This window comes from Sphaeramia orbicularis, chromosome 12 (genome assembly GCF_902148855.1).
Source record: "Sphaeramia orbicularis chromosome 12, fSphaOr1.1, whole genome shotgun sequence".
NCBI classification, from domain to species: domain Eukaryota; kingdom Metazoa; phylum Chordata; class Actinopteri; order Kurtiformes; family Apogonidae; genus Sphaeramia; species Sphaeramia orbicularis.
This window is the reverse complement of record NC_043968.1, coordinates 51,383,399-51,434,394: the sequence shown is the minus strand read 5'-3', so window position 1 is coordinate 51,434,394 and position 50,996 is coordinate 51,383,399. Positions and strand designations below refer to the sequence as shown.

The 50,996-nt window shown below is 36.9% G+C and overlaps 5 protein-coding genes across 5 annotated transcripts in view; 1 reads left to right on the top strand and 4 right to left on the bottom strand.

Moving 5' to 3' along the window:
• The window catches only part of LOC115429102 (papilin-like), a 7,386-nt gene extending 1,934 nt beyond the window's left edge, over nt 1-5,452 (top strand). Inside the window, exons 5-10 of the mRNA XM_030148351.1 lie at nt 2,979-3,017; nt 3,121-3,288; nt 4,083-4,250; nt 4,767-4,793; nt 4,911-5,078; nt 5,224-5,452. Of these exons, the coding sequence (XP_030004211.1) occupies nt 2,979-3,017; nt 3,121-3,288; nt 4,083-4,250; nt 4,767-4,793; nt 4,911-5,078; nt 5,224-5,390 (737 nt within the window). The 3' untranslated portion in view covers nt 5,391-5,452. The remainder of the gene's footprint in view (nt 1-2,978; nt 3,018-3,120; nt 3,289-4,082; nt 4,251-4,766; nt 4,794-4,910; nt 5,079-5,223) is intronic.
• Nucleotides 5,453-6,786: 1,334 nt separating this feature from the next.
• ambp (alpha-1-microglobulin/bikunin precursor) lies at nt 6,787-15,459 on the bottom strand. The gene is made up of 10 exons (XM_030148307.1): nt 15,327-15,459; nt 13,854-13,999; nt 13,693-13,769; nt 13,496-13,612; nt 12,561-12,662; nt 12,198-12,253; nt 11,294-11,384; nt 11,038-11,205; nt 7,598-7,771; nt 6,787-6,921 (listed from the first exon to the last, which is right to left on the bottom strand). The coding sequence occupies exons 1-10, from the start codon at nt 15,444-15,446 to the stop codon at nt 6,896-6,898; spliced, it is 1,077 nt and encodes a 358-aa protein (XP_030004167.1). The 5' UTR covers nt 15,447-15,459; the 3' UTR covers nt 6,787-6,895.
• Nucleotides 15,460-16,178: 719 nt separating this feature from the next.
• Nucleotides 16,179-20,169, bottom strand: LOC115429101 (protein AMBP-like). Its single transcript, XM_030148350.1, has 8 exons — nt 20,050-20,169; nt 19,732-19,877; nt 18,432-18,508; nt 18,220-18,339; nt 18,028-18,129; nt 16,621-16,667; nt 16,362-16,416; nt 16,179-16,281 (listed from the first exon to the last, which is right to left on the bottom strand). Exons 1-8 carry the CDS (start codon nt 20,167-20,169, stop codon nt 16,277-16,279), a joined length of 672 nt encoding a protein of 223 aa, XP_030004210.1. The 3' UTR covers nt 16,179-16,276.
• Nucleotides 20,170-21,190: 1,021 nt separating this feature from the next.
• ptgdsa (prostaglandin D2 synthase a) lies at nt 21,191-26,505 on the bottom strand. Its single transcript, XM_030148308.1, has 7 exons — nt 26,063-26,505; nt 23,225-23,364; nt 22,015-22,091; nt 21,807-21,917; nt 21,605-21,706; nt 21,473-21,510; nt 21,191-21,353 (listed from the first exon to the last, which is right to left on the bottom strand). Exons 1-6 carry the CDS (start codon nt 26,156-26,158, stop codon nt 21,473-21,475), a joined length of 564 nt encoding a protein of 187 aa, XP_030004168.1. The 5' UTR covers nt 26,159-26,505; the 3' UTR covers nt 21,191-21,353.
• Nucleotides 26,506-27,390: 885 nt separating this feature from the next.
• Nucleotides 27,391-50,673, bottom strand: slc27a4 (solute carrier family 27 member 4). The gene is made up of 14 exons (XM_030148747.1): nt 50,255-50,673; nt 48,135-48,296; nt 44,969-45,179; nt 44,611-44,794; nt 40,918-41,076; nt 38,126-38,195; nt 37,837-37,928; nt 37,220-37,329; nt 35,813-36,022; nt 35,352-35,478; nt 34,371-34,508; nt 34,113-34,277; nt 33,156-33,302; nt 27,391-32,477 (listed from the first exon to the last, which is right to left on the bottom strand). Exons 2-14 carry the CDS (start codon nt 48,293-48,295, stop codon nt 32,320-32,322), a joined length of 1,932 nt encoding a protein of 643 aa, XP_030004607.1. The 5' UTR covers nt 48,296; nt 50,255-50,673; the 3' UTR covers nt 27,391-32,319.
• Nucleotides 50,674-50,996: the final 323 nt, after the last annotated feature.

Genomic DNA, 50,996 nt, shown 5'->3' with positions numbered 1-50,996 from the left:
ACTGCTGATTCATGAAAAACCCTCATGTCTGGGTTAGAAAAACCACTAGGATCCTCAAATTTAACACAGTGTTTTTATTTATAGCGCTATATAAGACCATTTCAAACCATGTTTTCCAGATCAAATGCACTGACACTTAGGTAGCTTTTCATGTCCAAATTTTGGTCCTATTTTTGGCCCCAATATTTTATTAAAAATTCATTAATTTTGGGATGGCTCAGAGCAAGAGTATATTTTTTTTGCATTTGGGTCAAGTCACGCGGTTATGTAGGGAGTGCCCGACTACATTTTATACTCTAATTCAAAAAGTATTTAAGCTAGAGACATGAATAATACATCATTTTAAAGGTATTAACTAGCCTCATAAAAAAGCTGAAGCTCATAAAAAGAAACAAAAGCTATAGTGCCATCTTTTGCCATAAAAATTTGAAAAACTGCATGGTTATGTAGGGAACAAAAATTAACATCTAAATTTTCCTTTTTTTCTAAACGTTTTAAAAGTACGGTTGCAAGTGTCTCCTAACTATGAAAATTTGCTCAGATGTTCTTTAAAGTGTCTATTTTGATAAACAATGGATGCATTTTTTATTTTTTAAATATAACTATGACTTTTGGCAAGAGTTTTGAAGAATGGAATGGTCATATAGGGAATTAGGAATTTCGGTTATGTAGGGAAAGAAAAGACAGGTAACAAATTTATATATTTTTATACATATTTATGACTAAATATACAAAGGACACATATTAGCTGTAGAAAGTGGTTCATTAAGCACATTTAATGTACATTTAATGCTCAGTAAAGTCTGTATATTCAGCACTGATCTCAGCATAATGTTGGCACCTTCCTCCAAGCTGATGGCTTGTGCTATACACCACTCAGAGTCAGGCTTCACAACTGTATAGCACTTACAAGCTGCTACTGGTACAAGGCTGGGGCTCAGGCTGTGTATGTACCTAATGATGACCTCAAATAAATTTATTTGAGGTCATCATTAGGTACATACTGGGGTGCCAGGTACCAAAATGAACCCAGTTTCATAGGAGCACCCAATTGTGGGTGTTGTTTAAAAAAAAATAAGGTAACACTTTACTTGAAGGTCTAGTTTATAATGCATTAAGCGCACATTCGTATTACATTATAAGGCATTTATAATGCATTATAAAAGTCATTACAACAGTTTATGATCATGTACAACAACTTATACCAAGATTAGTAAAGTATTCTAAGTGTAGGCATAATGTATTATAAATTCAGCTTTCATAATGTTTTATCCCTCCATATCAAAGCAGTGTGAAGCAGTGTGGGGAACTTTTGTTAGGTTTTTTTCACTGATCCCCGTACTATACGCATCTATTTAAGGGATTTCATATTTATTTAAAAAAATTAAAAAAGTATGTGTTTGAATTAACAAAGATTTAGAGCTGCCACATTATTTTTTATTTATGTACAAAGCAACATGTAACACTTCTATTTACTGTCTCTGTTCTTTTAATGTTTTGTTTTTGCAAAATAAAGAGTTATTACGAACACTTTGATGTATAATTTTTGACTTACACTTTACTCAGAGCCAGCAGATACTGCTCATACGTCATCATACTTGTGTTTTAATACTATACAATTGCCAACAACCTTATACAGTGTTGTCACTTTACTAAAAGCTCTTAAAGTCATCCTGTAACTTATTATTGATGTTTATAAGGCATTATTCAGTTTGAGAAACTACATGTCAGAGCAGTTCTCTGTGTCTTTATAACTGGCTAGAGTTATGATGGTTATAATGTGTTATGTAACTGAGGACTTGCGATTCTTCCTACAAACACTTGTCACTTCGGTATGGATGTATAAAACATTATGAAAGCTGAATTTATAATACATTATGCCTACACTTAGAATACTTTACTAATCTTGGTATAAGTTGTTGTACATGATCATAAACTGTTGTAATGACTTTTATAATGCATTATAATGTCTTATGAATGTGCGCTTAATGCATTATAAACTAGACCTTCAAGTAAAGTTACCAAAAAGAATAATTTAAAGGTGCTGTATGTAATATATGTACTTTCAAATATCAGGTGTTGTGGTTAGTATTAAGCGCTATGAAGTTCTGCCCAAAATGCCAATGTATTGGATTATAGAGATACCAACTGAATACAGTATACTCATGCCAATGGACCGAGGATTCATGTAACCACTAGAGGGAGTAGAGAGTCGCTCTGCGGAGACTTTGACCAAAGTATCAGAAAGTGATGAGATGAGAAACAACTTTTCAAGTCAAAAAAAAGTGACAAAGTGATAAAAGCTAAAAGCACTGTTGTTGTTTTCACCAATGAACTCAGCTCTGAATGAAAAGAATGGAGTTTGATGATAAAATTACAGCATTTCTTCTACACAGTTAAATTTGATTATGAGGCTTATGAAGGCATAAAGTTATTATGTGATGTTATTATCTTTGTCAGGTTCATACTTGTTGATCCACAGTTCAGACTAAACTGTGACAGTTCTGACCTTGTTTGGACGATTCCAAACACATCTTTAGTGCAGCTACTGACAACACAAACCTTACAGAAAACAGAGCTTGTCTGTGGCTGTTTCCTGTCCAAAAACAGAGCTAATTTAACAGGGCTATAATGTAAACTATCAGCTGACAGATGACATGCTGACATGAAGATTATTAGAAGGAATGTCAAAATAACTTGCCATGAGTTTTTGTTTTGAAGAAGAAAACTTATTACCATAACACGTGTGTGTAAACAATGGTCTTTATACTTTATACAGTGTGTGATACAGTCTGTGGATACATAATGGTGATTCATTGGTGGTTTTGGTGCTCCAAAGTGTGCTTTGGACTGGTATACTACTTCCCCCTGCTGTTGAGAGTTTGGAATATCAGTACTGCATATAACCCCTTCCAGATACTGTGAAAGAAAAGATTTTACAAGATTAAATGTATAATACTGCAAATGCCATTTTACAGGTGTCATGGATGCTCCTGAGTCTGCGTTTGATGAGGATGGTAAGTTAACTTGGTCAACTGGATACCATAATGTGTTTACGTTTAGATGTGCAGTAGCTGTTACATTTGCTGTGTTTCACATACTGTCATTCTGTTCCTGTAGAGGTTTGTCATCTACCACCACAAACAGGTTCATGTAACATGTATGAGGATCGTTACTTCTACAACTCCACCTCAAAGAGCTGCAACCGTTTTGTCTATGGAGGATGTGATGGCAACCAGAACAACTTTAAGCATAAGGCAAACTGTATGCATAGATGTCAACCTGAAAGTGAGCAATGTTATGTAAATATCTCACCATCAGATAAAGCAGTACATTTCTTTCTTTTTCATTTTGGTCAGTACTTGTAGGTGTTTTATTCTTTTGTTCTCCCATTTTGCACCATAAACAGGGTTTCTACATGTTTATGACCGTTTTTCTAAATGTACGGAAACATTTCAAACATTGTGCAACTCACAGATTTACAGATCACCACAGTTGACTGAACAAATAATTCAGCAGGAGCAGGTAAAGGTTATCGTCTTTTCTGTGTTAGTTCCTGCCCGTCTGTCTTTCTGTAGAGGTTTGTAATCAACCACCAGGACCTGGTGGAGGCTCTGGCAACTTAAAGCGCTTCTTCTACAACTCTACCTCAAGGAGCTGTGAGGTCTTTATTTATCGTGGATGTGGTGGCAACCAGAACAGATTTAGAAGCAAGAGAGAGTGTATACACACATGCCAACCTCTAGGTAAGAAGTGAAATGCAAAACATTTATTTGAAATTGATTTGAAGTTTATAAAGTTTATTACATTTGTTTAAAGCTAACACATGATCATAATGAATATCTCTAGATACACATTTATAGACATAGACTTAATACATAAAACCTTAGTACTAACTAACAGCGCAAACAATGTGTTACAGATGCAGACCCTGTTCATGCATCACCTGAGTTCAGTCCGACTGGTAAGAGTGTAATGAACTTAGCTGATTCAGTGGATCGCAGTGCTTTTATATTTACTTGTGCAGTAATGTTCATGCTCTTTCTCATTGCTGTGTCCCATATCTCTGTTTCTCCCAACAGAGGTTTGTAGTCTACCGCCACAAACAGGCCCATGTAAAGCACGAATGGAGCGATACTTCTACAACCCCGCTTCAAGCAGCTGTGAAGTCTTTGTTTATGGCGGGTGTGGAGGCAACGAGAACAATTTTAAGAATCAGGAGCAGTGTATGAAGACATGTGGCATTGCAGGTGAGGAGTGAAATGTGGGGGGAAACCCCCCCCCCAAAAAAAACAAACATATTCAGTATTTTCTTCCCCAAACTGCTACTTGAAATGGGATACCACATGTTCAGAATCTGTAGCAGAAACAATTGCTTTACATTCAATCCAAAATTCAAGATTCTTTGTTGACATTTGACATGGTATGATGAACGAAATTGCAATCCACAGGATCGATAGTGAATGAACTTTTAAAAACACATACCTTTCAAACATTCAAAACAGAAAATAGAGCAAAGTGCAGATAATGATAATAAATAAATCAACATAGAAGATGAGCGGAAATGACTGAATGTAAACAGATTATTGCACATTATATGTAGTATTGCACTTTATATTACAGTAATTACACTTTATTATACTTTATGTTGTAGTAGTAGATTGGATAGCTGAATGTAGTAGTGTTTTTGTATTGAACATAATGAGTGGCACCGGAGTGGGTACATGTTTACATCTAATACTATCTGTGCAAATACTTCTTTCCAGGTGCTCCGGAGGTGTTCAATAAGAATGGTAACTTACATTCTTGGCTAACTGGATTTTAGAATATATTTACATTTACTTGTATAGTGACAAACATTGGTGGTTATGGTACTGTGTGTGATTTATCTTGTTTCTTTCTCTTTGTAGAGGTTTGTAATCAGCCTCCAGAAACAGGTCCCTGTAAAGCGTATTTCAACCGTTACTACTATGACCCTGCCTCAATGTGCTGCAAGCATTTTATCTATGGAGGATGTATGGGCAACCAGAACAATTTCATCACCAACGCACAGTGTCTCCAGGCATGCCTACCCGACGGTGAGGGGTGACTTATTCTATTATTATTTTATGTGTGTTTTATTCTTTTCTCCTTCCACTTTGCACCATAAACAGGTTAAGTCAAGTCTTAGCTAATGGTTATCTTCATGTCTGTGTTAATTGGTTTATCTCTGTCTCAATAAAGAGGTTTGCAACCAGCCACCAGAAACAGGCCAATGTGATGGCCATTTTCAGAAGTACTTCTACAATTCCACCTCAATGAACTGTGAGGACTTTGTTTACGGAGGATGTGGTGGAAACCAAAACAACTTTGACACCAAGGGAGCTTGTATGAAGACTTGTCACACTTAAGGTAAAGTTAAATGCCAAAAATGTATTATTCAACCCCAAATTATATGGGGGTTGCTTGATAAAGGTCTGATCATCATCATTATAATGTGTGAAACCTCATTACTATTAATACTGTAAAACCATATGTTCCTTTTTAACCGATGAGCTTATTCATAGATGTAAAAAAAAAAAAAAAAAAAAAAAAAAAAAGTAATTAAAAAAAAACCAACAGTTGTACACATGTGTTCATATACTCATTCCATTTTTTTCAGATGGAGTTATTCTACCGTAAAGCCATCTCACTCTTTTTGCTTTCAGGACAAAAAGAGTGAGATGGCTTCTCGACTGAATGCAGCTGAACGACGAACAATGAAATTGTATTAGAACTGAAAGAATAGATGAGACAGCGTAACAGACAATAAAATGCCTTAAAATTTAGTTTGTGAGCTGTTTTTTTTCCCCCACCAGAGTGTAAAATGTATTTCTTTTAGTACATTTCACTTTAACGTAACTGTCATATATTGATGGAAATTGTTTATGAAAGTTTCATAAAAATCTCAACAGGTTTCTGCAGGTTTCATATTGTATATTTGTGGAAAAAATAAATTAATTTTGTGCATTATTTTGTTAAAAAAAAAAAAAACAGAAATGAAGTAAAAATATTTAAATAATTTATCAAGTACATTTCTAACAATATGCTGAGTAGACTTTAATGTAGGAAATTGTAATAGAAATATAATGTCAGCTATTTTATAGTAACTGGTTTAACCATTTTGAAATTAGAGATAATTTTTCCCTTTGTAAAATAATGCTTGAACAAATAAAGTCTATGGACCAAAAAATGCATTTTTGCTTCCAGAAAAGTCATGGTTCATTGTGTTCATTTATATCATGGGGGTGAATATGCCACTAATAAGGTTAACTGGTCCATCTAAATCACCTGTAGGTGTGAATGTGAGAGTGAATGGTTGTTGGTCTGTATATTTAAGCTCTGTGATGAACTGGTGACCTGTCCATGTTGTAAAAAGGTGTTCGAAAAAAATATTTAAGTAAATCTATCTAAATTTTACTGAGAGCTTTAGTAAAACCAAAATCTAAACATCCAGGTTATCTTATAAAATGTTTGCGAATTATTTAGTGAATTTAACTAGAATTTTAACAAATATGACAAACGTCTACTTTTCTTGTGCAGTTAACTCACATTTGACTAAAAAAAAGGACTAAAAATTGATTAACACCAATAATAGACATGATTGCAATCTTTAATAAAACATCCGAGACTGTGCAGAGTGATATACAATGCTTTTAATACATCATTCTGCTTATACTGATAGTGAAAAAGATATATTAAACAAGAAATACATTTGGAACAAATAAGACTACGTAAACCTTAAGATGTTAAACTGAACATTTATTGGTTTTTTGTTGTGATATCATTTTACATCATGTGACTTTTGACTTTTGATGCTGTAGGGTATGTCTGTGTACGATGAGTTCTTACGAAGAGGAATGTTTTCTCTTCTCACTCACTTTGTTGTCAGGAGCTCTTCATCTGCAAAGGTGCAAACATCATTAAAGAAGCTTTTGTTCCCATGGGGCCTTAGAGTTTTGTAATTTCAGTTTTCTGCATGTGATGTACATATGGCAAAACTTACAATGAAGCTGACTTTGACTTGACCTTTTTGTAACTGACTTATCAAAAACATAGATGAAATTATCATTGAAGGGTTCAGAAATAGCAGATTTAATATTATGAAAAATATGTCAAGGATACTGATCTTTATTTTTTTAATCTCAAAATGATAATAATCTCCTTTAAATGCTTTTGCTGGGAAGATCTGATGTTTCATTTGTATCCAATAATCTACACACTCATCTATACTGATCTGGATGTGTCAATTGTTATTATTATTATTATTATTATTATTATTATTATTATTATTATTATTATTATTATTATTATTATTATTATTATTATTATTATTATATTTTTAACCTTTATTTAACCAGGAAGTCCTCTGAGATGAAATCTCTTTTTTGAGGTAGACCTGACCAAGAGGCACATTGCCTACTTCCGTGTAGTTTTCACACTATGCGTATAATGGCGAGCTCGGCTAACTCGAACCCAGTGCCTAAACAATACAAGTCTGTCACTGAAGATTTGATCAACGCCATTGCGTCTGTTTACATTGTACTTGTGTGGATTTTGAACGTTCTTGATATCTCACCATCTTTAACCACCCCGCAGTACTCGTCACATTCAGCCTTGGTGTAGAACTTGTTGCCATTGCCCTGGCAGTAGCCCTTTTTGTAGGGCACACACAGCCCATTGGTGGAGTCAAAGGCCCAGATAGAGGGCTGTCCTGTGCAGGGCTGGGGCACCATGGGTAGACGACACACAGCTGGAGAGACACAATATATGTTCAGATATCACAATTTCTACATTCAGTAAGTAAATAAATAAATTCATAGGTTTGGTTCTTCCATGATATACATTTTTGACATTTTGACTTCAAAGTATGAAAATCTAATCTTTTCTCCATAATGTGGCCCTCATATTCCATTGTACATTCCTGATTAACATAATCTGGATTAATGTTTGATTCTGGCCTGAGTTTTCATATTCAGTGTAGGTAAAAGTATCTCTAGTCCTCCATAGGAACTATGTACGAAATGGAAAACCTGCTTTTACCCATTTGGCTGGGTTGTTGCATTGTATTTTTTTTTGCTGTGGCAAGAATCTTGAAAGCAGCTTCTTGTTGAGCTTCTTTAACCCATAAAGACCCAAACCACCACTGGCACCCAAAAGCATCTACTGATCTAAAATGTTTAATACCTGTTGAGCCACTAATCCTAACAATATATGTTAATAATTGGTGTAAAATGCAGTTTGTCATCTTTTCATGGTCATCAGATATGACCCATGTGGATGTTCACAGGCTCCGTAGTGAATGTGGAAACACTGTTATCTTCTACAACGTTGATTCACCAGTAAAATCCATGGAGTTGGATCAATGACAGTGGATGGAGCCGCTTGTTTTATGTTTAGTTATTGGCATCTTTGCTGAAGAAGCCACTTTTTCTTCAGTTTTCTCTGTTTTGATAGAATAAACTTTGAATTTAGGGTGAGTTTTCATGAACATCTTAATTATATGTAGGAAATTAAATATAGGAAAATACATGATTTACAGTGAAAAATGTAAAATACAGAGGATAATAAAATAAATGGTGACTTAAGAAAGGAGAAATAGAGACAAAAAGTAATTTAGGAACTGCCAGAAAAGTAACACTGGGTCTTCATAGGTTAAGCAGTTTTAAGAACCCTTCCAGTGGTGTTTAATACACACGAGCTCTTTGGACCACCTTTTGCTTTAATCACAGTGCTGCTTCACTGTGGCATCCTTTATTTCAGGCACTGTTTGTGCAATGCCATTATAAATGTCACACCATACATTTCCATCCAGAGATAAATCAATTTTTACCAAGATCAAGATCTTGTATTGATGATATGACAAGTCTGTTGCTGTGTAAATTATTCTCCGTCTCATCCCAAATATTCTCAACAGGGTTCAGGTCTGGAATCTGTGGTGGCCAATCCATGTGTGAAAATGATGTCTAATGCTCCCCGAAAACACTGTTTAACAGTTTGAGCCTGATGAATCCTGGCATTGTCCAGTCTTTATGCACCCCAGCAAACTGATGGTTACTTACCTCTTTATCGGGCAAGTCACAAGAGACTATTTTTGGTAATTTCTGCACACATTCACATTACAACACAGTGACAGCAACAATTACAGTGAGGACAGTGAGTCAACAATTTCAGGTCAAATGTGGTCTACATGGTTTGTAAGGTCCACCTTAGTGCCAGTGCCAGAATAGTGCTAGTGAGTGTAACTGCTTTGTTAGGTACCATGAAGTAATTGTACTAATGTATGTAATGTTGTTCAAAGTGATATGAATGTATGCTGACAGGTGTCTAGATCTGCACTGATGTTGGACTGCTCTAAAAGTGATGATCTAATGTTCTAAAATACTCATCGGCTAAAATTTGCTTAGAGGTCGTATTTATGTCTTTGTGCATAAGAAATCAATGTAAGTGAATCCCCAAAGGAACTTTGTGTTGGTAAATGCAAGTTATGCAAATTTACAGGATTTCAGTTCTGTTGCAACATGTTGATGGTCATATGAACTATGTTTTCAGGTCAAAAATGTCCAGTTTCATCACAATTAATGCTATATTTTCATGTCACAAATGGCCAAGTTATATTTTAACTGAATTTACCTGAAAAACAAATATTCTATTCTTTTAGCCTCCCCAATTTTTCTTACAAGATTATATACTACATATCACGTTTTATTTTTACAGGTTACTGATCCATCCTGCTTATGTTACGCCAATACATACATTAAGAATGTCACACGTCACTTTTTAAATCAACAGTTTTCTAATAATAAGCATTTTTATAAAGAAATAATTCTATATTGTTCTTTACTCTTTAGTATGATGATAAACTACACAATAAATAATTATGATACTAGTTTTTGCACAGGGATCATTTGTGGAAACGGTGACATAGCTGCTGAGCATCAGTATGATGGGATCTGTAACAACCATGTCACATCCGTCCACTGCCACATTTTGTGTTTTTGTGTCAGCTGTTATTGTTTTAGATCCATAATACTAACATTTATTAATAAGAGGAGAATTAGCAATAGTAAGTATGTAAGTTTATTACTAATAAAGTACTGGTAGTGACCAGCTCATCATGGGTAATGTCACGTCTGTCCACCAGCAAAAGTTTTCACATACACGTGCTATTCAAAATCCAATATTTCTGAAAATATAGCTTCCACTGTCAAATAATATCAGTAGTCTGTGCACAAATGTATTAGCATTATTTCAACACAGTTCTATGCATTTCTTACAACTTTTTTTGTTTGTTTTTTTTTACAAAAATGGCCACTCATTTGTCCCCCTAAGTAAATTTTAGCCGTCATGCCTTTCACATTACATGTGTTTTTGTTGTATTTTTTATAAATACTTCTTGGATTTTGTTTTGCCACATATGGGCAAGAAACCAAATGTAGTAACTTCACTGACCTTGAGTTTCTACATAACAATACATTTTTCTTTCTTTTTTTTTTTAATTTCACAAGAGTAATATTCTTGTTATGTATGAGTGCCCTATGAAGGGTTAAGAAATAAGAAGCTACTTACTGCATCAGTGTTAACATTTTTTTTCACCTGAAACATTAATCACTGCAATAACTATCCATTGGAATGCTCTTATTTATTTACTTCCTTAAATCCAGCTAAGGATTAATTTGATTGATTGTTCATATTTCAAAACCTTAAATATTTAAATCAAGAAGTTTTCTATTTTCCTTAAAATCAATTTTCATTGTATGAGCAGTAATGGTTTCAAGTTTCCTCAATGCACTAGTTGAAGTTCTATAATAGTTCATGATGGAATACATAATATTTGTGACATCACAAATGTTAGTTGTAAACTCAAACTTTAGATGATAACAGTGTCAAAGTCTGAATTGTTCTATGTGAATTCACAGTGAAACTCAAAGCTAAGCTAAGACAGAGAGAGTCTAAAAATGTTTGGTGTTTCATGTAATGTATGGTGTAAAGAATAATAGAAGGTATATTAGTTCTCACCCTCAGTGCGACATCTCTGCAGACATTCCCTCTCATTCTCAAAGTTGTTTTGGTTGCCCAGACATCCACCAAACATAAAGACCTCACAGCTCATTGAGGTGGAGTTGTAGAAGTAGCGTCTTAAAGTCCCAAAGCATGGACCTGTGTCTGGCGTTGCCTTACAGGCCTCTTCAGGGAGAAGGAGGAGAAAAGATACTATGAGAAAATAGTGACAGCATCAGAATCAGACCATCTGTGAGCCTGGAGGATCTCATACCTGTTCCATTGAACAGAGGTGTGTCGTCACCAGAGCCCTCCACCTCCTCTGCAGGACCTTTAAGAGTCGGAACCACATACCTCCTCACCCTCTGTAACAAAGTGAGAGACACACTCACTGATAAAACACCACAGGCACCCAGTATTTGTAACATTCACTATCAAGTTAAACACTCGAATGGATTTTTCTCTGTATTATTCTCATTTATATCGACTATTTGCATGCATGATCTATATAATGGGCTGAGATTTTAGATTCTAGGGTTTTAAGATTCTCCTGAGACCCAGGAAAGTAAAGTTTGAGGGTTTTTTTTAAATGAAGCAGTGAGACTCTTGTCCGCTGAGTGCACTTTATTCTGCTCCATACTGTCCCCACTGTGGGACAATAAAGGCAATATTACTTATCTTATCTTATCTTATCTTATCTTATCTTATCTTATCTTATCTTATCTTATCTTATCTTATCTTATCTTATCTTATCTTATCTGACTCAAATTCTTAAAATTTGTGAACATCAAACATTGTGCTCTTCTTTGTTTTGAGACTATATTAGGCTACATTTTACAGAAGAAATACTAATAAACAAAGTCAAACGTGTCCAATCTCACAATGAAAACAATAATAGGGGTCATTTAGTGAAAGGGCTGAAAACATCTATAGTTTATTCATTTTCAAACCATTGTTCATCACCCTCTTGTGACTGTATAAATAAATGCATGGAGCACCAAAAAGGAGCATGGGCCAAATTATATTATTAGGTAATAATCCTCTGAAGGGGGCAGCTGGGGATGGCATAGCATACTTTATGTAGGACAAAATTTTCAGGATATGTTTGTAAAAGGAAAATAAAATTGTATGAAAGCACATTTTTAATTACATCAGTTAAAAAAGGGTACTGAAAATACCTGAAGTGTGGGCTGAGTGGGCGGTTCTTCCACCTGCTCTCCAGGAACACAATCACCTGCAATGATGATGATGATGATGATGATTATAATTATTCTAATTCTTCTTCTTATTATTATTATTATAACACCATAATAAATGTCAAAACTTTCATTTTTAAGAAGTTGGAGTCAAAGCCAAAAAACTCAAATCAATTCATTAAAGAACTGTTGCAGAATAGTCACAAAGTCATGCTTATTGTGAGTCACTAAAGACACAGTAAGAGCAAACATTCAAATACACTAATATAGAGCCAACCTGTAATTTTTCTTTTCATCTTTCATTGAAGTTGTGTGTCAGTGTGTGTTTGCTTGTCTTTGTTGTACCTTTGTTCTGTTTAATGGTGATATTTTCATCAGTCAGTCCTTGCTGTCTGGCCAGTGTCTTAAAGTCCTCTAAAATAGTTGGTCTCACATCCATGGTACGACCTGAAGAGAACAAAGATAAAACAGACATTAGCTAACTCCATAAGGATGCCTTCGTATTTACCTGATGATGATGCATTTAATCAAGCCTACTAGCAGACACAGTTCAATCCACTTGTATAAAGAAATTGTATACAATTGTAAATTATAGTGGGCTGTATATTTTATCTACATTGGTTTATGATTCATATGCAGTGCGTTATGATGTATAATTATACATGATAATTATCATATTGGTTGATATAAACATATATACATGTTGTATTAAAATAATTTAATATAGTTTGTGTGTTGTATTGTAATGAGCTGAATAAGGGGTAGGAATGAATAAGCTTTTGCTTTAGTCAACCTTTTTGAACATATCATGGAAATTATATAAAAAATTATTTATATTATTCTACATGGTAAAAATAAAGATTTCATTCATTCATTCATTCATTCATTCATTCATTCATGTTCATCATTTGTTTTGAAGTTACCTGTAGTGGAGTCCATACAGTTTTACTATCAGTATCGTCTATTGATACCTACTGAGTATGGACAGGTTTTATTTCAGAAAGGAATGAGCAACGAGTGTAAACATCAGTTCTGAAATTTCTATGTTCCAAACTGCAGTCAGGAATTCCCATAATACATAATAACTTGAGAAATGAAAAGAAAATATATTCTCAGTAGAATCTCTGATAGAATCTGGATCTTGATCTAAATTCAAACCATGTTCCTGACGATATGTAAGAGACCTACACTGGGTAACATCTACAAGTTAAAATGTGCTGTAAATTTCTATCCACAACTGCAGACAGACAGACAGACAGACATGGTTGGTTGTGACTCACTGTAAAGCTTGACTGAGGTGGTCTCGTCTCCTAATCCTCTGGTTTTTTTCATTATCATGATCGCATACTCTTTGTAGTTTGTGTGTACCACATAGGCATCCACATCAGCATTCCATTCTGGATAAAGATCAACACACGGTGAATCTGGGTAATATTAAAGAGCTGTTCACAGAAATAATAAGGAAAGAGAGATGTACTTGCGACATGGTAGAAAAATCGTCCTGGTGTTGACGTCAGCTCATAATCTCCAGACATCTGATGACATGTGCCTTGTCTGCACACAGAATGTACCATTTTCCCTGTTATCTCATCTCATACTAGGATTAGCTTCACTGATCACTATCATTTATGAACAAACCTGAGTACAGATCGTGTCATCTTGAGTTTGTTTTCAGTGGTACTTGTCGCCAGATCCAGTTTACCGATGGCTGCTTCTCCTCTGGGAGTCTGATGCGCATGGGAACATTTTTTTCCCACAGCAATATCATGCCATGTTCCCAAAAACTAACAGGAAGAGACAGCATACTATGAAAAGCTTGTTGTTTAAGAGATACAGAATGGGAATCAATGGCATGCAATATTTAATGTGAATTCATGTGCCTCTAGGAAACTGCAACTGGTACTTTCAATCCCAGACTGCCTTCACGTGTTAATTTTTTTCTGGACTTTTTAGGAAATGTGCACATTTGTATTTCAGAGGTTCACCTTCTGCTACTGAATGAAATATTTTATCTCTAATTTTAGTGATTAATCGCCATGCAGTGCTTGAGTCTAATTTGCCCCAGTATGACTTTTAACCTCCTGAGACCCAGGAAATGTCAGCAAAGTACAAGCTTTTTTTTTTTTTTTTTTTTTTAAATTTAATAAGTGCCTATATTGGAAACATCATGATGCAACAGTTTTTTCAGATGCAGTTTTTAAATTTTTTATGAAATGTCCTTTGTGGTGGACAGTTTTCTTCTTCTTTTTTGTATAAAGTTGTGAAACTCTTGTGCGTAAATGTGGACAGAAAACCCATAGCTGGGTCAATAAAAACAACTTAGCTTGAAATGTGAAGACTTTTGTGTGCAAAAATGCAAGTGTACAAAAACCTATTATCTTTTGGTGAAGGTGTTTTGAGACAGATTTGACCTTTATCTGTTGAAATGGACTCTAAATGGATGAGTGTGGGTCAAATAAATGATTATGGTGGTTCCAGGGAATTTTGAAACTGGAAAACTGACCCAACTATCCCTAAATGATGTAAAATCATCAAATATAAGCAAATGAAAATATGTCAAACAGTTAAGCATTGTGCAGTTAAAATAACAGATAGAAACAATGTTAGATGTTACTAACTGAAATGTAATTAAGATTATATAATAATACCCACTGTTCCAAAATGCTTTGCAGTTTCAATAAAAATCTTCATGACTCATGAACACAGCTTACATCTTAGTTAAAATAGACAACGGTATTATGTGAAAGTATTGACTTTACTCCATAGACAAGTAAAGTAATACCTAAAAAATACACTTGTACTGCTCCTAAAACATTGATTAAGGATTTATCATCCATTTATTTATGTCATAGGGTATATCTAAACATCCTATTATAGAGCTGTGGTTCAGACACTTGCTTTGGCTGATTCTTGAACTGGGTCATAACTAAGTCATTCCATGCTACTACAATATTTGAGGCTTAAGGGTAGAACAAAGCAGAAACAAGAAAACATGGAGTTCCATATCTTTTTGTCCTCTTTCCTTTGTCACATGCTCTAGGATTAAATCCAAAAGTGCAAAATATTGGAATGATTGAATAAAATGCAAAGCAGCTCCACTCTGCATCTTACCTGAGTTAGATCAAAGTTCTCCTGTGTTGGAAAAAGAGGATCTGAGAGTACTGGGAGCCCCTGCAGGGTCCCAGTCCAACCCAGGACCAGCAGAGACCCCAGAATCATCACTTTGTACATCCTGTCAGCTCTGTCCGCCTGTCTCTGAGGCACTCAGGAAACACAGTCTGTCAGTCTGCCACCCCTGCCAACCTTTCAAAAGCAGGACCAGGCATTGACCTTTGTTTTGTGTGCTGTGACCATTGTGTACTCACTCCCACATGTTAAAAACAAACAAGAGTAAAGTTCTTCTTCTCTGTCTCTTTTCCCCCCTCTAGGCTGGAATATTTCTATGGCAGTTGACCATAGAAACACTGGACTTCAACAAATCAATACAGGCCATCACCAGACAGATTAATGAGTAACAAGTGTACGATGGTTCACTAAGTAATATCATGCATTTAAATGCATTTGTATCAGGAATATGGAGAGAATATCAGCCATGTCATGCTCATATACTTTACTGGATCAACAACTTAAAGATAAAACACTGAAACATTTATTGACACAAAAAGCTCTTAAGTGTACATTCCACATTTTATTTTGTTGTCCTAGTGACATTCCCTGAAGGCAGGCAACAGGCAAATGGGCATTTCAGTTATTCTACAAACTGCACTGTGGGCTAATTGGAATAAAAATACTGTGCCTTACTAATGTGATTATCAGCATGAAAAAATATGTCAGCTTTGAAAAGTTTGACAAAGTATCATTTATCATCACCGTCTATCTCATTTTTGAGTGTTTTACCCAATCACAAATACACAATATGATGAAAAAGTGACCCTGTTACAGATCTTATTAATATGTAACCACAGAAAATCAGTATTTAAATAAGGTTGCATTATCTATGACTGTTCACTGACATTGATTAATCAAGTGGGGAGGGTTGTTGTGATGATCTTCATTTGGATTCACCCTGCAAACAAAGACACATTGCTCAATTTAAAGTTTGTTTTTCTGTCATAATTAATATGGGCATGTGAGCACTTCTTTCACCTGATATTGCAGTGTCTTCTACAGCCAAAGGTGACATCACATGTCTTTTTGACTTCTTGGGATTGCACAGACACAGCAAAAAAAACAAACAAAACAAAACAAAACATATACTAATTTTTATTGAATACAAAACTTATTTTCAGTAAAATGTAATCATTTATTTATTTATTACTTATTTAGCAGGGACAGAGAATAATACATACAATACTTAAATGTATACATAAATATATATTTTACACTGGTACATCATTGTACATACCTGTAGGGGAACATTGGCTGTCATGTGCTCACCTTGAGCACATTCACCTGTGGAGAAAAAAAGAGATTCAACATGGATCATGATGAGAAAATGTATGTTTTGGAAAAAAAATAAACAAACAAAAAAAATAACAACAAAAAAATGTACTTTCCAACAGCTGGCATAAATTTTAAAATGTCCATCTGGTATTAATTATTTGTTTTTAGATTTGTGAAAGTTACATAATTACTGAAATAATAATAAAAATTAAAAAAACAAAAAGCAAATACAAATCAAATGATATAAAGCCTTACATTTTTTAATAAATTAGACTCCTTTTCAGATGCTTTTTAAATAATGATAAAGAAGATGTTCAGGATGTAGATTATTCCAACGACGTGGTCCATGATATTTCAAAGAATACTGGCTGACAGAGGTTCGGCAGTACAGAAGATAAAATTTGCTTGAGTATCATGTAGGACAATTGTGTAAAACAGAAAACAACATAAAGAAGTTCTGGAAAAACTTTAGGAAGGACGTGAGATAAGTGAACATATTTGTACATGAACACACAGGTCTGGTAAACATTCACATCAAAAGGTGAGAGAAATTTGAATTTTTTGAGGAGAGGAGCAGATGAGTCGAGTCCCTTAGAAAAGCTGATCATTCTTAAAAATTTGTTTTGAATTAGGAAGATCTTACTGAGATAAGTGGGAGAGGTTGCCACCCAAACAGTATTGCAATAAATATGGATAAATTATGCAATAATAAAAAATCAATCTGAAACCATCTAGAAACAGATGATAGTTCCGCATTTGCTTCTCTGATCAGTGTATTGGAATTTTCATATGATATAACCAAACATGTGTCATTAGCAAATAAGGGAGGCAGTACATTTTTACATACCATAGGAAGATCATTCATGTAAATCAAAAAAAGGAGAGGCCCAAGAATCGAACCCTGAAGAACCCCACATATTATCTTAGCTCTATTTGAATTATGTTTATTGAATAATACATACTGTTCTCTATCATTTAGATAATCTCATAACCATGTCAAGGCAGCATCATGAAATCCATATTTCTGTAATTTTGTAATAAGGATGTGATGATTAACTGTATCAAATGCTTTGGATAAGTCTAAAAATATACCAAGAGATATTTTTTGTTATCTAGGTCTGTAGAGATTTTATGAACAAACTGTAGAAGGGCCATTTCTGTTGACATGTTTTCTCTAAAGCCATATTGATGGTAATATATTAGTTCCGTCCAACTGTTTTATTATTACTAGCTTCTCTGTTACTTTAGAAAAATAAATGATTTTATAAATATACAAAACCAAGCAGCAGAGGAACACATTTACAATATGTTTTAACATGATAACATAATGTGTAGTTCTTAATCAGCGTAAGTGTGTTTGTTTTTGTACCTTTGTCCTGATTCATGATTATTGTGTTATCATCAATTCCTTGTTGTCGGACCAGTGTTTTGAAGTCCTCCAGTACAGTTGGACTCACATCCTTGGACCGACCTAAAGAAGACCACATTTACATTGTAAAGTCTACCTTGATTATAGAAGTGGAATTAAGGAAAAGCTGTTATTAAAAGACTTTTCACTCACTATGAAGCTTAACTATGGTTGTTTTATTTCCAGAGGATATTTCAGTGCTCAGCAGAATCATCAGTGCATACTCATCATAGTTGGTTTGAACCACAAAAGCATCAACATCTACTCCGAGCCCTGACAGGAGGACAGTATCAACAAAACACATATTTATTATTAACACACTTAACTGAATCATTGTTACTGTGACATGACTGTGAGAGACTGACTGGCAATGTGGTAGAAAAATCGTCCTGGAGTGTCTGTCAGACTGTAATCAGTCAGTGTCTTCTTACATAAGCCATTTCTATATCAGAGAAAGACAGAAGTCATATTCAGTGTAGAATAATACATAACATAACATAACACAACATAACATAACATAACATAACATAACATAACATAACATAACATAACATAACATGCATAGCAAGCATTGCATAGCATAGCATAGCATAGCATAGCATAGCATAGCATAGCATAGCATAGCAGTGCATTGCATAGCACAGCACAGCACTGCACTGCATTGCATTGTAAAGCATAGCATTGCATAGCATGGCATTGCATAGCACAGCACAGCACAGCACTGCACTGCACTGCATTGCATTGTAAAGCATAGCATTGCATAGCATGGCATTGCATAGCACAGCACAGCACAGCACAGCACTGCACTGCACTGCATTGCATTGTAAAGCATAGCATTGCATAGCATGGCATTGCATAGCATAGCACAACACTGCACTGCATTGCACTGTATAGCATTGCATAGCATTGCATAGCATAGCATAGCATAGCACAGCACAGCACAGCACAGCACAGCACAGCACAACATAACATAGCAGTGTGCTCTTTTGTGACATCTATGTGTGAAGTTATGGATCATAACTAGGTGAATACCTCCACTCCCTCTCTTTAGTGGCTGCAAAATAATCTCCAGTGTTTTTCCAATCCAGACTCAATAGTTAAGGGGACAATAAATCTGCTTTATATTTATATTTATTTATATTTTATATTAATATTTGCAACACAACATGGCAGACTGTGAAGTTAACCTACACCCTCTGCAGATGTTTAGAGCTTTAAGACCAACTTCCTCAACTGGTGGGCCCAAAAGTGGTCATGATGGTGTTACACTTTTGTTTAGAAGGACATGTGTAAAAGACATGGGCTGGCTGCTGTAATAGTAAAGCTAAAATTTGACTGAAAGGTGGCAGGATAAGTATACATTGTCATTTGTAGACAAAATGTTGCATCGATATGTCTTTGAATGTGTTAATTAAGAAAAGAGCTCATCATAGCTGGTGGGCTCATCTGTATGTTTGAAAAGTACACATTCTGGGTGCAAATTGTATGAAAATGGTTCCCAAAGTGAAATGATGAGAACCACTTTTCTTTATATCCTCATGCAGTATTCTCTTAAAATACATGTGACATTACATGGGATATGATTTTACAGAGAACATGTTTAACACATCTTTAAGTTCATTAAACACGGAGCTGCCCCTCATATGGTCTGTATGTTAATCTGACCTGAACAAAGAGGCTGTCATTGTGACGTTACTCTCTGAAGTTACATGTTGCATCTCCAGTGCAACAATAACAGGGTTTCCTGTCTTACGCTGCATGTAGTGTGGGCAGTTGGAAACCACTGCCACCTCGTACCATTTTCCCAGGAACTGCAAGGGACAGTGAAAGATTTGCTCTGAATCTGAAATAAATACATTATTAAAGCATTTGTATCTATGATAAACTTTACATGTGTGCTTGAGAAATATGACTGACAGATGGAGGACAGATGTCTCAATGAAAGAAATTTGCATTTGTTTTAAATAAAACAATAAAGCTCACCCGTTCTAAATCAAAGTTGTCCTGTGTTGGAATAAGAGTTTCTGGGAGTACAGGGGCCCCATGGAGGGCCCAGGCCCACTCCAAGACCAGCAGAGAAACCAGACTCACTGTTTTTTGCATCCTGTCAGCCTGACTGTGTACTCTATTCCCTTGAACAACCCTCCTTCCAGTCTTTTCCAGCCTCTCTGGGTCAAACTGACAGCTATTTGGAACATCTGTGCCACAACAGTAGAAAAACTGCACAGCTGAAAGAGTAAAGGTCTGGTTTTCTCTTTACTTTTCTCTGGACTTCAATCAATCAATACATGTCAGATAATAATTAGTAAAGAAAAGTAGCGCTGCCATGCACCACAGTGTATTTTTGGTTCCAACCACTGGGTGATGCCAAAGTAAAAAAAAAAAAATTCTATCTTTTAGTTCTAATCTTTTTCCCAGGACCCTCAGACTTGGACCAGGAGTCTCTCAGAGCTGATAGAGGTGAAAACTGTTAAGAGGCCATGTTCTCCTCTTTTCCATTCTGATCTGGGCTCCTTCCATATGTGGTCCTTCAGTTCAGATACAAATCTGATCTTTCCCAGTGTGATCTAAACAAACAAAATAATTCATCTGACTTTTATATCATTTTAGATTGACACGTCACAATTTGCTGGAGGGAATTACACCATGAAATATTTAGTAAGTTCAAGCTTAAACATCTGCAGCACTAAAATGCAGTGTACATAGGAATGCCTTAGTAATATTAATCTAAAAACATCATATATAGTAGTTTAACACTGACAGTGACCATTTTACAGCACAAAAACTTATTGACTTTCATACTTTATCAATATTTGACCGGTAATGCTCACACTTACAGAGATTTTGGATCACAGAAACTTGTAGTGAAGTGTTTTTAGTGTGCATTAGTACCTTTATTTGTAAGTATTGTGAGTACTGTACTGAAAAAAATGATTAACATGTCAAGTACTGCTACATTTATGCATGTGTCATAACGAGTTCACACTGGTATTGGCCACATTTCAAAAAAATAATGTGACCACCTGAATAAATAAATCAATAAATGAAAGTCTATCATTTTATTATTTAGATCGATACTAAGATTTTAAACACATGAATGACAACATTTACACACACACACAGGCTTGGGGTAAATATGTTTATTTGATTATGTCAAAACTGTAGAGTAGACAAACTATGAACATTTACAGTTGAATTAGAATTTCATAGTTTGTTTTAATAAAGTGAACAAAACAGCTTAGAGATGGAGAAATAGATTATATTTTGGTACACTCATTACTGGAAACCTAGAGGGAAGAACAGACATTCATATGGATTATTTATACATTTAGGAAATATTTGTCTGAGCAACATTATGCACAGTATACTTCTCCTTCTTATAGATAAAAATAAGAACTAGACTCACTCAACGTCCTGCTGGTGTTGGTGATGGTGGGCAATTGTCTGTTGGGAAGAAAACATTAAAGTAGTAAAGCTGAAAGTTTGATGTAACACATAGCTCATCTTGTGTTTGTGCATTTGTTTAGAAATGTATCACCTGCTGGAGGAGGTGTTAGAATAGACTCTCTGGACAAATGACGAGACAGGGCGAAGGCTTTGTACTTCTGGATGATTTCGTTGCTCACTCTTTGAGCACGACCTGCAAACCAGTGCAGAGACAGACAGGTGATGACAAACTCTGATGAGACTCTAAAATATAAACCTCACATGTTCAGATGAAATGTAAAACTGTGTCTCACCGTAGAGAGCCACCTGTGTGTACTCTCTGTTGAAAACCTTGTGTTTGAGGACAATAGCGTATTCATTGTAGTTTGTCTCCACCACTGTGATGTCCTTCACTATGTTGGAGCCTGAGAGAAAACACAACCGAGCACTCAGCAAAGACAGCGGTACGAGGATTTAATTAAGTATGTTTTGCAGTTTTGACAGAAGTGTGTGAACATGTACGTGTGCTGAAGTAGGTGAATGCTCCAGGTACGGTGGTCCTCTCATAGTGGTACATCTTGGTCACGCATCCAGCAGGTCTGAAACATGCAGATGAAACACAAACTATATTTACTAGTCTTTTTTGCTTCTCCCATATTCCTTTACTTTGCCTCTGTCCTTGATGAGCTCCTGATGTGTTTATAAATGTCTACATTTCACATTTTTGAGCCAGTAAAGTCCTGATAGCTGACTTTTTTGGCTTTTTTGCTGTTATATTGTGCGCGAAGTGTATATATGTTTCACTGCATTACACTGAACAAACACTTTACAGATTAATTTGCTGATTTTATTCACTAGCGGCATTGTACCCGTGGTGCCATTGTTTGATAGCGCCCTCCCGTGCTGCAACATCGGGACATCGATCAGACACACACATGTCGGATAAACACACGCCGGACACAGAAACATCCATTATAGTAGGATGTACTCTTTTAGACAAGAACCATCTTTGTGCATGTGTTCTGTTCATGTGTAGTTTTTTTTTTTTTTTCCTAAATGATACATCACACTCAAACACACCTTTTTTACAATAAAAACATTACAGTGTTGAATATTTCATTAGGTTTACTAGCAGCATTGTACCCGTTGTGCCATTGTACGATAGCGCCCTCTCGTGGTGCAACAGCGGCATTGCACCCGTACGCCCTCCCATGCTGCAACATCCGGACATCGATCGGACACACACGCACCGGACACAGAAACATCCATTATAGTAGGATTCTTATTCAGTATTTCAGGGTGGTTTTTGGTGTCAGTTTAAGTAATTTCTAGTACAGTTTTAGTTTAATTTTGTTAATTTTACAAGTATGAATAACTCGTGAAGTTTTTCCTGGTAATTATGAGGAAAGTCTTGATGTGTAGAAGTTGAAGTAGAAGCTATTTTATTATATTACATTATTCTAAAAAGCCATTTAGTTTAAATTGCAATAGGAAGAGGTAAAATGAATCTATTTCACCTGCATTTGTACTTCACTTCAGTCATTATTGCAGTATTAGATGTACTTTTTATTGTGTTTTCATGTTTTTGCTAATTATAGTTAATACAGTTCATTATTTTTTCAGTGATAGCTTTTATTTTAGTCTTTCTTTCTTAACCATACTACCCCAGCTATGTAGTAAAGGTCCATGAATGTGCTCACACCAATGTACAAACACACACAAAGACACTCACGTTAATTCCCACATAGTGAGGTTAACATTTCCATTTGGCAGTGCTGTGACGATGCCCATGGAGGCCTTCAGCTTGCTTCTGAAGGGGACAAATCCTGGAGAGTCATAGGCCAGGCCCACACGGTACCATTTCCCTGCAAACTAAAAGACACATTCACATAGATTAAGTTCAGCTTTGTTACCTTACTTTGTAATCATTAAGTCAATCAAATAAAATCCCCAGGCACAGAGCTTTTATTAAATTATGAAGCTGTTAATACTTGGGCATCGTGCCTGTACATTTCAACCTGACAGTCTTCATCAGGACATGTGAAAACAGGTGAAAGCTCACAGTGGGATGAAGGCAGGACTCAGCTGCCAAACAATCAGAATAATGATGGATAATTGTCACAGGGACAGCCAAGAAGGGAAATTTACTGAGCTGGTAATAATTATAGCCATGGGCTTTATGCTGCAAATTGAAATGTAAATAAATAAATAAATAAATAAAGGTATTTAATATCTATTCTAATTTCTGCTTGTCAAAGTGCTTAAATTCTCACCATTATGAAACAATGTCATCCAACTTCAAGCAAAGGCAAGGGCAAAGATAATATCCTTTGTGTTTGTGTTCAAGTACATTTTTAACATCCATATGACAAGGCTGAAACTCTGAGTATCATTACTGTGACATTATTGTGAAAAGAATATTGTGGAATAAATGTTTACCTTTCATGCAGTGTCTTGTGTTGAATTTATTGGAAAAATTGTGTAGTTTCAGAATATAACATCAAAAAATGTGTATCACTTGTCCTTGTGTGACTTTTTGCATGATGTTTGCTGAAAAGTGGGCAAAAATTACCCTTTTTCAGTGACAAATAATTTGAAAACCCATATTATTCCTTTTGCTGCTTGCAAATTTTCATTGAATTTGCTTACTTTTAACCTTAGAAGAGCTTATGGCATGGCCTTTTGAATGAGTATCAGTTTCAGTGATTTCAGTTCAAAGTCAATTACGTCATATCAGTCAGTTCCTCAGAAGACGTCCTGTGACAATTTTGCTTGGATTTTTTGGCTTCTAGGTAAGAATTGGACTTATAATTCTTTTTGTAGAGTTGATATTATCATAATATTATCATGTTGTGAATAAAGCATTACCCAACAATTAAGTATATTTTAATATTAGATCAGTAAAATCATTACTTTTACTTACCCTACCCCCATCAGTTTTTAGTTTGTGAAAAAAATACATACCATTGTAAAAAAAACCTTGCATTCACTCAGTTTTCAATATTCAGCCTCCAAAATTTACTCAATTATGCCCACCTACATGGGCTACAATTAATTTATATTATTTAGGCCCATTTACTTTCCTAAAGTGAGATCAAGTTTTTTTTACAACCAAATTTTCATATTCGTTTTTGAAACTGCCCACCAATTTGTTAGATTTTGACTTACTCTGTCAATGATGAAGCCAGTTTAACCAGCCAGAATCACTTTAGGAAGGCTTCTACATATCAATTTATAGTTAAACTAATAAAACAACTCTTACACATGTTATGGAGTAATGTCTAATTGGTATATATATATTTTTAAATGTCAGACTGACTGAACAGGGCTAAGATGCCAAGACGAAAGCCATCCAGGGGTGGAGGAAGGAAGGCCTCCTGGGGAGTATTATTATTTGTGTATTATGAGCAGAAGTACATGTTATGTTTGATTTTTGACGGAAATGAAATGGTTAAATCAAGTAGTGCATAGGCCAAATTTCATGTTTTTTTTGTTTCAACCTTGTGTCAATAAAGGCTCAGTGATTTGAAAACCACAAAAGATTTGGTATAAATGATTTCAGATTCAGATTCCTGAGAAAATTTGACCCTGAACTGATATATTTTCAGTCCATAACCAAGAACTTGAATTTTTGCCCTTAATGTCACTAAAATGCAACTGAAACCTTGAACCTTGTCATATAAATTTAGCGTAAACAGCCCTAACGGGAAACAAGAGGACAGTGTTTGTGCTGTGATGGGGGGAAAAAAAACCACAGTCTTGCCACATATCTATGCACGGATGCTGTAAAATGTGAATCTTAATTCCTCATAGGACAGAATTTGTTTAACCATCTGAGTACCAAAAGACTAGTGCCAAAAAGAGTAAAGAATGATAAATGACCAGACACAGCCTGCATTATTCAAGAGACAGATTTACCTTCAACTAGAGCTTCTGTAAAAGTTTCTGCTTTGTTGAGAAAAGAACAAATATTAGCATCAGTGTGATGTGACCCAAAGTAAACCTCCATAAGCAATACTTTTCTAGGTCTGAAAAATAAATTAGAAGTAATTATGATATTGTCTTAGTTTATATATTAATAATAACAATCACACTGAAGGATGTTTAAAAACTTACTGGGATAAATTCAGTCCCTTACAACATCACCAACAGGAAGCATGTACATATTCTCCTCTTCAGGATGTTTCTCATGGCATATTTGCTATGGGAAATTACAAAGTGACCTCTCTCAACCTCTCATATGTGACAAAAGCAGGAAAATAAGGGTTCACAAATGCATTAATCAGGACCATTTGTGACCAGACTGTGAGGGTACACAGGGGCTATAATTGTTTTGGGTCACCACCTCAGCAGCTGTTCTCAAACTTTGACTTTGCACCCTCATTACACGCAGTCGTGGACATATTAACAGTGATGTGCTGACTTAGAATCCCAAAGCTTAAAACAGATATTCAGAGGAATACACACAATAAATGACAACATAATGACAGCAGTCTCAAATTAATTAAGCAGTTGCCACCACTTAAAACAAATCCGAAGGTGAATGAATGTGTATGTTTACATATATTACCCTCTGTAGGTTGAAATCCTTCTGTGGCTTGACATCTGCATGCACCATCATCACGCACAGCATCGCCATGACAACAGCAACCGCAGTGGTCCTCATGGTTGTGTGGAGAAACAGAGGCGGATGGAAGAAAAAAGTTGAAACCCGATTTCTGCCAGAACCTAACACAGCTGTACGCAGTGGACAGACAGGTACAGAGTGGCAAAGCCTGTGGCAATGTTTGTTTTTCTTCTGATCCACCCACCTCGTTGTTGGCCAATCACTGCTAAGGAACTGGGAACAGAAGCCAAGTGTTGAAGATGTGTGGTGAACTGGTTCCAAAACAACCCAGACTTAGCCTTCACAACCTATAGGTAAAGAAACATGTCATACTTGTGGTTTTTTAAGATCAGCTGAAACTCATGAGGGCCTCATACGCACAGACACACTGCACTGGTTTCACAAGACTTTAACTGAAACCTCACACTGACCAAGAGGAACAAGTTCAAAGAGGTCAGCACCCTCACTATGCAAGCTGAGCTAACATATCAAGACATATGAGGACACAGCAGTGACACTTAAATGTCATTAATACATAAAGGAAAAAAAATGGTTTCACTGCTGGATTGAACTGGTTGAACTACAAGTTCACAAAAACAAGTGTACAGAACAAGTTTCTATAATGATGTGTCATCACAAAACATGTTTAGACGAGATAAATTCATTCTTAAACTCAAATGATCTCTCAATAACAGTAAACATCTACTGCCTAAAAGACACGCATTAAAGAGTCGGCAAATCTATATGTGTAACAGAAATAGTGATGTTCAAGGTTTAAGTTCAGTAGATGTGTAATGTTGCTAAAATTAGGGGGCAAAAATAGATGTGGGCTGTGTAAGGCTCAAATAAATGGAAACAGTGAGAAAAAAAAACTTATTGGAAAAATGTATATCATCATGATAGAAGAATTTGGTGAAAGGTTATTTTAGAGAGTAAATTCCCACAAAACTATTTGTAAGAAAACACTGAAGATGAACTAAAGTTTGAGTGTTCAGATTAGATTAGTGTTGTCTTGGGTATAAGAAAGTATTTACATTTGCTACTTGTCCTGTTCCAATCAGCACACATACCAGTGTAATATTAACTACTACACAACTAAATGTAAACTTCTGTTTATTATATATTAATTGTTTACTTTGATGAAGCATTATGGTGAAATAGCATTTTAGGAAAGAAGGAATTGAAAAAAAATACTTTTTAGACTAAATGGTGGTAATGTTTAGATATTGTCCAAGTCAGTATAATTTGCAGTAACTGAAAACTCACACAATAAAGATGTGCAACAGTCAGAGTGAACAATTTAAATAGTTTTTATTAATAATGATTTCCATTCGTAGCACTGCTTTTTTCTCTTTTTCTTAAAATGCAAGATGTATACAGCTAGCCTTCAGTGGACATCAAGAGGACATCAGTGTGTGTGTTGCACACACACAGCACACCTCACAGAACCTCATCTACACATTTTGAACACAAGCCGAGAGCTGCCGCCTGTGCAATGAGTCCAAAACAGAAAAAAAAAAAAAAAAAAAATCACACTCACACATACACAGGCAGATGTGCACAAACATGTTTCCTCCTCTAGCACTGTTTGATGTTCCTGAGTACCACAAAAAGGAAAAACAAAGAAAACACAAATCAAAAGTGCAAAAAGCAGGGTGTGAACCGATGCATGAAAGAGAGTGAGACCAGAGGTACATGCACATTTCAAATACACAAGTGTCCAGTCAAGGTTTGGGATCTACACAATGCAAAAAAAAAAAAACATTTCCATATTCAAATTTCCTTAACAAATCAAGGACCATGTCAGCCAATACATTTCTGCAGTGGTTCAAGCTGTTGTCATTGTCATGCATTTCCTTTAGGTCATTCCATCTGTTCTCCAAATGCATTGCATGAGATGAGTATAGTGACTTTGAGTCTCTTCTTAATCTTAAACTCTTTACTTCTGCTTCATCTATGCAAATTTTAGTCAGGACACAGCATATGGTTCTGGTCAAACAGGTCACTCAGATCTTTAATACACCCACAGCCCTGTGCCTCACTGCTGGCTGTGCGCTGGTTTAGGTTTAATACATTGAATAATCTGCTTCTCCATCTTCATTGATTTATAAGCTGAGAAACAACAAATTGGCTCCTGCTCAACAATTTTAATAAGTAAATAAATGAATGAACGTCCGATCTGAATCCCATGTGGTCTGAAAGCTTAACAAAAAGACCAATTTCCTTTTTTAAAAAAAATAAAATAAATAAATTTGACTACGACAGCTGCATTGGATTGTCTTCCACCCATACATGAATCCCTCTTTATTCCCAAAAAAATGCAAAGCTATGAGTTCACACACACAGAAAAACAAAATCAAACAGATATAGCATTAAAACAATCAAAAGTATTATTAACAGTTAAAAAATAATAATTTAAACTCATTTTAAAAAATCTGAAAACAAAAACATCTTATTCAGAGTGCTCTGCTGTGGAGCTGTTTAGTCATGCGCCCCCTGGTGGTAAGAGTTGACAAGAGCAACCCTCGGTCAGAAGCATCATAACAGCTGCTGCATTCCCTTACATACGCAAATCACACGTTACAACATCATCATTGGTCACTCATTTGCTTTGTAGACATTCATAAGAACATTTCACACTCATCATTAAAGAATAAATACAAGTGGAAGAGACACACTCTTAAACTAAGACCACCTGTTGATAGGTGTGCACATGGAGGAAGCAGGGGTACATCTCAAATTCTGTTAAACCACTTTGTTGTTCTACGTCTACATATTCCTTTCCTAAAACAGGAAAACAATGTGGCAGTGATGTGGATCATCACTGTCAGCAGTTTGCACCCATCAACATCAGCTGTTTCAGTCAGTGCAAAGTATGAACAAAAAACAAAAAAAAAAACAAACTCTTGAAACATTAAGATTCAGTCTGCTGAACAAAATAGCATTGCCACAATACACTTCAATTCATCTAAATTCCAGCCAGTTGTTACATGTTCCACTAACCTGACTGGAAGAACGGTAGGAAGTTTATGAAGTGGTATGTTTGCAAAGTTAAGAGAAGGTCCCAGGACAATGGCAAGACTACACACAACACACAACGGCAAAAGAGATCTGAAAACAGTTCTGTGTGTAGTTGGAACTCGATTAATCCATCCAGTATATAATGTTTGAAATGTGCTCAACTAATGTTTTTACTGTTATCTGAGCCAACATGAGCACAGCATGATGAAGAAGAACTGGCAAGAGAGTGAAGCTCAGGACATGATGGAGAAATAAAGGGTCAAGCAGATGCCAGCTTGAAAGGATAGAGGGAGAGAAGGAGGGAGGAGAAGGTGTTGAGAAATGAGGAGAAGATGAATAAGGTTGGCAGAAAAATGATGAAGGCTTAACTTATAGGTGCTGAGAAAATAACAATGAGCAACAAATTAGAGTAGGAAGAAAATCAAAGGTTACAGTTGTTACTAAATAAAAAGCAGAGTTGACTCAAAAAGGATAAGATACAGTTTTACTGACAGTAGCCTTGCTGAAGTTGTCGACTCTTCCTGCACCTGGCAGGTTGAAGGTGCCACTTGATGGGTTTAATGGTTCAATTCTTAACAGAATATCACCAAAATAAAAATCTGAGTTTGTAAGATTCAGTCTAGCTTTCTTTCCAAGGCTACTATGAGTGTAGACAGGTGAGATTATGTGATATAAAAGCTAAATGGAAAAAAAACAAAAACAAAAAAAAAACACAAAGGAGGGCTCAACTTATGGAAGCTGATCCGAGATGTTACAGTATATGTGGGCCAGGGCCTGTGAATCTGGGAGGTGAACTCACAGTAAGGCACAGTGCTCTGTTTGTGGCTGATGATACTCATTCAATGCTGCTACAGCCTATGACAACAGCTACAGCAAACAGACAAAACATCTATGAACAAGAACATCTTCTCTTCTTCTACCACTCTGTTGATGCAACCACTTGCCTCATTTTTCCCTACTTTCGCCTTTGAATCTTTGGGCTCTCTTAAATCTGGCAGAATATCCGTCTTCATCACCAGAATATTGTTGAAAACAAAAGTCTGTACTGATCAGGCAATTTGGTGCTTCTTTCTTCATAATCAAGTCCTACTCATGTTTGTAAGAATATACAAACACCTTTACTTTCCGAGACAAAACCTGCACAATGGAGTGATGCAACAATACCGCCCTTTAGCTCAATATGTGAACAAGGATCAACTAATGTTTGGAACAGCCGTATGTATTTAGCCCAGGGTTGGATTTAACTTTGTGTTTCGGCAAACATTGAAACTGCAGTGACACTTGACACCAAGAGTTACTGAAGCATGGATTTGGATCAGTGAAAACAGAAACAACCTGATACATTCAAAACAAGAAAAGAAGAAAGCTATTATGTTCACAACAAAAACAAAAAATCTAACGTTTTCATAAATATGTAAACAAACACTGCAAATGGAAAATATTTGGTGTGATGCGAACATATTTAAATAAAAAGCTTTGTTTTATATCAGCGCTCCTGTGGTATGGCTGATTATTGCACTGCAAACATTGGAGCCCTATTGCACTTTAATCATCAACCGCTGGTCTAAATTTACTTTTGCATCCAAAATAAAAGAGATTCTTTTTATTTTGGGAACAAAAGAAGGAAAATAAAGTCAAGGAGACCAAAAAAGTCAAGGAAATGCATTCATGAAGTAAACCTCGGGTAGATTAACAATGCTAGTCAGACATACATCTGCTCCCATTCAGACTGATTTCCACTGAACCAACATTGGATAGAGCCAATCATAACCATTCATCTGCTATGGGGAGAGTCTGATATAGTTTGATACGATGACACATTACCACCTGGGACTGCTGCCTGCCCAGGATTGGGTTTGGTCTGTTTCTCTTACTGGCTATAAGTGTATCTGACTGCATCCAGAGACCTTTCGGTCTGAGCCTTTTGATAATGCCCCTTTGAAATAAAATTAAACCGAGAGAGTCCAGACTAATTCTATTCTGGCCATTGCCACAGTACTGTGGGACAACTTTCTCATTTGTCTATTACCACAAAGCCAATCAGCGCCCTCATTGTATCCTGTGTAGACTGGTAACCTGTAACCCTGCTGCCACAGTACTGTAGCAATAAGCACTGCACATACCATGTGCCTATCCGGTTACAGGAAAAGGCTTGGGTACCAGTTACCAGAAGCTGGTTTGTGTACCTATTCACACTTTCAGTTTCTGCATGCAGGCAAACAATATGACACGTGGGGACTGTTTTGCCTCATATGAGGAATTTGCCCAGGTTTTTGATTAATATAAATCAGCCATTGGGACACGTTCAGAGTGCAAAATTTGGATCATTTGATTGGCTCTGTGGCAATAGACAAACCGATATTTCTTGCCACAGTACTGTGGCAGTAGCCATTGCCTTAAAAATTAGTCTGGTAATACAATGCTATAACGCTGAAGTAATATTTTTGTCACCATGAGCTAATTGTGCAGGTTACGTCAAAGTTAGAAACTCCAATTCCTTTATAAAACACCCTGTTGACAAAACAACAAACAGAGAGACAGATAAGGTCCTCATAGATCCCACCCATACTGCATGTACTAAATCCACATTTAAACATCAGGTTCCATCAAGTTTGTGTTTATCTGTAGTTTCAAGTTGGTGCATTCTGGATGCCAGGCTGCCTCAAGTCCTCATCTGTCCCAGTGGTGTCCCCCAGCAGAAAGGAAGGTTTGATGCACCATGATAGACAGATATGGATTGTCTGTGGATTCTGGCTGCAGTGGCTGTGTGTTCCGAGATTGTATGAGGGATGGTTTCAAGATGTGGATTCTGCATGATTTCAAAATCCACACAGACCTGGGTACTGGGTTGCTGCCCCTCACTGTGTTTGCTGAGGTAGCGAGAGAAGTTGCCGGGCGGAGATTTGAGGAGGGATAGATGAAGTGGTGCTCTGTCTGCATGTGTGGCGTGCATCAATCAGTTTTTATGAATCAAAGAGCAAAAGTGGGTTTCTGGAATATGTATACGTGCGTGTGTGTGTGTGTTTCATGTGTTGCATTTGAGTCCATGTGCATGGAGTGTGTATGGCTATGTGTACCTATGTGTATGGGGACAGGGCCCTGCATTTTGTTGTCCTAGTTGCACTGTATTGTCTTCTTTTCTGTGTCTGTATCAGTGAGTGTGTCTGTGTATTGTGTGGATGTAGTGGTCAGCCTGGTCATCACAATTTGTGTTTCCCTGACAATATAGAGCGGTGCGTCTCCTCGTCCAGCTGCACATAGCGCCCTCTGCTGGAATCCAAGAAATACAGTCTGTCTGACACCGTGCTGGGGTCGAAGCCTTCCCTTCGCAGCTCTGTCTTCTGAAACTTAAATGTTCCTGCAATACAGATACACGGAGAAAACAGAGATATTACATAAGATTAAACAGGCTAAGTATTCCTAAACTTCAGAAAGCCACAGCCCAGTTTGAAATCTAAAAAACTGACCCACTCAAACCCTCACTAACAACTATGACAAACACACCTGACTAAACTGAAGGATTTCTTCAGAAATTAATGTTGCAGACATTTACTGCTGTTTAAGAAAACCTGGAAAGTTGCAAGTATTGCCACAATTAGCTGCAAATAAATGCAAAAAAAAAAAAAAAGACTGAGAGACTGAGAAAGTGTTTGAATCAACAGTCTTGAGGTTATAAAAATGGATTTATCTAATAAAAAAATAACTAAGTCAACCGAATGCTCTATGAAAAATGTGATTTTAATTTGAAAGAATCAGTTTTGTTAATCTGTCAAAATGATACCGTGCACAAATGTGTTGAATTGCTAGCTTTTGCTGGGGTAGAGGTAAGAAGAGAAGGAACCATGGTGAAAGAAACTGTAATTTATCTATTCTCCTACTTCACACAGTTTCAAGCTTTCAACCAAAGTGAACAGAAAAAGAAAAACTCTGGGAAATGATATGCTAATGATACTTTGCATATTGCATAATATGTGGCAGAATTTCTGTAAAGTTGTCTCTTTTTTGGATGTAAACAGTGGAGAAAGCAGCAGTCTACCTGTCTTGTTGACCTCTGGCAGGAAGCGGAGGAAGACAGGTCTGGCGTACGGGGGGAGAGCTTTCTCCATGTCCTTCACAAATTTCTCTAGGTCAGAGGAGTGAGACGGATCAGCGATGGCCGCCATTCCAGCCTTTCCTTCTGCTCCTGTGTACACAGAAAAGGGAATAATATCAGCTCCATTGTGTGGAATAAATATAACGTTAGATGTTTACATTTCGGTGCTTGTGCTGTGAGTACTGTGCTGAAAGTTTCTGTCACCTGTACATCCAACCTTCATAGGCGACTGATCATAAATGACCTTTACTTTTACACATCAAATCTACAACAAATGGCATTTGTGAATTGTCTATTCTCACTCCTATTGCCAGAATAAACCATGTATACATAATCTCAGTATAATTTTGTGATTGAATAACTTGCTACTATTTTCCCTGTCCTCAAAAGGCAGGCAGTGGTTGGGACAGATACAAGGGCTAGGCACCAAATTACTTTTATGGCACTAACAGTTGCTTGTATACAACCAAGCACCAAAAAAGGCCCAGTAACTTCCAGTAACTTTTGCAGAGTAAATCTCATCAGTACCAGTGAATGACACACAAAAATGTTTTTTATACTTTATGCTGAATAATATAAACAGACAGTACTACACAGAGCAGTGACACTTCCTAAAGATCATGGTTTTGATTTACATGAATTTTGCTGATTTTTGCTATTTTTTTTTCTCTTTCCAGTGATTAAACTCAATCATCACTTAACCACTCCAAAAGTTGAAGGAAGACATCAGATAACTCATTATCTGCATCTTTTTCTTACTCGTACTGACATAATCAGAATGTCTTTGTTCAGACTATGTGGATTTTACATGCCAGTGGTTTAGGTCTGATTTTTGAGATAGACTGAGGTCCTCTGTAAACACTAAGCATGTACAGATAATAAGCAGATGAAACATTTTACCTGGAACTTCTACTCCATAAACCACTACATCCTTCATGTCTAGCAGCCTGCTGAGAGTTCCCTCTACTTCTGTAGTGGAGACATTTTCTCCTTTCCAGCGGAAAGTGTCTCCTGTTCGGTCCTTGAAGTACATGTAGCCACACTTATCCATGATCAACACATCACCTGTGGAAAAGAGAGTGAAAATTTGTATTTACTGGCTTCTTCTTAAGTGGAATAAGATGAAAACCTAACTATATGTCTATATGTGACTCTTACCAGAAAGATAGGCACTGTCTCCCTTCTTGAAGACACTATGGGAAATCTTCTTGCTGGTTGCTGCTTGGTTGACATAGCCATCAAACCTTCGAAGGGGATCATTCTGAATTATCCTGCCAACCAGCTGTCCAGGCTCACCTAAAGACATGAAGAGATGGATAAATGTCTTTCATTTTTTATATTGGTCAATATTTTATTTAAAAAGAGATGAATACATTTTGAACACAAAAAAAATACAGCTCCATTCACAATAACAGTTCCTTCAGTCTAGACAACAATCACACACAAATAAGATGTCCAGTTTACACAGTTTGGCAAGTAAAAGTCTAAATATGAACGACAACAGTAATTTGATGAATACATAATATGTAAAACAAAAGTAATTTTGTGGTTTTAGCAATGACTCTGGCATAAATCATATGTCTGAGGTATTTTAACATGTACCATTACTGATTTGACCGCAATTGTTGCATCTCATAGAATGTCATCACTCCAGACAATGTTCATCTTTGCTTTACCGATGATTCCATCAACAAATATGGCTTGAAATCACATGATTTACAGACACATCTCCCTCTGAGATAGTCTATATACACCACATACAAGGCAAATAATGTATTTATATAGAGCAGTGTTTCTCAACCTTTTTTGAACAAAGGCCCACTAACGGCAACATGAGCCTCCTGCCGCCACAAAAATTCCCAAAAAATTAAAATGGGGGGGTGGAATATCTGCCTCTGTTACATGTCGGGGCTTACACGGGGTCTTTATGCAGGGGTACTGAGCCTGTTGAGATACACTGTAATAGTTTAACCACTTGCATGTGGACATGGGGGGAATCTGCTGCATCTCCTTTGTACTAATAGCTAGTGAGTCGGTGATTTTTCATGATTTTTTTTCCCCTCTTGTCCTGTGCTTGTGCCCTCTGGGAGAGTGCCCACAACCCCTCGGTTGAGAACCACTGATATAGAGTAAACTCACCAGGTTTACAGGGAATACAGACACCGTCAGGTCCTCTAATTAGCTCCATGGTCTCTTCATCAACTTTGACCAGTCTGATGGGGTAGATGTAGGGTAGAATCTGACTGTTGAAGCCACAAGCACCAATCTAAAGCACAGAAAACAAGGCAATGGGATAACTACCAAAAAACATCTTCACTGCAGTTTAATTTTTGTTGTTTTTTGTTTTCTTGTTGGACATTTTAAATTGATCTTTGAGGTCAGGTAGACTTTGATGAAGAAGAAAAACTACCGAAATTGGGACCAAAACACATTCTGAAATAGCAGAAAGATTAGGGGAATTTAGACCAATACAGGAGACAAAGAAATTACATATTACATATATAGAGATGAAAAAAATCCTCAAAAGCCATACAAGTGATGACAAAAACAAAGCTGCATGTCAAGCTCCTACAGCACTTGTCTAGAGGATAAATTCTCACATGGTTGTCGAAGTTGCCGAGGCTGCAGTTACATTCTGTTGCTCCGTAGAACTCAGCGATCTGCGGGATATTGAAACGCTTCATGAACTCCTCCCATATGGACTGGCGCAGCCCATTACCCAGTGCCATGCGCACACGATGTTGTCGCTCAGTGTCTCGAACTGGCTGGTTCAACAGGTATCTGCAGATCTCCCCAATGTACTGCACAATCTGGAGAAACATGGTGAAAAAGATGAAAACAAAATAGATATAAAAGAGATAAGTACCAATTACAGCTTTAATACCAAGCTCACAATAATGAAAAGCAGAATTATCATACTGAACTAAGAGAAACTATCAAATTTATTTATCGGCTAAAATTTACTTAGGGGGTCAAATGAGTGGCCATTTTTGTCAAAAAAAAAAAGTTGTAAGAAATGCATAGAACTGTGTTGAAATAATGCTAATCCATTTGTGCACCGACTACTGATATTATTTGACAGTGAAAGCTATATTTTCAGAAATATTGGATTTTGAATAGCACGTGTATGTGAAAACTTTTGCTGGTGGACGGATGTGACATTACCCATGATGATCTGGTCAGTACCAGTACTTTATTAGTAATAAACGTATATACTTACTATTGCTAATTATCCTCTTATTCATAAATGTTAGTATTGTGGATCTAAAACAATAACAGCTGACACAAAAACACAAAATGTGGCAGTGGACGGATGTGACATGGTTGTTACAGATCCCATCATACTGATGCTCGGCAGCCATGTCACCGTTTCCACAAATGATCCCTGTGCAAAAACTAGCATCATAATTATTTATTGTATAGTTTATCATCATACTAAAGAGTAAATAACAATATAGAATTGTTATTTCTTTATAAAAATGCTTATTATTAGAAAACTGTTGGTTTAAAAAGTGACATGTGACATTCTTAATGTATGTATTGGCGTAACATAAGCAGGATGGATCAGCACCATACTCCATATTGCAACCTGTAAAAATAAAACATGTGATGTGTCGTATATAATCTTGTAAGAAAAACTGGGGAATCTAAAAGATTCAGATTCAGAAAGATTTGTGTTTCAGGTAAATTCAGTTAAAATATAACTTGGCCATTTGTGACATGAAAATATAGCATTAATTGTGATGAAATTGGACATTTTTGACCTGAAAACATAGTTCATATGATCATCAACATGTTGCAACAGAACTGAAATCCTGTAAATTTGCATAACTTGCATTTACCAACACAAAGTTCCTTTGGGGATTCACTTAGATTGATTTCTTATGCACAAAGACATAAATAAGACCTCTAAGAAAATTTTAGCCATTATAGAAAGGACAGGAGCTGGAGCATGTGCAAATGTAGTGTTCTACTTTGGTGTCTATAGCGGTGTGCATTATGCTTACAGTGCAGTTGTATTTGACACAGTCGTCCCAGAAACGTGACGCAGAGAACTTCTTTTTGATTACCACAGTCATGCCATGTATTATACACTGGCCCACTCCAACAATGTTACCTGTGGACAAACAATACAACATATGAGGAATATAAAGCATCAGCCTAAAATTTAAAGCACTTTTTTATTTGATTAAAAAAAGGAAAAAGGTCATTATTGTGTTGTAGAAAATTCCCCTACTTTTCCACAGAGGTGTATGCTTGTATTCAGCTTTAACAAGTTGCTTGTTAGCTTTAATATTATTGCCTAATCATTAGGTATTATTAAGGCCTTTTTCAATGACCACATTCTATAGCTACCAGGCCATTAACTCACAATTTTCCTCTCAATAAAGATAACTGCCGCTTGACAGAAAGTGAGGAAGTTGTTGTAAATGCATTACATGATCTTTGCATGCTTTGCTTAATATGGGCCTTTTGAAAGGGTCGCATAACAATACACTACTAATATGTTAACAGAAAAAAACAATACTGCATGCATGTACCTTAATATGGAGTGTTTCCAAATGCAATTTTATCTCTGTTAGTTTCAGTCTTAAAGAATCAAACACAAAGATGGAAGTTTTACCTGCAGAGTGGTACAGTGGAAGGCAGTCATACAACACATCTTCTGACTTCATCCTAAAACCATAATATACCAGAGCTGCCATGCGGTAGTACCTTTAAAAAAAAAAAAAAGAGAGAGGTGAGACTGAGCAAAACAAGAGACAGTGACACAAAATCAACAACTTTAATACATTTTTCCATTGTTTTCTCTCTAGCGGCATTCACATTACACACCAAAGCTACATAGATCAACAAAGAGAACAGCTGCAGTTCCTCTGTATTTGTTAGATAACTGCACGGCTCCTTCCTACCTGCTGTGCACAACAATAGCAGCTTTAGGCATCCCAGTGGTTCCTGATGTGTAGATGTAGAACAGCCGATCTAGAACAGACAGCAGAGACAGAGATTAATAACATGTACAGTATGTTTAAACCCAAATAACAGGTGTATTAGGTTCTTTTTGTCACTTCTAAGCACTTAGGTGAGAAAAGAACGAACGGTCTGTTGTGTAGATGTGGAGTTTAGATAGGGGTGCTCGGCAGTGATTAGCATAGTAAAGCAGAAAAGCAAATGCTTGGTTTTGATCCTTCATTACAGGTCCCTTCATAGTTCTGATTACGTTTAGAGAAAGTTACAGCATTCAAGGACTGAGATCAAATGAAACAGAATCCCTTCATAAAAACCATGAAAATGAAAGTTTCAAATAATTTTTTTCTCAGGAGGAAAGTGTATTTTGGATCAGGATCACACAGAGGTCTATTTCAGCCTGAGAGCTCTGAATCAAGATGTATGTACAACAGCTACTGTAGAAAACAGTGATTTTAGATCAGAGTAGACCCGAAACTGCAGAATTTTTTTAATGTGACCTCTCTTATAACCTTCTAAGATTTGTAATAAACTAAAAAAAACATACAAGGCAGTACACATTTCATGATATATGCACAAAAAAGATAATATCATATATTATACAACTTCTTTATATTTCTAATCTATTCTCAATATGCTCCAACTGATCTGATCCTGATGTATTTTAGCATCTATGTAGTCTCCACACTTCTGCTGTGCTGCGCCAGTGCTACAGATAAGACTGGCGTCATCTTTGAATAATGGGATTTCTCTGGTTATTTCTTTAAAGAAATCCCTCTCACTTTGGGCAGTGCTGAGTACAGGACGCAGCAACATTGCTTTGGAATATCTAGGACACTGAAGACACTAAGTTTACATGCACACTAATATTCTACTATTATTCAGAATTTAACAATATTCTAAGTTGCTAGGTTTCATGTAACAATCAAATTCCACTTGGATATTCCAAATGGAGCATTTTCTAATTCAGACATGTGGGATATGCTGATTGCATTTTAGTTTTATGAGGAATTGCATTATTGCTGGTTGCAACATAGAACAGCTGCTTATGTTCAGCTGAGGGACAGACAATGATCAGGTCTGGCAGAGATCAATCGGTCTGAGGATCAAAAAGGCCCAGTAACTTTCAATACCGGCAGAGTAAATCTCATCAGTGCCAGTGAATGAAACATACAAATATTTTTATACTTCATGATTAATAACATTAACAGACAGTACTACACAGATAAAATATACAGTTAAATGACTGTTACTTTTACACATCAAATCTACAACAAATGGCATTTGTGAATTGTTGTCTATTCTCACCCCTGTTGCCAGAATAAACCATGTATATATAATTGTGACTGAATAACTTGCTGCTATGTTCCCTGTCCACAAAAGGCAGACAGTGGTTGGGACAGATACAGGGCTGGGTACCAAATTACTTTTATGGCACTAACAGTTGCTTAGATACAACCAAGCACCAAAAAAGGCCCAGTAACTTTCAATGCCTGCACAGTAAATCTCATCAGTACCAGTGAATGAAACACACAAATGGTTTTTATACTTTATGATTAATAATATAAACAGACAGTACTACACAGAGCAGTGACACTTCCTAAAGATCATGGTTTGGTTTAAATGAATTTTGCTGATCTTTGCCGATTATTCTTTTGTTTTGCTTCTAGTCACTAAACCCAATCATCACTTAACCAATCAAAAAGTTTAAGGAAGACATCAGATAGCTCATGATCTGTATCTTGTTCCTGCATTTACTGATATAATCAGAATGTCTTTCGTTCAGGCTCTATGTGGATTTTACATATTCCAAATTAAGCCTTCTTCCAAATGGAGCATTTTCTCATTCAGACATGTGGGATATGCCGATTGCATTCTAGTTTTATCCATCAGACAGAAGTCCATGTTTCAGGTCGGAATCAGAAACACACCTACTGTTAAACATTATGACAGAAGACATCAGCAGCTTTAAAGATTTGACTAAAGAACAAAGAGCACTACACTGTGTGATGTTTTTCCCAAGGTGTTTGAAGGAACAAAAGACGAAGGATGAATTCACAAGTAGAACGTCTGACACCGGTGGAAAAATCTGAAAAAGCATTACTTTTAATGGGGTATGCAGGGCTGCATGTAAACAGGAATATTTGAGGAATATTCAGTTTTACAGCCTATTTCAAATATTGTCTTTTTCGGAATTAGGGAAAATCATTTAAGTTTATAAACTTAATGAAAGGGTGAAGGTTTAATCCCCATCACAACCCTGTATTTGTTCTAACTTGTTAATTTGTCATAATTAATACAACATTTTAATAAAACATTATATTTCAGCTCTTTTTCTTTTGAACACAGCATACGTACTATATAAAAAAAAGGCAGATTTTTTTCACTATGAGTTAGCAATACAATTTCACAAACTATGAGTCACTGCTTGGCCCCTGAACTGTTATTTAGTACTTCTCAACTATTCTGTGCTTCCAGACTCAGCCAATCAATGCAAATAAATTACTTTTGCATACAAATATATTGCTGTGGTGTTGAAATTTTGACTGAAAGAAATGGACAGACATAAATTAACAAATACTAACACAAAAGAAGAAGCTTATATCACACAACAGAAGACTAGCATGTTACACTATGAACTGTTAAATGACCTTCTGTTCAATTAGCCCACACCTATGTCCTCCAGGGAGCAGGTTCTAATTAGTTCTGGGACATTTAAATGACATAGTGGTCTCACCTGTAAAGCAGCGCTGGGGCCGGCTGGGCAGGTGAGACGGGGCGGCGGCCAGGAGGGGCTCTAGGCACTCAGTTCCCTGTGGGACTCGTTTGGGGTCCCAGTCTCCGGAGCAAAACATCTGTACTGCCTTCCTCATTGAAGTGTGGACCTCAGACACAGCTATTGGAGTAAGGGAAACACATTTAATTAATTACATACAGCAATTATTCTATGACAAATAGCAGTGAAAGAACAAGCAGTGTCACATCCGGGTAATAAAAACTGTGAGTATTTGTGAATTGACAAGCAAATCAGGGGGAAAATGTAACAGCAGATAAAGTATAGATAAAAAGCTGTAGTAATGGGTAATATAGGAAATAAGTGGAAATGAAGGGAGAGAAATGGAAAGGGAAAAAAAACAAAAAAATAATGTGATTTTAATGACAGAGTGAACAGCAAAGTGAAGGAGTGAATCGTTCATATTTTCCCCTTCTAACAGACACTGAAGCCTAATTTAAAAGCCTTATGTCATGCAGACTCAGTTCTACTATAATGCTGCTAGCTTGACTCTGGCTTCAGTATCAAGAGGCTGCAATTCCAATTACTAAAAGGCATAAAGCACATGACAGGTCCAGGAGCCAGTAAAGAGACAATTACACCAATTCAGTACAAACCATTCATTCATTCGTTGTAGCTGGTAGGTTAGGTCTTTTCATAATATGAGGGTCAAGGAATGAGGGTCATGAGGAGATAGAAATAGACCCTTAATATTTGATCACCCTTCTCAGATGCTGTCATTTTATTTTAAAGACTTGCAGTTGATAGGATGTTTAATAATACACTTAACATGATACATCAACAAATGTGTACTTATTAAAGCCCGACTGATTGATCGGCGGACCAATTAATTGGGCCAATTATAGTGTATCACCGATTAATCAACATTGGCCAATATTTGATCAAAGTATGAACTTTTTTACTGCGTGGAGATTCAGTCGCTCGCTGCTTCTGTGTGTCTGTGCTGCCCGCAGAGTTAGAGGAATAGGAAAGGGTGTCATGTTCACTTTCACTCTGACAATGCCCAGCCCCCCCACCCCCACAGACCGCTATCCGCCCAGCCTCTTACGAACTATTCACCCCCCACCCCCATCCATGCGCTTCCTGTGTACCTTACAATTTCATTATGCAGGCTCCTAGGTATTAATATTGTATATCAACACTGATATTAACACTGTATATTAATTGTCACTTACATTTTAAAGAGTGATTTACCAAACAATTTTTATGCTACTGCTTATTAAATATAGACTCACATCTTTTCCCACAAATCTGCTCTCCCCTGCATAAAAACTACCACATGTACAACCCCTGGCTCCCTACGAGTCACATACTAATCTTATATAAGACTATTACACAGCGGTTTAAATTTGGGCCAATTATCTTTGTGAGATAAATAAAGATGCAACTCTTAATTCACATGTCCACTATTATTTAATATAAGACTATTATGTCCTGTGGATATCAGTGTTCTTATTTAATATATTGGCTGATATATTGGTTATCGGCCAACATATCAGATATTGGCCTATGTATCGGATATCATCTTTTTTTAGCCCCCAATATCAGCATTGGCCCCAAAAATCCCTTATCGGTCGGGCTCTGGTACTTATCATGTTATGGTAATGATAAAATGCATACATACAGCTCTGAAAAAATTAAGAGACCACTGCAATTTCTTCTGAAATCAGCATATCAGCATGTATGACAGCCATTCCATTCCTGTGTTTGAATTCTAACACAAACACACCTTATTCTACTGGATAAACATCTGATCCATGTCTTATTTAAGAAGGAGAAGTAAAAACCACTACTGTGGCCATCACTATCTTCTTACAATAGACAAAAACAGTGCTATTAATACCACAAAAGTAATTGGAATCCAAAAGTAACTATTGAAAACTACTGGACTTCTGCTCTGATGATGTTCCCAAACTCTGAGGACTGGTTTTTCTATCAGGACAATGCTCCTGGCCTCAGCTAGGTCAATAAAGGTGTGGATGACAGACCATCTGATGAAAACCCTGTCATGGCCAGCCCAGTCTCCAGACCTGAACCCACTTTGAAAACTTCTGGAGGAAGATGGATGGTCACAACCCATCGAACATTGCTGAGCTTCTTGAATTTCTCTGCCAGGAGCTGCATAAAGTCATCCAACAGCAATGGAGGAGAGCCAAGACACATGAAAGCTGTCACTGAAACTCAGGGTTATTCCACCAAATATTGATGTCTGAACTTTTCCCAAATTACAACATTAGTATTGTGTTGTTTAGAAATGAATATGAACTGGTTTTCTTTGCATTATTTGAGGTCTGAAAACACCTGCATTTTTTCTTATTTTGACAGTGTGTCATGTTTTGTAAATACATGCTCTAACAATATTTTTATTTGGAATTTGGGAGAAATATTGTCGGTAGTTTAGAGAATAAAACAAAAATGTTCATTTTACTCAAACACATACCTATAACATCAGAGAAAGTGATAATTTTGCAGTGGTCTCTTATTTTTTTTCCAGAGCTGTATGTCAGTGGCAGCAATTACACGTTAGAGAAATAATGCTTATTTCCCTCAGGTGTTGCTTAGCCAAGCAAAGCTTTATCTAACAGTCAATATCATCCACAGAAGTTTCAGGCCTGCATCATTAGCTGCATTTATACATTTTATGAACCCTCCATACTTCATCTATAACTCTACAACCTGTTTTAAAGCATAATAATCTGCTCTGGACCTTCATCTTCACCATTCCTTTCTTTCCCGTCATTGCCCATCTAAAGCTCTATTGATCGATACGGAAGAGAGACAGGTCCTCCATCTATGTTTTATGACTTCTACTGCTTCGCTCCTGCACCACTCACCTCCTACTTTACAGAGGAAATGGAAAAAAACTCTCATCAACGTAAAAGCAAGTGCTTTGGCATCTTGAACGGTCAGATACGATGCTGCTAGACTATTCTATACTTTGAATTTTGGCTCAGCTCCTTCTTTACCACAACAGACTGGTACAGCGTCTGCTCTCAATTTACCGGTCGATCTACGTTCCTACCCTCATCTATGATCACGAGCTGTGGGTAGTGACCAAAAGGAAAACATCACGGATACAAGCAGTGGAAAAGTGGAAGCAGGAGGAGACCCCGGGCAGACCCAGGAAACACTGGAGGGACTATATCCCTCAGCTGGCCTGTGCATCCCCACCAGAGGAATTAGAGGAGCTGGCTGGGGAGAGGGAAGTCTGGGCTTCTCTGCTCAGGCTGATGTCCCCGTAACCCAGACCCGGATAAGCGGAAGAAAAGGGATGGATGGATATCCTATACTTACACGATATCCAAATCATGTTAAATGGCTTATTAAGCTCTTGAGTCATTCCACTCAACAGAGGCATGACTCCAAAAATTGTATTTCTCTATACTTATTGTTTGAGTCAATCACATACACTTGACAGAAACACTAGAATGTACAAAAAGATAAGTGCGTATCTTTGTGTGCATTTAAAAACCACAAAAATGGCAAAGCAACACATTCTTGCATTTAAGAAGCTAAATCTGGCAAAGTATCATGGTACTGTGTAACACATGATATACTTAAAAGCTCAGTTAATGCTATCTACCATCTACTGGTCTATTAATTTATTATCATATAAATAATTTTAACAGCGCTTACCATCAGTCAACTCTGAGCCAAACACCACAGCCTTGGCATTGGAGATGGTGACGCAGTGGACCAAGGCCTCTAGTCTCAAATTGAAGTTGATGAGAGCAGCCTCTACTCCAATCTTGGCCATGCCAAGCCAGAGGCCCACATACTGAGACCTGTTCTCCATAAAAAGGGCCACAACATCCCCCTCCTTAAGAGAAACAAAAAGAAAAAATGTCTCATCAAACTAACTGTCATCAGGTAAAGACAGGAGCCAAACTGGTGAAGCTTTGAAGGATGACATTATGGGACTGAGTTCCATTGCAATCATAAGAAATGTATTTTTTTCTAGTCATTTCATGAATATTTTACCCCACAGACTCACCTTGAAACCTCTTTGTAGCAGCAGGTTAGCAACTCTATTGGAGTATTCATCTAACTGTCTGAAGGTCCATTTCTCCCCAGTCCCCTCAAAGATCAGCGCTGTTTTGTCGCCATAGCGGTGGACTGTTTCAGCAAAGATCTTAGGTATAGTGTTCTTCTCTCGTAGGTGACGTCTCACATTCATCTTCACCCGCAATAATACACCTGCCGCGCTAAAGAAAATGATAAAAATACCAGAGTAATTAAAAAGGAAAACAGACAGTTAAATAGTTGATGCAATTTACCCCTTGGTCCCATCTAAAAGCCTATTTTAGCAACATGTTCTGCTACCTGTTCTCCAAAGAATATCATCTGGTGTATTAAAGCAATAAACAAATGCCCTGTTTAGTAAATGTTCAGTATATCTGCTTTTTAGTAACATTTTGGTTTCTCCAACCAAATGACAATGTATTAATAGACCACTGGTGCATAAACCAACAACACTAGCTATATGCTGCAATTACCGGAATAAAAGCAGAGAAAATAATAGAGGCATTTTACAGATGAACAATTGTGTATAAATAAAATAAAACAGCCTATTGAATATTTATTGCACTAAGCTTTTCCTTCTATTGTATGGAGATTAAGAAAACCGTTATAGTCCTCTGTTCAGTGCGTAATTAATAGTGGTGCTAATCCTCTCATAATTGATGGGCAAGAATAATCACAGTTTGTAACTTGAAAATGCAAGCGGTGATAGCTGCAAAAATCTGCAAAACAACAGATATTATCTTCAGGTTGGTTTGATTGAAAGCCTTTACAGCTCATCTCTAATGATAGTTATGTGACACTTACCTATACCATTCAAAAGGTAACGACAGAAGGTACGAGATATGACAATAGAGAAGGTTGGGTGCAAGGGGCAAAGTTTACCTTAACAGCAGCATTTAACAGAATACTTTGTATTTATGCAAAAATATAGATGTCAATCTGCAAAGTTCTGTGTTGAAAAAAATCAATTACTTCAAGATATGACTACAAGTTTGAGATAACAATGTTTTCCTTAAAGCACAAGGGATTAGTTTTATGCTGAGATAAACACAATTTCCTTGTAAACTGGCACTCTAAAAGCACTTTGTACAATTGGCCACAATAAAACTGTTCCAACCTCATTGTGTTGCAACAGAGGAGCTGAGTGAACTCTGCACCATGCAAATTATTTCTTTTACTGAGCTATTTATTGAAAACATCATCAGTCTGACTTGCTGTCGACATAATTACTTTTATAGAAGATGTTACAAAACTGTGAAAAAAAAGCACTAAAGCATGAGGAAACAAACAAACAAACAAACAAAAAATCAAACAAAAGCAGGTACTTAATGTCTACTGAACCACCTGTAGTAATGTCTGTGTTTTACAGAGATAAAAAAAAAAACTGTACAGGAGATACTTACGGGTTGTCATAGTACGGGTTGTACTTTGATCATAATATAATTTTATTGTGCTTTATTTCCAGTGCCATGACTTTAATTGTAATTTGTATAGCACTTTGGTCAACACAGATTATTTTGACTATTAAACATGTTATAGTATATTTCAAAATGACAATTTATACTATAAGTTACTGCAGAAAGGACATGCTATGTCAGCCACAAATAATACATTTTTAACTTTCAACCATTACCAACATAGAATATGAATGGACTATAGCATAACCAGAATGTGCTATGTAACCTGCTAAAGTTTGTGGTTTAATGCGTAGCAGCAGATTCAGCCACATGTGTCATTGTTTTATGATATGCAGCAGTGTACTTATAAACAAATATTAAATCCTAATGTCAGCATGTATCAAGATTATAAAAGAAAACATATCATTATTTCATAGGGGAATATTCTATTGCTGTTTGAGAGAGATCTAAATTTGTTTATTTTTGCGTACATTTACAGCCAAATGATTATGTATTAATGTTTAGATTCTGATTTAAATTTAGAGATGTACCCTTTGGAGTGGCCACAGGTCACATTTGGTTTTTCTGTTAAAACAAGGTGTTAACCACACACAAACTATCATAGTAACTGTCAATAGTAAATATTAGTTTTAGGTAAGAGAGTTAAAAGCTTTGTCCCTTCCCCCAACCTCCCCATTGTTCTTTGTCTAAAATATGTCAGGCTACCTGCTCTGCCACAAAGTTTTGAAACTGCAGGAATGCACACATGCTTGTTAACACTTAACACTTCTTAACGTTAGACGGTTATCTGTATGTCTTCCCTGGTTAGTAACTCCTCAGGACAGCTGAGTGCAAGACATGGTTAAAAATATGGCAGTACCCTCAAAATACACATTGAATTATCAAATAGGCTGATAACTGTATGAATAAAAGGCATGCTAGGAAGACACATAGAGAGTACATAAGTCTGAACGGTTTAAGTTATTTTTGCAGATCATACGTTGTATGAAACTTGAGCTTTTGCAGGCTTTTAATGATTAACACAGTTGACAGAGAGGTCAAAAACAATAAACCTGATTTATGGCCTTCCCTTACCTGCATTTATGGCTTTGCTAATAAAGTCTTGCCAATCTGCTAGAGGTCTTATTCTGACTTTCTGAGGACACAGTGACTTTTGATTGCTTACTGTGTCAGCAGCAGCAGTCAAATATGTGTCACTCTGTGTCCAAGGATCTATATTTAACAGACTACAAACATCTTCAAGAACAATAGCTAGTGAGAGGCCTTTTCTCACTGTTTTGGGCCTGTATTTTGTACTTTGCTTTGGAAAAAACAAGACAGTTTTTGCCAGCTTATGAAAAATGCAATGGGACAGTGACAGTACAACAATTTTTACTGGTGCTTCCTACACACAATTTATATCTAAACATTGTTAAATTAAAGCTGTTAAGTCAGCACTTTATACTCTTTACTGTTCCTTCACTCCAGATCTAATGGAGTGCAGATTCAAAACAGAACATTTATCACTGCCCAAACACTTACATACAGCACTGTGTTTTAGCTGCAGCTTCGAAATGGTTAAGATAAAAACCTGACAGCCAGAAAAACATTAATGAATTATTGAATCTATGCAAAAGTAATAACTGTTCATACAATTGAAAGCATCAGTACCATCCAAAATCCATCACTCTCCCAAAACTAATTAAACATCCACACTCACATCCACATCTCTGTACTTACTGTAAGTCTCTGCCAACTGTTTTGGCAAAAATCTGCAGGAAGCTCCATCCTCCGCTTCCAAGGTAGAAGATCAGGATGGCAGGGATGACCTGGAACCAAGGCAAGCCTACCAGCAGCCTCAACACAAACAGCAGTGCTGTGCAACACGCTAGACGCATCATCCTGGAAAAATTCACACACACACACACACACACACACACACACACACACACACACACACATAAAAACAGATACAGATAATAGCCTGCAAGCTACAAACCATGGTTACTATTCACAAACATTTCAAACCAAAGAACATACCAGGAGAAGAAAAGGTATCTATTGTTTAAGTTAGCGAAACCAAAATCAAATCTGTGTTAACAAAACTATATATAAGCCTCAGATCAGCTGAAACCCTCAGTTTATTTAAATCCAGGTTAAAGACCCACCTGTTCTCAGCTGCGTTTGAATAGAGTTTTTATTCTTTTAAGTTTTTATCTGTTTTATCTATTTATCTGATTTTGTTTTGTTTGTTTCTCTCATGCCTATACTTTTTATTGCTTCTGCTGTAATGCTTTTAATGTTTTTGTAAAGCACTGGGAATTGTCTTGTACATGAAATATGCTATAGAAACAAACCTGCCTGGCCTATATTTAGGGTAAACTTCAGAATGTTATCTACTTGTTTTGACCTGGTATTTATTAATATTAATGGTTTACATTTACGGAATGATAAACTTTTATTTCAACTGGGAATGTACGGAGGCAGAGGCTTTGTTTCTAATACATACATGTACTGAATTCACTATATGATTTATAATGGTGAAGGATATTCAGGTCAACAATAAATCCTTAAGAATAACTCAGTCGGCCAAACGTTAAAGCAAATGAATAAACTAAAAGAAGAGTTGTTATAAGTAAAGTATGAATAAATAAGGATTTTAAAAAGCCATTAGCTATTTTTTCTGTATGTTATTCCAGGTTGCAGGTGGACAGCAAATAAAACTGGGATTATTTTACAAATTCCAACATGTTATAATGATTTTTAGGGTTTAATCTAGTAAATGAAACCTTAACAAACACACAGACTTGCAGAAGTGATAACATCATTGACCTTTCTTGGTGTCAAAGCTGAATAAAGCCTGGGACCTTGAGAAAAGCCTGAGTGGGATCCAGTCTGTAGTGACAGCTGAGAGCAGCAGAGGACAGCACGTGTTGACACTGGTGTCCACTGCTACCTGATCTCCATCCTCAACCAGTCCAGATAGGTTTACATGAGCCCTTATTATCTATTTATTAACCTACTTACCAAAAAAATAAGTAAATAAAAATACCCTTCTGCTGTGCATTTCAGGAGGAAAACCGTGTTGTACCACTGTAACCTGCAACAAGGGGACAAGATGCTGACTACAATGCATCACCCCGTCTATCTGCATGTGGAAAATGGTGACGAATGCTACATCATACCATTCAGTAGCTATCCTGCTATCCTATTATTTATAAAACAGGCCTGTGTGTTGCGGAAGATTGAATTACTATGAATGTGCAGCGGATCGACACGATAGGGTTTGTCGCTGATGTAGAGAAGGAGAAACAGCTTCATCATTCGCTGCTATTTCCGGAAATTGAACAGACGCGTAGCATCATATTGCGGTAATGCTCAGAGAAATAAAAGAAAGAGGCTGAGGCCACCGCTGGTCAGACTACACCTCTCTAACCATGCCATGTGCTTTCAGACAGGGACTTTGGCCCACATTAACCGGGCTAACCTGATGTTATCATGATAACAGGCGCGCCTTTGGAAGCTGAAACGCAGCGTATTGCGCGCATCGGCTTAAGGAAGCAGATAGACAGTATGACAGCAGCAGCAGCAGCAGCAGCAGCAGCAGCCTCTTTTAGGATGAACTGACATTCTCAATATGCCCATCTGCGGTCCAATAAATTACCTTTCACGGGGGGGAGGCTGAAATTACATAGTAGAGCCAATACAATGAACCATCGAAGGCTCACAAGGTTGACGGAGGACAAGGGGGAATGAGCACCGGGCTCCTTTTGCCTTTCTCCTAGCATAAGAGCCCCATCCCTGAAGTTAAACACCATTATTCGACTGGGCAGTGGCGGACCTATTTGGCTGAGCCTTACCTTGCTGTTCGATCACACCGTCACAGCATGTAGGTGCGCACAAAACCCAGACGTGAAACTCGTTGTGTGCGATTCCACCTTGATCGGCTTATAGGCTAGCCTGGTCGCCCCCTCCGCTGCTCACCGCCGTTCGCCTGGCTGACAGAGGCTCACAGAAACGCACACACACACACACATACACACACGCACCGGGATCCCCTCCTGTTGTTAATACCGCGACGAGCTGCTGCCCTTCTCCTCTCCGGTGCGTCTGGAGACAGATTCACCTGGCCGCGCGCGTCGACTTTAACCCCACGATCATCATCCGTTCATTATTACAGCCATTCATATCTTTTCTTCGTTCATTATAGCCGATAAGCTCGCTAGCCAGCGTAATTCAAATGACCTTATAATTTCCTTAGCTGCGCCCGCCCACCACCGTTACCGTCCCATCAGCGCATCAGGAATAAGCGCTGATTGACAGTCGCCTGAGCCAATCAACACGTCGAGTATTTTTTTTTTATTTTACACGTCCCAACCGTCAGGGGCGGGGTCTGCGGCACTTGCGAAGAGGAAATGCGGTGTGGCCCTTCTGCTCGTAGACGCGAACAAGGCCTACACGTAAGGCAGTTTCCTCCCGGTAGTGGCAAGGCCCTGATGATGCGGAACAGTGTGGCGTGAACCGAGTCCTGCCTCTGCGCACAGACCGCCTCATCACGGCCATTCATTCGCGTGCGCTCTGACACGAGCCGGGCTGCAAACG

Bases quoted from the DNA above. Each gene is read 5' to 3' on its own strand.
- ambp (XM_030148307.1), bottom strand. From the start codon at position 15,446: ATGTACAAAGTGATGATTCTGGGGTCTCTGCTGGTCCTGGGTTGGACT. The intron at 14,000-15,326 runs GTAAGATGCAGA...TCTTCCTGTTAG, and splicing joins AGAACTTTGATCTAACTCAG to TTTTTGGGAACATGGCATGA. The intron at 13,613-13,692 runs GTACATCTCTCT...ATCTTTATCCAG, and splicing joins ATTTTTCTACCATGTCGCAA to AATGGAATGCTGATGTGGAT.
- ptgdsa (XM_030148308.1), bottom strand. From the start codon at position 26,158: ATGAGGACCACTGCGGTTGCTGTTGTCATGGCGATGCTGTGCGTGATG. The intron at 22,092-23,224 runs GTGAGTGTCTTT...TGCATGTTTCAG, and splicing joins CTCACTATGTGGGAATTAAC to ACCTGCTGGATGCGTGACCA. The intron at 21,918-22,014 runs GTACATGTTCAC...GTTTTCTCTCAG, and splicing joins ATTCACCTACTTCAGCACAC to GCTCCAACATAGTGAAGGAC.
- slc27a4 (XM_030148747.1), bottom strand. From the start codon at position 48,295: ATGATGCGTCTAGCGTGTTGCACAGCACTGCTGTTTGTGTTGAGGCTG. The intron at 37,929-38,125 runs GTAGGAAGGAGC...TTTTTTTTAAAG, and splicing joins GCTATTGTTGTGCACAGCAG to GTACTACCGCATGGCAGCTC. The intron at 37,330-37,836 runs GTAAAACTTCCA...GTTTGTCCACAG, and splicing joins TCCACTGTACCACTCTGCAG to GTAACATTGTTGGAGTGGGC.
- LOC115429101 (XM_030148350.1), bottom strand. From the start codon at position 20,169: ATGCAAAAAACAGTGAGTCTGGTTTCTCTGCTGGTCTTGGAGTGGGCC. The intron at 19,878-20,049 runs GTGAGCTTTATT...TGTCCCTTGCAG, and splicing joins ACAACTTTGATTTAGAACGG to TTCCTGGGAAAATGGTACGA. The intron at 18,130-18,219 runs GTGAGTGAAAAG...GGTCTTCTTTAG, and splicing joins AACCATAGTTAAGCTTCATA to GTCGGTCCAAGGATGTGAGT.